Here is a 71,602-nt window from a genome sequence, read left to right on the forward strand (position 1 = left end):
AAATCTTCTGATTTCAGTTGGTGTGATCAATTTATCATTCATTCAGTCAGACAACAAATACTCATTGAATACGTACCATGTGCCAGGCACTGTTCCAGGTACGGGGGATATAACAGTGAACAGACAGAGTCCTACTGTCATCAAAAGGTACATTCTAGAGGCGGACAGGGGGAGGCAGTAAACTAGTAAATATGTAATATGTCAGAGAGTGTGTCAGTCAGGATAGGCTAGTTATCTTGTGGCAATAAACAATCCATCGCAGTGGCTTAAAAGGACAAAGTTTATTTCTCACTTACACTGCATGTTCATTGCATGTCAGCTGGGGCCTCTGTGCACCTTTACTCCGGAACCCAGGCTGCCTGGAGAACCATCACCTGGAGTATGGCTAGTCTGCATGGGAGAGGGAGTAGATACAGTGGTGAATTGCACACACGTGGCACTTCTACTCACATGTCACTGGACAAAGCAAGTCACGTGGCTGCATCCACCTTCAAAAGGTAGGAAGTGCAACCATACCATGTGTTTGGGAAAATCAGACACGCTTTGTGGGCAGAACTGTCCCAGATGATAACAAGTGCTATGAAGAAAAAATGCAAGGTAGAGGAGATGGTGTACGGGTAGGTGGTTTCTGCTTGATGTGGAGGGTCAGGAAAGGTCTGTTTGATAAGGTGACGTTTGAGGAGAGATCCTAAGAGAGAGAGAGCCATTTGGATGGGGGTAGAGACTACTTTCTATGGAGGATACAGCAAGGGCAAAGTGTGCCTGGCATGTGTGAGGAATTGCAATTTGAGGTGGCCAGTGTGCAGTGAGCAAGGGAAGAGCTGTAGGAAGTTAGGTCAGAGAGGTCATAGAATCGTAGGACACTAGGTAGCACCTATGACATGGGCAATGGACATTGCAATTTTTTGTGTAAAGACATGGTCTGAGCTAGGTTTTAAAAGGGTCCTTGTGGCTGCTGTGTGGGCCCAGCAGGGAGCAGTTAAGAGGCTTTTTAAATAATCCAAGTGAGGTAAGGGGTGGATGGGTCATGGTCAGATTCTGGGTATAGTTTGAAGGTAGAGCCAACAGAATTGGGCAGTGTATTGCTTAAAAGAGAAAGAGAAGATTTCAGGATGACTTCAAGGGTTTGTTTCTTCTAGTAATCCTTGGATATACACGAGGATTACCTTGTATGGTTTTTTAGAATCTTCACATTTGGCAATATCACTATAGTGTATAACCTCCTCCATAAATGCGTTGAGAGTTGGACAGCCAAGTGGAGATATGGATGCTGGGCAGTCAGCTTGAGTTATGCACCAGCTAAGGGACTTATCTCCCCACATTGGCCTGATATGTGCTGTTCCTTAAGGTTTATGATCCAAGTTCATTTGTAAAACCAGAGAAATGAACTTCATAATTACAAGCAAAAAAGCTTATGACCTCCTCATCCCCACCTTATCCCACCCCTCCATTCCTCCGTGAACCTTAGATAGCACTACCAAGAAACCCACCTATTACAACACGAGGTCTATCCTCAGTGGACGCTAGTATAGTGATATGTCACCTCCATTCCTCCGAGAAATTGTTTGAATAGAAATCTTAATAAAACAACATTATGATGTTCTTCTGAATAGTGTGTCCCCTCTTTCTGCTCACCCTGTCTTCTTGTAACATGGCTCTCCACAACACTACCACACAGTAAATGGCATGAGAACTCCCTACCACACCTGGGCGTTCTCATAGATCTTCTCCAGAGGAAGAGAGCATAGGTTGAATGCAAAGTTTGCAAACTACCATAAGGGAACGAATAAGTAAAGGTCAATGCTGTTTGTGAAAACTATATTTTTGCAGTATTGGTACTCCAAAGCATTTATGCATTCAACCAATCTTCTTGAACTCCTATATGTGCCACCACTTCTAAGGTTCTAGGCACCGAAGACATAGCCATGAATAGAATATATAAGGAATTCTTATTGTTGGAAACTTGGAAAGTGTAGAAAAGTATTTTTTAAAAGATAGAATTTCCACTAAAACAATGCTATTCCACTAAAACATGCTATTAATATTCTGGTGCCCGGTCTTTTTCTAAGCATACATACCCTTCCTTTCTGCTTTTCTGAATAAAATTTACAACTTTAGACTTATATAATACATTAAAACATTTTTCCTTATAAAAACAAATCATAGCAGATGTACAGTATTTGTTGAATGAATTAATTGTTTATGGAAACAATAAGTTATACAGAAGCAAAAACTCAAAAATGAAAGTCAGCGATAATACCACTACTAAAAGATAATATCACCATTAATAGTTTGGGTTATTCAATATGGTTTTGAATAATCAGCACATTTTTACAATATTGCTCCACGACAAATGATTTTCTTTTTAAATGAAAACTTTCTCTTTTTTTTTTCTAATTACAAAAGTAACATGCCGTTGTAGCTATTTTGGAAAATACTGAAAATGAGAAAAAGAAAAACTAAGTCATTCAGAGTCCCACTGCCCAGTGGCAGTTCTGTTTTGAACATTTTCCAATTGTCAGGAGGCAAGAATTCCTGTCGCCTTCCATGGTCCTTATAGCTGGACTAAGAATCAAATTGACATAAGGCAGATTAACAGGAGAAAATCAAATTTAATAGCATACACACAGGGAATCCACACAGACATGGAAATTCCAAAGACAGACAAAATGAGGTCTGTATGTCATTCTGAACTAAGAAGGGGGTAGGGCCTAGGACTTCAGAGGAAAGGAATGTACTTCACAGGGTGATAAGAAGAGCAGATGATTGGTAATTAGATATTTGCCCTGCCATACAGATGGGTCACCCGGATAAAATTTATCTCTGCTAATAACCCTTACTCTGGGAAGAACCCCCAGTTTAGATTCTTCTATGTAGTTAAGGAAGGGACAAAGATTTCTCTTGAGCCTGTAGGGTCTTGATTGCCTTCGGCTCAGAATAATCTTCATGCCAAAGTGGCCCATCTTGGGGTGGCATGCCCTTAGTCTCTACACAATCTTTTCAGAAATTTTTTACCATCTTTTCTCTGAGCAGTACAGTAGGTTAGTTAAGAACCTGGGCAAGTTACGTAACCTCTCCGAGCCTCAGATTCTTCATCTATAAAACAAAACTAGTAACACCCAGTTTGTAAGATTGGTATGAAATATAAATGAGAGAAAACATACAAACTACTTCGCCCAGTATCTGACACATGATAAATGCTCAATATGAGAACTCTTACTATTTTGCAAGATATTCTACATAGCTGGTCATACTTCATATATACATTTTTACTCTTTTTTTTTTAACTTAACATCGTGTCATTAAATTTTAAATTTTGAGACAATTTCAAATTTTCAGAAAAGTTGTGACTAAGGTACAAAGACCCTTTCTTCCCCCAACTGTTCGAAAGGATGTTGCCAATCTGATTCCCCCATCATGCCTGAATATCATAGTGCACATTTCCTCAAACAGAAACATTCCCTTCTAGAACTCCAGTCCAAACAGCAAAATTGGGAAATTAACATTGACACATTGAGGTCTAATGTTCAGATGCCAATCAAATTTCTCCATGGCTCGATAATGTACTTTATAGCAAATGGATTGTAGCTCAGAACCACATGATGCAATTATTTCTCATATCTCCTTAGTCTCCTTCAGTCTAGAATATAGCCTCCTTTCCTTCACTTCTATATCCTTGACACTTTTAAAGAATACAGACCAGTTATTTTGTAGAATGTCCCTCCATTTGTGTTTGATGTTTTTTCATGATTAAGTTCTATGTCTTTAAAAAAAAAAAAGTTCTATGTCTTTGTCAAACACCACAGATGTGATGCTATGTTCTTGTTGTTGTATATTATGAGCTAGCATAGCCTCTTTGGCTGTAAGAACCCGTGCTGGACCACCTTCCTACACAGATACCCCTCTCATCCCTCCTGGGCTCTGAAATCCTATACTGAGTTACCTCTCTGCAGGGATGCCCTCTTCACACTGCCTGGACTCAAACACCCCACATACGAGGTTAACCCTTTGTAAGAATAATCCCCTTGCCCCACGTGGGCTCTGAAGCCCCATGCTGGGCTGCCCCCCAATTCCCAATCCTCAACCCACCCAGGATCCAGCAACCTGCACTGAGCCATCCACTCAGCCAGCTTTGGTTCTGACACTGAGCCAAGCCAGCCCTCTGCAGGAATGCCCCTCTTGTCTTACTTGGGCCCAACACCCTCCACCAGACCTCCCTCTCATCCAGATGCCCTCCTCACCCCAATTTTCTGGGGTTCTAATTCTTTAAAGATTTGTATTCTCTCTGTATCGGTTTTTCCTCAAACTATAGATATCTCTGTATATATTATTGACGGTCCATCAAATACTGTTTTCAACAACAATCTAAAAATACTTATACAATAAAATATAAGCTTATTTGGTTCAACCAGGATGTTTATTTTATAGCCACATACTCTTTAGTGTCGGTGCTTTGTGTTTAAAATTGGGTTGGCAACACAATGATCATTAATGTGGCAATATTCAACTTTTAATGTTTTGGTAATCTTTAGATTGGCATTCCTGGCGTCAAAGTAACAAAAACCATCTTGCTTTCTGTTTGATGAAAATCATAGTGAATTCTCTTACCAATCAGAAAGGTAAAGTTGCTCTTTTTCAGTGATCAGATGCAATTTAGTCTCTTAATGTATTTAATAAATTAATTTTGATTTTCCATCCTAAAAATAGCCATGCTACTTTAATTGTCACAGGCTAATGAGAAAAGAGCTGGGCCGACTTAACACATAGATGATGCGTTCATGCAAAGTGAAGTCCAAAGGAATTGTGGCACCAGCATAAATGAAGTTTTACAGTAGTTCAAAGAGAAAAATGGAGAGAAAATTGAGTCATTACAGGTCTCATGGTTGCATAGGCTGAACTCAAAAGAAGCTAGGCAAAGCAGTCACTTAATTCAGATTATAAGCAGATGTGTTGGTTTGATTCTGTGTTTGACATCCCAGCTTGCAAATATTCTCCATGAAGAACTTTTCTAAAGAATTGATTTATCAATATAATAAATATTATATTTTGGAGTGAGCCATTTTTAAATCATTGGACCAATTAAAATAATCAACTGATTCAAATGAGTAACCTGATGGGAGGAAAAATTATAATAATGATAATGATTCAGAATCAAAGACTGTCCGTCACTTTCAACATCAAATATTTAGGTCAACAGTTGAAAGATAAAATGCAAAAAAGCATCTTCATTTGCTTTTATACTGACAGGTATAAATTAAACCCAACATTGGCTATTTCATCTCAGCAATATATTACCCCTTTTACACTAAATTATTGTTTTTTATTTGAATTTATCTGGTGATGTCATTTTTATTTAATTTGTAAATTTGATTTGTTCTACTAGTTTATTTTTTAAAGATTTTATTTGACAGAGTGCGTGCATGAGAGAAAGAGAGCGAAAGAGAGAGAGCACGAGCGCACAAGCAGGGGGAGCAGCAGAGAGAGAGGGAGGCAGACTCCTAGCTGAGCAGGGAGCCCGATGCAGGGCTGGTTCGCAGGACCCCGGGACCATGACCTGAGCTTAAGGCAGATGCTTAGTTGACTGAGCCACCCAGGCACCCCCTTATAGTTTTTTTAAATTGCAAAAACCACATACCATAAAATTCACCATCTTAACCAATTTTAATTGTACAGTTTGGTAGTGTTAAGTATACTCACATTGTGCAGGAGATCTCTAGAACTTTTTCATTTTCTGTTCCTATAGCTTTTAGTGAGCTACGAGTATGAAGCATTTATACCTAATCATATATTGGTACATATTTAAGGAATGATATAATGAAAATTACTTAAGCCAACATGGGGGAAGTTTCAAGAGAACTTTTTCCTTTGGGGGGAAAAACAAGTTTGAGAAACACTAATCAAGATGACATCTATGTTTCAATTAAAATGTTTGCTTAACCACCCCCCCTTTTCCCTCGTGGCTAGATAGCTTGGAGTGAGCTGTTTTGGAGGTGGACAGTGATTCCTCATTTCTTGAAAAAGCAGAGCCAGAGGAGAGCATAGAGGTTTTCCCGACCTGTATTCAAAATTTCCTTTTTAATAATAGGTATAATATGAACACAATACTGCCTTTCAAATTACTTTTCAAAATAGTTTCAAATCCATTATCCTATTTTTGAGGCCCCATTGTGAATCTCTAAAGTTAGTTTCCTTTAAAGCCAAACATCATGGCTAAGTTTGAGATGTTATACCTTTAATCATCCTAGCCAGTGCTGCTGAGAGTCTTGCTCCTTAGTGACCTGACAGAGGGGAGGAAGAAGGCTGTGTCCAGGGGCTGTGATTGTTCTTTGAGTCTGCTGTGGTCCAGGCCTTGGTAAGAAAACAAACGAATGCTGACGATCTCCTCTGGAAAACTAGATGGAAGTGTTTTCAGCTTAAAAGCTCAGATGTTGACCCTCCTAAGGCTTCATTTTCTGTTGTTGTTAGGATTTGCTATTTTACTTTTCGGAAATAAGAAATTATTCAAAGTCCCCATAAATAATCATTGGTTATGAGGGAGAAAGCAAGAAGGAAAGGGCAAGAAGGGAACATTTACTGAGAACTTACTACCTGCCAGGCACTGTTCTAGAAGATTTATATCATCCATCTTACCTTATCCTGACAGTCTCTCCGGGAGTCGGTTCTGCCCTCTTTTTAGAGCTGAAACTCTGAGAGAAAGTAACTTGCCTAAGGGCACACAACTTGTAAGTGAGTGAACTGGGACCCACACTCAGGTTTGTTTGATTACAAAACTACTCCGCCTGTGCAAGCGAGAAACTTGTTAAGACACTTGTTAAACTTGTTAAGACAGACTCAGCGTGGTCAGTGCTCTCTGCCACACATCTTGCTTGGGGAAACTGGACAATGTCAATATTCATTCATGGAGAGAGTTTCCTTGCTCATTCCAGCAAATTATCATTTTCTGCTTTCCCACTTAGTTATTTGTAGATTTGGCTGACAGGCTCAACTTCCAACATTCCCCACTCCCTACTTAGCAGAGTCCAGAAACCCATTTGCTCTCTCCCAGCGGATCCCAGCACCGGCCAGGTCTCTGCCTTCCCAGATCATTGGAGGGTGCAGTGTGAAATGCACATCCTTACCTTCCCTCTCACTGCAATACTGTCTGGCCCTCTTGCCGGATGGATTAGGCAGTCTCTCTTTCTTTGACAGAGAGAGAGAGAATGAGAGCAGAAGCAAGGGGGGGGCGGCAGGCCGAGGGAGAGGGAGCTGAGCAGGGAGCCCAATGTGGGACTCAGGGTCCTGGGATCCAGCCCCGCGTCGGGCTCCCTGCTTAGTGAGCAGCCTGCTTCTCCCTCTACCGGCCCCCCATTCATGCTTTCTCTCGCTCTCTCAAATAAATAAAATTTTTAAAAATTAATAAATAAACCAATAAATGACAATGCAGTCTGCAGGGCATACATCAGCTGTCTCTAAAGAGAGCCTAGAGGGGTGCCTGGGGGGCTCAGTCGGTTAAGCGTCTGCCTTCTAACCCTAACCTGAGCAGAAGGCAGATGCTTAACCGACTGAGCCCCCCAGGTGCCCTCATTTATTAGTTTAATACGTACGCTCTGCAGTGCTTTTCCATACTTTTCTATTTCTTACATTCTGTCTCCTAATCTTGGATCTCACCCATGTGTTGGTTTATAGGGATGTTGAATATTATAATCTAAAACGTGTGTGTGGGGAGGAGGAATGAGCAAGTCTTCTGTTTGTTAGGAAAAATGTCCAGTCAACTGCTTGTTGGAGGGTCTGACCTTGAAACTGCATAAATGTGGGCTCAGGCCTGGGTCATCATGAGGGTCAGGGAAAAGGGAGCATCTGGCCCCCTGGCTTAGCATTTACGGGGTACTGCCTTGATTTGGTCTTGTCACGTGTCATGTCCTATCCTAGATTTTAAATAATTTTATCTATGTCCTAGATTTTATATTTATTTATTTTTAAAGATCTATTATTTTAGAGAGAGAGCGCCTGCATGTGCAAGCAGGGGGAGGCACTGAGCGTGGGGCCTAATGCAGGCCTCAATCCCACCACCCAAGAGTCGGATGCTCAACAGACTGAGCCACCCAGGCTCCTAGATTTTATTTTATTTATTTTTTAAAAGATTTTATTTATTTATTTGACAAAGAGAGACAGTGAGAGCAGGAACACAAGCAGGGGGAGTGGGAGAGGGAGAAGCAGGCTTCCCGCTGAGCAGGGAGCCCGATGTGGGACTCGATCCCAGGACCCTGGGATCATGACCTGAGCCGAAGGCAGATGCTTAACAACTGAGCCACCCAGGCGCCCGGGCCCCTAGATTTTAAATAATTTGAAGGCAAGAGTCATGTATCACTCACCTCTGTGCCAAACATAGGACCTTGCACACAGTAGGCATTTAATAACTAATTGTAGATGGGTTGCTGATCTCTAGCTGCTGCTTAGCTCCCACTGTGTGACCTTTCTGGGATTAGCTTTTGAATACCTGTCTCATTAGAAACAGTAGCATGATGGAACCAAAACCTTCGTGCTCGCGCTGGGACTTCTGCTTCCTGTGCCTTTTCAACGAAGAACTGTATGCTGGTATCCGAAGACCTTAGTTTAGAATCTTGAATTTTAAAAACCTGGGTGTGGAACGCCCCCCCTCAGTCACTGCCCAGCCTGGTTTAGCGCCTGAACTTGGGGATACTCTTTTGCCTCAGAGGGTTAGTACAAGAGACTTTTTCCACCGCTGACACCAGAGCTTATTTCTTCAGACATTCATTTTTTATTTATTAGTGTATATAAGGTAAGGGTATGTGGGAAGGGGCCACCAGGGCATCGTCTGGGGGGGGGGGCTGGGGCTTGACATGGAGCAGGGGCACTGGTGCTGGGCATCCTGGGGGAGGAAAGCAGGGGCGCGGGCCGGAGGGGGAGCGCGTTTGGTGCTACTGAATAGTAAGCGCTGCTGGACGGTTTTGCCCCCAGTTCAGCTGTTTTGTCCCAGCCTAGTTTAGAATTGTCTTGTGTTCTTGGAGTCTGTTGTGAATGAGCATCCTGTTTTGAAAATCTATGCGAAGCTAGAATGGGAGCCGTTTTCTTTTCTTTTTTTAAATTTAATTTTATTATATTAATCACCATACATTACATCATGAGTTTTTGATGTAGTGTTCCATGATTCATTGTTTGGGTATAACACCCAGTGCTCCATTCAGTACGTGCCCTCTCCAATACCCATCACCAGGCTAACCCGTCCCCCCACCCCCTCCCCTCTAGAACCCGTTTTCTTTTAGCCACAAAGTGAGAACAATGAAAATAAGACTCTCCTAGTTGATCATGATTTTTGGCGTTGTAACCACAAAAAAGGGAAACTTCTCTTTTTAACTTGGGAGGATTTTATAAAATCTCCATGGTTTGTGCACATTTCGAACATGAGACTCCACCATGGCAGAACCCATCTGAGAGGGATTTAAAGCTCAGGAAGCGCTTGGCCACTCTCTGCAAGCTTCTGAGTACCCGAACTTTGTAGATAACAGATTGGAAGATAGAATCAGTTAATCCCTGAACTCAAGGAACCCTTGGCCTGTATCCCAGATAACACAGGACGCTGGAAATCGGTCGGGTCCCAGCCTCGCCTAAACGCATTTCTCCTCTCCTCGGAAGAGTGCCGCTTTTGACCACCGCCAGCCTGAGAGCCTGGCCTCCCCATGCCACCTTGATGCTCTCAGGGACAAGTGGCCCTCCATGGAGGGCGTCGCCCGCAGGGGGCAAAGGACTTGCAAGTACCTGCGGCCCAGCTGCTGCTGAGCGTGCAGACTGGCAGCCAAGCCCTGCGCCAGCTTTTTCTAAAGCAGCCCTTTTGATAACACCAAAGCTGTTTCCCTCACTAGAGCCTTGGGCTGATTGAGCCCTGGCCAACTTCTCAGGGTAACAAAGAGGAGGCGAAAGTAATCCAAACACAGGTTTTATTATAAAAACCAGGGAGTGAGAGAAGTATGTTTATTCTGTAAGATAACACACCTGCTCGGTGCCCGGGAGGCTCATTTCCATCTGTTGCCATGGCAAACTCGTTATACTTCAAGGCCATGTGGCTTTGTTTCCTTTTGAGATCCGGTCCTTGTCCTACCTTTTCTAACAACTCCAACACAATGACATGGAAGCCTGCGACAGCATAATTGATTTCTCCTTCCCGCTATCCATGGTTTACATTTGTGCGGCGCGGGACTGAGGCTCCCTTCTCCTTTGAACTCCTAGCTAACCGTGAAGGCATGCTTCAGAGAGCCGTCCTCATTAACATTCCAGGTCCCCTTCCCCGTCAGTGATAAACAAGCCCTGCATCAGTGGCCTCCTTGCTTCCACTTTTACAAATGAGTGGCTTGGTTCCATGTTCTGCTGCCGATCCAGGTGCCCAGGCGCTCCGTGCGGGGCAAAGAAGCACGCGGGAGAGGCTAAAAATAGAACAGCAGTTTGGACGCATACCAGAGCAGCTACTTCATCTCAACTTGCTTTGCACACGAAGCCTAATGGGCTCCATCAGGCCTGAGTTCTCTCTCGCGCCTTCTCCCCCCCCCCCGCCCCCTTTCCCCAGCTGCCGCCTACCATCAGCGCCTTCCTGGTGAAGGGAGCAAAGGGAGGTCAGGCAAGGGACAAGACATGTGTGCCCTCGTGGTTTTAGTTACAAGTGCTGGGGGATCGGGGACTGCAATTATTCCTTCCATACAAGCGTTTCTAGAAAAGAGCAGGCAGCCCCGGCACATGGTCACCTTGGCCCAGGAACACTTTGGTCTAAGACTCTCTCCTTGTTTTAGCAGAGGCTCAAATATCACTTCCTAAAGACCTTGGTGAGGGTGACCTGGACCCACACTCATATGCTCCTTGAGAAGTGACACAGGGAACTCAACTACCCTGAGTGTCCCTCTCCCAGGTCCCACCTGTTTGGCTAGAGGTGAAGGACTTGGGAGCAAATGCACAGTCACAGATGGAGGGGCTGAAGTGCATGTGGGTGAGTTGGCAGCACATGAGTGCCCAGGGTCCATGAAAGCTTCCCAGCTCCCACCAAGTATCCTGGGATTCTATCTGAAAGCTTTTTCCAATAGAAAATGGAACAAAATCAGTATGGAGTTCAGAACATGCTATCCTGCTGGGCACAGGGCCTCCCCAGATGCCAGCTCTATTGATTGGGCTAGGCTCTTTGGTGTTGTCCATGTGCCTCCTGACAAAAGGGACTTTTTCTGCAGCCTCCCTCCACCCCACCCTGGCCCCAACTCAAAGGAGAATGATCAGGACCTATACCTTTCTCATTTCTTCATCTGAAAGGTAATGCAGATTTTCCAAACAGCTATGCATTATTCCAACAAGTGCTACTCTTATCAGATGAGAAGCACTGTGGAGGAAGATGACTATTACAGGATTTAAAAATAAAAGCATTTTTCATTGTTCTTGCTGTGGAGATTGGCCAGATAAAACTAAAACAAAATTGATCTAACAGCAGATTTTATCTGTAAGCTTCAGGAAGTTGCCAAGGTCTTTTAAATTGTGCTTTGGTTTTATATAATACTCGTATGAAATAAATAAATATGCCAAAACTACTTCAAGAGAAGTCACACTCCATCTAATCACAGCAATAATTAATTCCCCAAAGACTTTCCCCCAGAACAAGTTGCAACATGATCATTTAATCCTCCAGCCACCAGAGGACAGAGGTGCATCTTCCCTCAGGCCTCCTACGTTCATGAGGCTCAGTTTACCTCTGGGAGATACTGGGTCATTTGTTGAACAAATCTACCGTCGAGAGCCAGAAAGCTTTCTAGGTTTGCCAGATAAATGTCTGCGTACTAGACACCAGGATATCTGGGTTCTAGTCCTAGGGGGAACTTAAAGAAGCCATGGTTTTGGGGGGCCCCCTCTCTGCATGCATAAAAGTACACTGCCGAGGTGCGTGGTTTCTAGGGGCCTTTCAGATGGAAAATTCCAAATGTTTCCAGAAATAAGTGATGTAAGAATTAAATTTATTTTGGTGTCTCTTCCTTTCTGGTTTTTGTTTTTGTTTATTTGGTTGGTGGGCTCAGACAGAGCTATTCATTTTGAAAAGTAGCGCATAATTCTTCAGGATGAGAGGCAATTCTTCTTTGCGGTATTTCCCCACAGTCTAACCTTCCTTGTCTTTTCACTCGCCGTGAGGAGGTGGGGCTCACCGATTCTTCTTGGTTCATTAGGAAGAAACAGAAAGATCCTGTGTTTTGAGAAACTCTTTCTGGATCACTTCCCAGCGATCACAGGACTTTGCAATCCCTTTGGCAAAGGTGATGGTGACAATGGGGTGTTTGGCAAAGTGGTGGAGGAGGTGGTTAACGAAGTGGCTGAGGTTAAGAAAAATGCTCTTGGCAAAACATCACGAAGCAAGGTCTGGAATGCTCAAGGCGGAGGGCTTCCCTCCCTTGCTGAGACGACTGAGAAACACTCAGTCTTTAAATAGGTGATTTATTTAATAGGAAAAAAGAAAAGAGTATCGACAACAATCATTTTTCTGAGCACTGAAGTGAGAAATAGCTAGTCTAATACTTAGATTGTAGCCATGCACTGAGATGTCTCTGGATGATATAGAGGTTAAGTTAAACTAACTAGGCATATGTACACTCAGTCCCTGAAATTAAAAATTACATTTCAAATTTTAAGTTGGTTACTAAATATTAGACAAGCATCTAACCTTGCATTCTGTACACCTCACCCCTAAAATCAGTTTCGGTCTGAATAAAGCCTTGTGGCCAAGAGGTTATTTCTTACTGAGTCAGCCCTACCCCACATCCACCCCCGAAATATCTGCAGATGAATGCACGAGGACAGGGATGACATCTAAATAAACCAAGTGTTAATCTTGGTGTCAGCGCTCTCAAATAGTTGTTAAAATTCCTTTGATGTCAGTGGTCAGCAGATTTCATAGAAACTTCAGGGGTCAAACTTTCATCACCTGGTCAGGTGCTGTGTGTGTGTGTGTGTTTGTGTGTGTACTTTTTGTTTTGTTTGTCTTTTTGGCTACCAGTGCTACCAGCTCTAACAGTGTAATGACTATTTGTGGAACACCAGGGACCTTCCCTCATCACTCACCTGGGGTGGGAACAGTGGCTGAGAGCTCAGGCCAGGCCTCTGAAGGGAGGAGGGGTAACAGCACATTATTAAACCCTTGCAAACTAGAAACATTTCAGAGAAATGATTGCTGACGTCATTTTATTTACAATTGTGTGAATCCTTAATGATGGTGTCACCTCCGAAAAAGATAATAAAAAGAGGGGCACCTGGGTGGCTCAGACTGTTAAGAGTCTGCCTTTGGCTCAGGTCATGATCCCAGAGTCCTGGGATCGAGCCCCACGTCGTCCGGGCTCCCTGCTCAGCGGGAAGCCTGCTTCTCCCCTGCTTGTGTTCCCTCTCTCGCTGTGTCTCTCTCTGTCAAATAAATAAATAAAATCTTCAAAAAAAAAAAAGATAATAAAAAGAGAGAGAGAAGCCTTGAAGTTTGTGTTTGGGAGGTTTTTTAGGCATTTTAAATTAATCAAACAAGATAGTCCCACCAGGTCTCAGATGCTACAGCACCAAAGATGCTGGTGATAGTCTTACTTCAAGTAATGATTACTTCAGGTATACTAGCTTTTTTTCCCTTTTCCTGTTTTTTTGTTTTTTGTTTTCTGTTTTTAAACAAAGACATTCACCTTACCACCCAGTAGACATCGGTAACAAATAAATGAAATTGTGTCCCTTGCAATTCATTAGCAAACCTTCTTATTTATAGTTGGTATTTGTCTTTTCCCTACGGTGACATACAAGGGGTGAACTATCTCGTAGCACCATTGAGCCTTGTTTTGGAGATGAGGTACACAGGTAACAGGAAACAGTAGCTCTCTCCTCCCACCCCCCCACCTCAAAATCTTCATATTTCTTACTACTTAGCCCATAGCTAACGTCACCCCACCTTGCTTTAGAGCTTATGTAGATTATATATATATATCTCATATACGGATATGTTTGTGTTTTCTTGAGATCAGATGAGCAAGATATATATGTTTCTAAAATTACTAATGTGAGGGTATTGCTGATGAGATTTTAAAAAAGTGAAAAATGTCCCTGTTGGGAAAATGTAATTTTATCCTCCGGGCGATATAATTACAAAAACTCAGTCATTCTTCAAAAGAGTATTTAGAACTTAGGTCCCAGACCTTAAAACACTTAGGGCCCTCGAGATACCTCTGTCCACGTCATTTTAGAAGCGAGTCCTTGGGGTTTCAGGTGAGTGAAAGGACCTGCGTAAGGTCACACAGCTAGTTAGTGGTAGGAGCAAGACCAGAGCACAAACCACTGCTCCGGCCCGCCTTCTACCGCAGCTGTTGTGCTTCCCATCCACGGATATTCTTACGTGCACAGCCAGGCTTGATTTAGAGTCTACTTAGAATCATGGCTGTGTGGTGTACAGGAGTGGTTTTGTTAAAAAGTTCTACCGCAAGAATAAAGCTTTGAAGATTAGGTTAAAAGGGATTGTTTAACTATCTGGCTCTAATCCTCTCATACAGACCGGTCAGTTACATTCATCTAATATCGCATCTAAGCAGCTTTCCTGAAGCAACTGCCCATGTCACTAGGAATTAACACACATCTATCTCCTTTGAGATAAAGCAAAATACAATCTTACAAAAGAGTAAACATTTTATTATTTGTACACGAATCAGGTTGGTCCGAGGACACGCGAGCATCTGGCTAACTCATAAAAGTAGCTTTAAGCAACGGGAGGGGGTTTGTGGTCGTTCACTGTGACATCATTTCTCTATCTACTGGCTAAGCAGGGAGAGGCATCAGACTGTGAGGAGCAACGTGCTGGGGGCATCAGAAGGAGGGAATACAGAACAGCCACAGCCTCTTTTGGAAAGGCAGGGTCTGTGGAGGTCTCCGCAGAAGTCGTCTGCAGGACAGGCCTTCCGGGGTGGGGGGAACCCTCTGAGAGGGACTGCGAACAGATGGCCTCTGCTGGAAGAGTCTTGTGGGAACAGGATCCGCCCCCCAAACACACACACACACACACACACACACACACACACACACACACACGGCATGAGCCCAGGGCTCTGGGGACCGAGGGTGTCACAGGGGCACCACCTGAAGCGTGGGCAGGGGCCCCCGGGGAGGGGCTATGTACTCTTCTTCCCTGAGCAGCCGCAGCAGGATGTTTTTCTTATTCTTGGGCCAGCTGTAGACGTGAGTGTTCTGAAGCCAGGTGGGCACGTGCTCCTATGGGAGAGGGAAGGACAGGAGTGAAGGCCTTGAGAGAGAACCCTGGATTCCAGAGCCCAGGCTCAGTTCCCAGACATCTATGGCTTCCCTTCGTGGGCGTGCCCTACTGACGTCTCCTGGGAGTTGTGCTGTTTGGCTTTTGGAAGGGGTTAGCATGTGCAATGCTCCTGGCTTCGGGTGTAAGCTGTCGATCTCATTATGGAAACCACATGTGTGAGGCATTTTCCGTCAGCCTCCCAGGCTACCTGCCCTTTGCATTTCAACGTGCTTTTCACCACCTTCACATAAAAGGGGTAGGACAGAGGTCATGCAGAGTGATGGGAATTCCTTTGTGGCTTCAGAAGAAGTATGCCAAGGCTATGGGCTTAATCTAATTCATTATCCTTTCATTCTAGCCACACAGATCTGGCCTGCAGGAGAAGGAGCCCACCAGGTCTGTGATCAGGCGAAAAGCAGAAACTAAGCCAGGGATCGCGAGGGTGCCGCTTCAGACTGCCCTCACGGAGTGGACATTTGGTTGGGGAGACAGACACGAATAAGTAAAATACATAGTGTGTTTGATGGTCATACATACTGTGGAGAAAAATAAGACAGAGAAAGGGGAGAGGGAGCACTGGGCAGGGCTGAAAGGTTTGCAGCTTTAAGTGGAGTGTTTAGGAAAGGTCTCACTGAGAAAATAAGCAAAGACCTAAAAGAGCGGAGGGGACCCGGCTTTGTGGATGTCTGGGTCCAGCCAGTGCAAAGGCCCTGTGGTGGGGGCGTGCCTGGCCTGTTCAAGGAGCAACAGGCCAGTGTGGCCAGAGAAGAGTGAGCGAGTGAGAGTAGGAGAGGAGGTCTAGAAGTAGAGGGGCCTGAGTCAGCTAGGGCCTTGTAGGTCTTTCTCTGAGTGGATGGGATCCCTTTGGAGACTGCAGAATAAGCTTAGAAGCAGCACCTGCTACGTGTCAGGCATCATGCTGGGTGTGGATGACACCCAGATCCAACAGACACAGTTACTGCCTTGAGGAGTTCCCGGCGTAATGATGGAATGTAAATGAAACTGTAAAGAAACTATTTTCTAGGCAATGGTGTACCAAAGGGGCAGGAGGTGGGAGAAGTCTGCCCTGAGCACAGGCAGCGAGGGGGTTGTCTGAAGAAGTTTTAAAAAAACAATAAAACCAACTAAAAGTCAGTCTCCTTTTCCATCACTATGTTCCCCCAGCCCCTCCCCTCCCAACCACATCCCATTGACTCAAGGCACTAGAGCTAAGAGTGCTCAAAAGAGGAACAATTTAGTATATCGGCAAGGGAACGAGAGGGCAGCGGAATCTAGAGAGGTTGGGTGCTAGAAGGTAAGCAAGAGTTGACTACCAGACAAGTGAGGGAAGGGCACTGCAAGCGGGGGCAACGTGTGAGGCACAGAAACATGAAAGAACATGGCAGGTGTGGGGGTATGCTGAGATAGTCCGGCATGGCCAGAGCAGAGTCACTGTGCACACGGTGGGGAGAGAAGCCTGAGCACGTGGGCTCAGCCCTCTTCTACGGGGCCTCATCTGCCACGCGAAGAAAGGCGGATGCGATCCTGGAGTCAGCTGGAATCCACCACACAGTTTCCAAGCTGGAGAGAGGCAGATCAGATCTACATTTTGGATGTTCCTCTTTGATGGTAGAGTAGAGGGTGGTTAGTACAGGGTCAAAGTAGACGGGAAGGCCAGTAAGGAGATCCTGCAGTGGGAGCAATGAGAGCCTGGGGCAAGGGGCGGAAATGCGCTATCGCATGGGGGCTGAGCTTCTGAACCCTGGGTCCTCTCAGCTGGTCTCTGCCTCCTGCCCCATACAAGTCTCCACGCAGTCCTGACATTTAGGGCTCCTCCCGGGTGCAGCTGGGCCTGAGCCCAGGGTGCTGTGTTCTGAGTCTCGAGACATTCATTACACCTCTCCCTTCTCCTTGCCAAGCCTGGAACATGGCTTCAGATGGTTTTTGTCCCCACGGCCCAAACCTGCTGGCATGTTCTTTTGGTGTAAAAACCCTCCCATGAACCACAGCAAAGCTCACTTTGGTCACTGTGTAGATTTAATTCCTGTCATCTACAGATCTGAGAGCTGAACTCTGTGCACCAAAATACGTCTGTGGACAGTCAGCAAAAAAAATGTACATATCTTGACTTTTATGTATGAGAGATAAGAAGTATCAGATGAACAGTCTTTTTTTCTCTCATGAGTTAAAACGCAAACTACTTCTTTGTGTGTAATGGCTGTTTGAACAATTAGGACAGCGATGGTCCATCAGATAACACCTTAAAACCTTCCTGATTCCTGATTCATGCTGCTGAGCTGAGTGCTACAACCTGTGGATCTTTCTGGTAACACTGTTATCTCTAAGGACTGATAAAGAGTTCACAAGCTTTTCCACTTAAAATCCCAGATAGCAAGCACACCAAAGCTTGAATTGTAAGGTTTTTTGCTTGCTTATTTTTTTGTTTACCTTCTTAGCATTCGGGAAGAGCACAGGAATGAATCTGAAATTCATACTTCCTTGTTTTATGAACTCAATCTGCATCTGGAACAGAAAGAATTTGAAGGTTTGATTTCAGGAATGAGGAGGAGGAGTTAATGGCACCCAGAACCCGGCAAGTCCTGACAGCATTTTTATTCTGATTTCCTTGAGTGCCACACACCGAGACTTTCAAGGTCTCCCCATTACACATGCATGCCATTCACTCAATTAATCATTTATTGAAGGCCTATTAAAGGTCACACTCTGTGCTAGACTTCGGGTTTCAGGGGTTAGGATACCTTCCAGGGCGTGCTCAGCGGGCTTGCCTCGGCTCACGAAAGCCAGTTGTGTGCCTCCCTTCCTAATTCTGTGTTCAGTGATTTTACACTGGTAGCTTGAAATTGGCCATGATGAGAGTACTTATACCATGGAAATGGGGAAATGCTACAAATCAGGTTTTTTTTTTTTTTGAGAACCAGGTTACCAGAACACTGCTGACCCGATTCCTAACCTTCCAAAGCCAGCAGATTGGTGAGCAGGAAGAAGGGTAAACTGCCAACCACAGGGCACTGTGAAAAGTATATAATTGCTGTGGAAGCCCAAAATGGGGGCCATCCATTCTGCATCAGTGATTTGAAGGGCAGTTACAAGGGAGGTGTCACTTAGATACTGAAAGACAAGAAGTTGGTCAGGCAGAGGAAGTAGGGGATGAGAGGAAGGACATTCTCAGTAGAGGAAACAGCATGAGCAAATGTCTGGAGGTGTGAAAGAACGTTGGTGGGGTTGGGACCAGCGAGCAATGCTTTGTGGCTGGAGCACAGGATGGAGTGGGGAGGGAGTGGGAGATGAGACTGGGGGCCAACTGTGAGGAGCTCTGCCCGCCACACTGTAGGTTCCCCACACAGTTCCAGTTTGTTCTGACACCGCGGTGGCCCCCAAAGACTTAGCTGCCAAGAACTCTATCAAACCCAGAATTTTCAAGGTGAGGGGAGCTGGAGTCTTCCTAGTGCTGTGACCAGCACAAAGCTCTCAGTCATCTGATGACAAGGAGATGAGGAATTATGTGTTCCCAAGTATTTCATCTTCCGATTGATTTTTTATCACTGAGAAGTCTTCATTGTGCAGGGGAATAAAAACAGGACAGAGAAGAAAGTGACAGTGGTGACAGCTGGTTATTGAAGTCACCATAGAAACCCCCTCATAAACACACACACACACACACACACACACACACACACACACACACACTTGCACACACGAATGCTCCACAAGGTTTTTTGTTCTCAGAACCACTGTCTTAGTTTAAAGTGATCTGTGTACTGTGCAACATGTAAACACCAATCACCAGGACAAACACGTGAAAGGAAGGGCACAGGTTTATAAGTTACAAGGGAAGAACTGGATTTAGTCTCTGACTTCCATCCAGGACACTGAATCCGTAAAGTTTTGCTTGTCCACTAAGCCGCCCAGTCGGCTGGCGACCAAAGAGCCGCAGTGTATGCTTTCTCTCTTATTTCCAGATCTGGGCTTTTTGTGAGGTCACTGGCCGTATGATGCCGTTACTCATGGCTACCTCTTCATTCCCTCTGTCCTAAAGGCTTCTGCTGCCCGGAGAGGACCTGGAGGTCTTCTTATCTGGCCTCCTCAACCCCTCCAGTGATAAGGAAGGACCCAAGACATCGTTGTCCCCAGAAAACTGAGTTTGGAGGCAATCTGGCTCCTGGCGGGGCACCATCAGACAGGCTCTGGGGTTGGGCTGTGTTTTACTGCCTGGCATTGCCGCACACCAGCAGAGCTTGTCAGGTCCCCTCAGGAACTGGCAGGGACCGGAAGCCCATCCCACACACCAGCTGTCAGCTCCCAGGACCAGCAGGCTCCTAGAGATGCAGACAGGACATGGAGTGCTTTGGGGCCATGTAGACCTGCAGCAGCCAGCCGTGACCCTTTGCAGGGCCCTGCCCATGGGCTGTCAGACTGGGAGAGGATGGAATGGCGGACGCTTATCTCCTGATTCCTTGGCCTTACTCTCTGACCTGACCACCCTGCCTTGGCCTTTACTCTGGGTTGGTTCTAATCTCAAATAAGTGGTAGGCACTTGCTAGAAGAGGAGACAGATGGGGAAGCCTCACCCACCCACCCACCCACTCTGCCTTTTTCCTGTGCTCCTGATCCACAGGACAGACCCGGACTTCAGTCAGCTTCCCCTGAGGTAAAGCTGCCCGTCTCAGGCCTGCCTGGGTCCTGCCTTGTGCCGCTTACTTATTCCGTCTGGGCCACTTCAGCGTCCTGCCCCATACTCCCGTCTTAGTCTGTGGTCCTTTCTGCCCATTCCAGGTGCCTGTGGAATGTTCCAGTTGGAATGGAGCTTACAAGTTCTAGTCCAGTGGATGTCAAGCCTTTTTAAAATCTCAGAATCTTTGGTAAACAAATAAGCCTGAGAAAGGCAAACCGGCTCTGGCTGAGGTGGGGTGGGAGGCTCAGAGCCGCTCTGACCCCCAGCACCGATGGGCACCCAGTAGGGACTCCACAGAACATTTTGAAAGTCGCAAGTCTATTCCAGCGTCCTAGTGAAGCGGAACTGTCTCCACAGCATCTCTGTCATCCTGGAAAGCAGGGAGATCACTAGCTCACAAAACAGCCAATTCCAAAGCTGGGTGATATTTTTGGTCAGAACGTTCTATCAGATGCCAAGCAAGCCTATCTTCCTATAAATTTCTCCCACTGGCTTTAGTTTGGCCAGGCCCCATGGTTCAGGTGTGGCGGTGGACCGTTGCGCATCTACCATGAGCTCAGAACAATCCCTCCCCTTGATCTGAGCATCGAGATGTGCCATACACTTCACAGACATTATTTCACTGAATCTTCACAACACTGTAAGTGTCAGTGACCCATCGTATGATGAGGGACACGGAGGCACAGAGAGGTTTAGGCAGGTGGCCCACGGTCACCCAACTATACACGAGGAAGCAGAATTTGAACCAAGTCCATGTGACACAATAGCATGCGTCCTTTCCACTCCGATACTCTGCGTCTAAGTCAGGGGACAGAATAGGACACAGATGCAGGAGCCCGCTCTCCTCACAGCCCTGTCCCCGGCCCCTCATGGGACTGCCCATTTGTTGGTGAACAACCAAGCCAGCAGAGCACTGTTTTCCAGAGCCTTGGGAGTTAGAGTTCACAGATGAATCTCCCCTTGCTACTGACAGGAACTGAGTCCCAGAGATGGGGTCACTTGCCCACAGTCCCGAAGGTTGCCAGGGCCAGAACCAACATTGCCCACTCCTGCCTGGGGTTCTTTACCCCTCACGGTGCCACCTTCAATTGGTCTCTAGCGGAGGACAGGCCTTCACCGAAGAAAGCGCCCCTCTGTGAGGGGCGGCGAGGTGCTGCGCTCCCCTCACCACTCACCATTCGATGAATGTACTTAGTATGTAAGCCATGCTCATCCTCGTCCAGATGCGACTCAGCACCTTCCACGTCCTGTTTGTATTTGGGGCTGATTGCTACAATTATCATCACTGTCTTCTGTTAATGAGAGAGAAAGCATGTTTATGGAAGTGTAAAGTGCGGTCCATTTGGTGAAGGCAGGCTGGAAACCGGCCAGCAGGGCTGTAAGCGTTCTGCCAGACTCCCGACTGGAGGGCCCGGCTCCTTCTCCGTGGAGAGTGAAAGGCCCCGTCCCCCCTCTCGGGCAGACTCCTGCCTCCCCTTCTCCCCTCCGTCTCCCTCCCGGCTCCCTTCAAACGCAGCTCTGCGAGAAGCGCTCCTTAAGGGAGGCGGTGCTGCCCACCATTTTGCAGAGTCATCACTGACAAACGTCTGACGGAAGGCCGAATCACCAAGCAATTCCGCATGGTGGCAGAGAGGCTGTGCAAGGGCGCGGATGAAAAGCCCCCTCCCTCCGGCCGCTGGAGGGAAGCTGTCGTTCCTGCGCTCCTGACCGCCCTGCTTGCGCGCGTGCCCTTCGCACAGCCACGAGGAGCGGCCCCCTCCGCAGAGAGCGGACATCAGGCTGCAGACAAAAGAAACCACAAAGCCCCAGCCTGCTGAGACTCTGTCCCCCACCGCTCGCTCCAAAAGCAGCAGCTGAAGCAGCCGACACGGACACACTGGCAGCAATCAATTTCTATCTTGTTAAAGCACAGAGTGTCCCAGTGGTCAGTATAGATTCTGTCAGTGGAAAACAAATCACAGGGCTGCGAGTGGGCGCCTGGGTGGGGGGGCGGGGAGGTGCGCGGCACGGGCAGCCTCCCGGGAAAGCTCTGGAACCCGATCCTGCAAAACACTTGGGGTAGCTTCGGATTAAATTGAATTCTGTCGCTCCCACCCTACTCCCTGCCTTCATTTCCTCTTTTCCCATTCTGGTCAAAAAAATTGTTTGCTCTGATTGTTATCAACCACCTGTGTCTGGTTTGACCGTTATTTCCTGCCTGTGCATGTCCACGAGGGTGACCCCATCCTTCCTTTGCAGGTCTCTGCACGGCTGCCAACAAGGGAGGCTTTGTTGGGACTTTCTCAGCTTTGGACTTGGTGGGTTTGCCAGGGCTTCTTTCATAAAATAACTCTACAGGCGAATTGTCTTTTTCCACCAGAAAATGAGCTCAGAATTTGGGAATGTACTTACATCTCTAAGGTAGCGTTCCATCCACTTAATGATATCAATGCCTCGGATTCTATCCTCAAATATGTCAATCTACAAGAAAAAGATGTGGGAGGTGGCTCTTAATGAGGAGCTTTCTCTAGAGCAAGAGAAAATACAAGAGACTACATGCATTTAAGATTGGCAAAATTACGAATGATTTTGCAGGGAGGAACATGTAAGTCTAAAAAAGTCTAAAAAAACCAAAATACAGTTTTCTTAAAGTGTTCCCTATTTCAACATTAGTAGGCATTTAAGTATTTAATATCCATTATTAGGATATAGTGGTACACATCAAAATGTATCTTTGGCTACACAATAATTATGTTTTAAAAATCTCAGAGACATAGTAGACCAAGTTGGATATAAGCCAGCTATATATATATATGTGTGTGTGTGTGTAATTTGAAAGGCTAACATGATATCAGCCTGGAACATTTTAATGAATGTGTGGGGTGAGATACTGAGATACAATTCGGGCACTTTCCTTGCATTAGCCAGGTCGTTATTGTGGTATTATGTCCAGTTTCGATCTATCCGTTTAAAAAGGATTGTATGAAACTTGGAGCAAATCCAAGCAACAGTCGAAAAAACAATTACTGAGATGGTGGGAAAAGGTTTACGATGAAAGTCAAGAAGCAGAACTCTTGGGCCTTGAAAAGACTGATATTAAATATCAAGTCTTCAAAGGAATATTTGAAGGGGAGAAAAACTAGTTATTTTCTATTTTTCAGAAGACCAAATAAGGCAGCCTTTCTGGGGCTCCGGCTTGTTGGGCAGCCAGAGAGTAATGTGCATGTATATAAGGTGCTCTTGCTTAGAAGACGGATGCTATACTGGAATGGCTGACTCGGGAACAGTGTCCTCGAGGAGGGGTATATGATTCAGCCACACTGCTCTCAGATCAGTTGTCCTAAATGTCACTCCGCCATTTAAGACTGATCGAGTCCTAGCCATTCGGCAAGCTCTCCAGGCCATCTACCTCTTTTCTTCACGTGTCCTGTCTGCTTTACTCCCGGGCACCCTGAAAGCATAGCACAAGCCTCCCTGCTCTGTGAATCCTCCCTACACGCTGACTTCCTCGTGCTCACCTCACCCGCCTCTGCCCCATTGTGACCAGTGGCCCTGGACAGTTAACACATTATTATAACATCCTTTCATTTGCTAAATGTCTCGTGTATGTCTGCCTTACCTCTTCATCCTGACTCTACTCTTCCTGTGCAGCGAGAAAGTGCCTCGAGTACACCAAACTGTCAGACACATACAGTACGTCAGGCAAGTTCAGAATATGTTTCTTTACTGATGGAACATCAAAAATGGAATGGCTTTCCTTTTGGCTTGGATGATTCCTGTTTTAAAATGTCAGATGGCCGGGCGCCTGGGTGGCTCAGTTGGTTGGGTGACTGCCTTCGGCTCAGGTCATGATCCTGGAGTCCCGGGATCGAGTCCCATATCGGGCTCCCTGCTAAGCAGGGAGTCTGCTTCTCCCTCTGACCCTCCCCCCTCTCATGTGCTCTCTCTCTCTCTCTCTCATTCTCGCTCTCTCAAATAAATAAAATCTTAAAAAAAAAATAAAATAAAATGTCAGATGGCCAGTGACCACATGGTATGTACCACATACATGAGGTAATCTTGAGAAAGCTTGTGTGGCATTCTGTGAGTGGATTGGTAACCCCCTTCTATTATATGAGACAGAAGCAATATAACGTCGGGGTTGAGAAGAAACAGACAGCTGGACTCTCTTCTTGGTCTACTCTTGGCTTCTGCACTTCCCACTTGTATAACTTTTAAAACATCACTGAAACTCTCTAAGTCTTATTATCTTTATTTGTAATATGTGGTTAACAAACCTACTTCCCAGGATGGTTGTAAGGATTAAAACAATTGGACATGGCAATATCATAATGCCGGGCTTGAAGTTAATTACTCAATAAATGGTTATTTTAATTGTTAACCCAGCACCTAAATTATTTCTTGCTACTGAGGTGGGCTTTCTGGGAGGCAGAATATGCTGGATTGTCTTTCCAGATCTCCACCAAAGTCCATAGCTTCTGTACACAGCCACTGTTACAGGCCAAATTGTGTCCCCCTGCCCCATTCATTATTTGAAGTCTTAACCCCCCACTGTCTCAGTGTGACTGTATTTGGAGATAGAGCCTTTAAAGATTTAATTAACGTGAAATGGGGTCCTCTGGGTGGGCCCTGATCCAACATGGCTGGTGTCCTTAGAAAAGGAGATTAAGATGCACGAAGCAAAGACCCCGTGAAGACATAGGAAGAAGGTGGCCATCTACAAGCCGAGGAAGAGGCCCAGAATGAAACCAATCCTGACGACACCTTAATCTTGGACACGTCCAGCCTCCAGAACTATGTGGAAATACATATCTATTGTCTTTATAGCGGCCCTAGCAAACCAATACAGCCTCCTTCTTCAGGTTGTAACCACTGTTCCCTTGTCTCTTCAGACCTAGGGGTGGTAGCAACTCCCGCTTTTGCTAGTCCCAGGATAGTGCTCTGTTCCCTGTGGATTTCTTAAAATTTACCTAGAGCTTTGAAAATTGTCCTTTCATTAAACTTCCCTTAGATTACCCATTAAGTGTTTTATTTTTCCTACTAAGGGGCTCTTAATGTATCAATATAGTAACCTAGCTGTCCAGGGTGGGGCTCTGTGATTCTACTACAAGGCTTCATAGTGATCAGGATCAAGGACAGACTTAAATTATGTCTAAGTAGCCCCTGATTGGTAAGGTCATAAAAACCTATCCTCTTTTCCAGGGGCAATCTGTATGCTTATTTGGAAATGACCAAAAGTAGGATCTTTTCTGAAATGTTGGCCTTATGACCTGCAATTTGATTTTATGTCGTGGTTGCCACAGTGCTTTCTTATTTCAGAAATGAGAAACTGAAATGTTGGTTCCTATGCAGTCACTAAGTTGGAATGTATATATTGTATACATTTTAAACTTGTGGACACTCCCATTAGAAAAAGTATAGGATAAAGAAAAAATTCAATAAAAACTGTTAAATAATGCCAAGCAATCATTAAAATAGACATTTCATTATTATCTCTCTTTTTTTTTATCCTTCAACATTGCTATTCATGGTTGTTTTCCTTAATTTTTCACCACTCTCTAGAATTCACTGTCACTAAATGCCCCAAGGGGGCCTCTGGGAAGGAAAAGATGTGATCTCAGTGTTTTAGGAAAGCCAGCCCTTGGAGTGGCCTCTGGTGGTATTTTATTTATCCTACAGAAGAGCGTACATGACTAAGCTGTGCTGTTGGAAGGCACTGCAGGGAAACTTGGGGAGTGTGTGCTTCCTGAGATTCCTTGAGCCAAGATCACAGTGCGCCACAGGCCTGGGTTGTCTACCTCCCCTGGAACTAGACTAGACCAGCTGAGAACCTGGCCGTGGAGTCCTTCTCCGGAGAGCCGTGGCCCCATCAAGGTGTGGAAGGCAGCTGGGCACAGTGGGCCTTGTACTTCAGGCCTCACCGCCCAGGGCCCCACAGAAGGACCTGGTACAATAAGCAGGTGGCCTGGGGAAGCCTGCAGCCTCCTGCACCACAGGAATCGCAGCCAAAGCAGTCGTGCTTGGTGAAAAAGGGCAAAGGTCTGAAGTGCAGCAAGAGCCCAGGATTTGCTTCAGGCCAGGGGCCACGCTGCATTTGCAGTCTGGCTGTTTGGAGGTACTCAGAATCGCTCAAAAAACATGCAAGAAATAAGTGCTAGAGCCTCTGGATAGCTTAAAACCTGGAAAATAATTACCTCCATCCATGAGCATTTAGTTCATAATCCCGTAACTCAAATAAGATAGTTTGAAACCTCAACAGTTATTTATATTTTTTTCTCCCTTTGTTTTTCTTCTCATTGTACTCACTTTAATCGTTCAGCCTTCTCTCGAGATAAAATACTTACTGCAGTTTGGAAGCCATTTACCAACAAGAAGTTCACGAATTTCACCACCTCCATGGCTGTGTCCATAGAATAGGTGATAAAGACTTTCCCTAAGAGAGATTTTTTGCATTTATTAGAAACTAGTCAGATTATTCTATTCCGAACACTTGTAAATTGTATGTGATGTCTTTTGTCTTTCTAGTATAATAAAGTAAAACTTTGGGATGGGGGTGGTCTGAGGGCTTACGCCGGCAGCTGGGAGAATTGCTGTCCTCAGGACATAGACGCACAGGCCCCAAGAGGCCAAGAGGCAGGGGGTCTGTCTAAGGGGGGTGCAGACTGCCCAGTGTGCAGGAAAAGAAGAATTCTGGCAGCCTGAGACAAACCAAGGAGATCTGCTGAAAAACCACGTGAGGCATTAACAAAATCCATCACCCGGAACCCGCAGGTCCTTGAGATCAGGCCACCTCCTGGTTTCTTAGAGACACTTGGCACTGTGCCTAAGGAATACTCTCGCAGCAGGTCAAGAAGCTGAACCTTGCTAAGGGGCCACCCAGCAGTGTCCTCTTCTGATCTCATGATGCTCTCTGTTGCCCTGAACTCTTGCTTGACAAGAGCAATTAGGGGAGAGGGAGGAAGTGGTTCCTTACCCCCTCCTGCCCTTTCTCCACTCACTGGTGGGAGAAAGGTCAGGCGGTTGGGGTACATGAAAGCAGAAATGTTATAGGAACGCCAGCGGCTTGAAGGACAGATGCCACCTCTGGGCATCCAGCATCACTGACTCCCTGCCTCCTCCCTAGGTCAGCCTGGAGCCACCGATGGCATTGTGCCCATGAGCCTGACCCAGTCAGGACGCAAACCAATGTTTTCTCAGGCTAAACTCTTGTGGGAAATTATCTGGCTAGCATGTTAATGTGACAGATGAATAATCCCTGTGTGTTGGCTTTTAGTCTTGAATGGACAGGCTCAATCTCAGGAAGTCCCTGGGGCAGAGAGTGGAGAAGAAAGGAAGGCTAGAGAGAAAATATAAGTGTGTGTATATTCATCTATGCTTGGGCTCTGGTCTTTTTTTGAAATAGATATCTCAAATAGAAGTGTGTACAATGGTCATATTGACTCATTTCAAACAGCCAGGCATATTGAGAGCACTCAATGTATCCTTAACACCTACTATTCAACCAACTCCTGTGTAAGAATTTTAGGACTCCTTTATAGACTATAGTAAGATAAATATGATCTATAGACTGACATCAGGGTTCTATCCTATGCAAGGCAGCATCCATTCTCCAGAAATACTCAGGATTAAAATGTGTAAGATTTTGGGCGCCTGGGTGGCTCAGTCGTTAAGCGTCTGCCTTCGGCTCAGGTCATGATCCCAGGATCCTGGGATGGAGCCCCGCATCGGGCTCCCTGCTCTGCAGGAAGCCTGCTTCTCCCTCTCCCACTCCCCCTACTTGTGTTCCCTCTCTCGCTGTCTCTCTCTCTCTCTGTCAAATAAATAAATAAAATCTTTTAAAAAATAAATAAATAAAATGTGTAAGATTTTAAGAAGATTAAAAAATTTTTTTGAATGATAAACAACAGTGGATCTTTGCCATAGAAATCTTCCAGAGTCCTAAATGACTAGAGAGCACAGATTCCCTGGATGGGAGTTAGCAAATGCAAAAGGCTTAATTTTCATATTTGGTTCAAAGAGGCACCCAGATTTGTAAAGGGCTTCTTAGAATTACCTGAGCTTCTCTAGCAAGCACAACAGAATATAAGAATTTCACAAGTAGTGGCTGCTTTTGTAAGATTTCTGGAACTTACTGTCCTGACTGACCTTAACATGAGACCATTTTGGTGATATTTCAACATTTCGGGTTCTGGCTGCAAAATATGGAAAAAGAATCATCACCTGACACTTAGTCGAATGTTTCTTTAAATAAAAGGCTTAGTTTGCATTTGGTTGTAAATCAGTATGGAGAATGTGAGACCACTTTTTCCAAACAAGATTGCTCACTCCTACAGGAAATGACCTCGTTCTTGATGGCTGCGGCTAATTTATGGCGAAACGCTAGGTCCCTGGCCAATACCACACGGACATCCAGTCAATTTACCCAGGGACTAGTCCACTCACGACCATCATTTAGAAGAGAGAAGCATTGGGATTGTCATTGGAGTATATGCTGAAGAAAATCTTGTGGTAAGCATTTTGTGAGGATTGCTGGTAGTGTCAGAATCACTGAAAACATCCATACAAAATGCTGGTTACTTTTTTTGGTGAAGAGTAAAGAAGTAAAATTTATTTCCCAAGATTATGAGGGAATAATCATCAAGTACTCTGAAAGTATAAGACCTGACAAAAAGAAGGAAAAACAACATTGCAAACAACTTACGTAACTCTTCTGGCAAATTGCTTGTTTTCAGAGTCCCTCTGGCTGGAAGGTTACTAAGGGGTCTAGGGACAGCAGCTGGGGATGGAGCCTGGGGACCTAGGGCTCTCAACTCTGCAGGACACTCCAAGGACTCCTCAGGAACTCCAGCTCGATGAGGTGGCTGGTTATACTGTTGGTCCCTGGAAAAGAATACATTTATAGTCAAATTTTCATTTTGTACAAAGGCAAACCCGGAGGGACAGAAAGCCTTTGAGATAGCAGTGAGCTAGCTCTCTCCTCTGCCTCCGTTTCTTTTCTGGGCCAGAAGGACGAGGGTTGCTTCATTTAAGTCAAGTCAATAAGTAATTCGGCTGGCTGCCACATGTAAGGACCCATGTTAGGGGTCGAAAGAGGGAGCTTGATTCGATTTCTCCATTCAAGGACTGTCTAATTGGGAAGATAAGTGGTATGTACAAGGCAGACATGGTCACCAATAAAAGTAGTATGATGGGTGATATACAGGGTTGGTGTTATAGGCATTCAGATAAAAAGGCAGGACTTTTAACTCATGATAGATAACATTTAATTATGTATCAAAAGGTAGAAAAGGCCTTGCAGGTTTAAAGTATGTTGTTGCTAATATATGGATGAAAATCTGATTTTGAAGACCCTTCAGAGAAGTTTCTACTACATTGTTCTATGGCATCTTTCTTATTTTTTTGGTTGCCGGTATTCCCATGAACGTCGTGCTGAGAACTGCCAGATGCCCTTGTGGGAGATTTGGAAAGCCGAAAGAAGTGGAAACCATGCTTCGGCCACTTCTGCGGTTTCTGTCGAAAAGTGCTGCCGTGAGGTGCTGAGTTCCTCAGGAGGCATCCCAGTGTCCCTTTACCAGCCTCCCGTGTCAAGGTGAGGGCAGAGGCATCCATTTTGGGCCAGTACAGATCTAGCAGGTGCAGAATGGGTCCAATCGTTGCAGCGATGGTGGCTTCCTGATTCTGGATTGTACTATGGCAGCATGGCCTCGAACCGAGTGTTCTCTGGCGGCTTTCTGATCTTCTGCTTCTCTCCCTGTGATGGAGGAAGGAGCTTCTTCGGCGTCCCGTTCTGTGGTGCTGCTCTGGGCTCTTTCCTGGAAAGCTGGCCTAAAGCTTGCTCCTCCAGCCTCCAACAATTCTGTAAGTGCCCACTCCTCTATGTCAAATCCCTTCCGCTGAAAATAACTAGAGTTGTTTCTGGTTTCTGTCACTGAATCCTGACTGATAGGGGGGCTAACACTGCGTCTATAATGTTTTATTTCTTAAAAAAAACCTCTGAAGGACGTGTGGCAATATGTTAACATTTTAAAAATCTAGGGAGTGGAAACCTGGATATTTGTTATTTATTGTAGGTTTGAGATTGTTTTATATTCTAAATTTTAAAAACTGTTTTGATTTCCAAATTGATGTGTATCTGCCCAGTTTTTATAGATTATTGCATATGCTTATATTTTTACCCAAGAGTAAGAAAAATTTTGAAAGTCTCATGCAACGGGATTTAAAATAAAATTACACAGAATCTCAAGTGTACTATATTTCTGAAGTGTGAATGTTTGAGGAAATTATTTTTGTTTTACATTTTTACTAATATATAGAAAAACAATCCCTATAAAATATGCCCTCATCTAATGGGGACCCAGTTCCATATCCTTTTTGCATTAAATTCCTTTATACCGAAAGTTGCTTGGTTGTTATAGAAAACAATTGCTCATTTGATTAAAAAAAAATGTTAAAGCTTTGGTAATGTCAAAAAACTTCCATGTAAAAACAATATCATGGCTATTAATGACAGAGTAAAGTTTCTGTGTCAAGGTTTGCTTTCAAATTTATCACTAAGAGGAGGATTAGCTTCATTACCTGGACTTATTTTTCATTATCCTAAAATGATAAAATAAATCCAAGGAGACCATAGCAGGCTTAAATTGATGTTACCAAAGCAATTCTTCTGTACTAACTTCACAATTCTTCTGTAAATCTGCAAATATTTTGAAATAAATGTTTATTTAAAAAATTACCGTTGCCTCCCCTATCCAATGCCAGTGGACATGTTCCATAAAGATGCTTAAGTTTTGTTTTTTTTCTTGGACTTGTAGATATTTCTTATGCAAGAGTACTTATCTGGTTGTAAAATCACATTTTCCTGATTTCATTATTTAAACTCCATGACACTTTTTAAAGTTTATTTATTTAAGTAAACTCTTCACCCAACATGGGGCTTGAAGTCACAACCCTGAAATCAAGAGTCGCATGATTCTCCAACCGAGCCAGCCAGGTACCCCAAACTCTGTAATTTTGTTCTCAAAAAATAAGGGCTCTGTCAGAAAGGAAAATCTGAGAATGTATGGGCTTTTGAGGAAAGGGGGAAGCAGGCACGTGCCTTATCTGCCATCGTAAATAGAATGCGCTTTTCTTCTTTTAATGAACTTTCTGAGCTAATGACCAACTTCTGCATTTCTGAAAAATCTGCTTTAAAAGGACCTTTGTATCTCATTCTATTCTCAAAACAGAATGTAATTTTACTTTGAGTGATATATAAAAATTGTGCTTGAGCAAGAGCAAACATTTCATCTACTCTTCAATTTTGTCTTAAATTAAGGAGTTCCATTTCTAGGAGTTCTTCCTCTGTATTTTAGATCCATAAATTAAGAGAAGAGGAAAACGTGAAGAAGGGGCAAAGGAGAACAATGAGGGGAGACATGACTGAAGGTTAGACAACTGGTCTGGTCAAGCAAAGCCAGAAATGGTTTTCTGGAAGAAGTATCGGAAAGACCTAATAATGGCACTCCATATGTGTGGGTGCTTATATTACAAAAGAAAACAATGGGCTTTTTAAAGTTGCTACTGAGAGCTAATTGAATTTAAAATTTCAAAGTAAGACATGGGTTTAAACAGGTGTAGAAACTAGGGATATAAGCATGAATTTCCTAATGGTGGAAGTCAGTCACAGTAAAAACAAAAATCTATTTCTGGGCTAAAAGGCCAGGTGACTTGAGAGTAAAAGGAGTGCGTGTCCCTTGGCATCTTAAGAGCCTTTCCTTCAAGAGAATTTTGACGAGTCACCAGCGACTTTAATGTATCCGGTTAAGAGATTCTTGTCCACCAGCTGCCATTTCCTCCTGACTTGAAGAGTCTATTCCCCCACGGGGCTCGGTCACTAGCCTGGGTCGCACACCAACAGAGAGTTGTGTTACATCTCGATCCCATTGGCATCATTCTTTTCCCACTAAAAAATGTCTGAAAGTTGGCCCTGTCATAGTATACCTCTGGAGCCCTGGGGAGGAGTAGTCTCTTTGTGCGGGCCTCTGGTCTTGGTTCCAGGGGCTGGGGTAGTTCAGGACAACCTTTTGCACAGGGTGCGGGCCCCTCACGCTGGCTCCAGGGACGGGCTGCCCGCACACAGCTGGCTGGACCACTTGCTGGTAGGCTGCTCGAGGGTGGTCGTGGCCACCTGTAGGTGAAGACAGCAAAATGAACGGGGCAGAATGACTCTAGGGCCTTTGTGTGAAAGCAGAAGCACACTGCCAATTTTTGTCTCCATACTGTGGGTTTCAGATATCAGTTACCACCTCTGTAATGCTTGCCATATTTCTGTACTATTATTTACTTGATTGTTTTCATTAAATTGAGTCATTTTTCCCTAAATAAAAACATCTGTGAAATCACGAGTTTGGTGTTCTAATTGGAAAGCACAGAGCTCCACACAGGCCTCTGTTTTAATAAGATACTTAGGATAATCCAACCACGAAAAACTCTCACACCACCATTCTGACCATAATTTTCCAAGTTTCTAGAATCCAAGGCTAGGAGAAATTATCTCCATGATAGATACAGAATCGCTACTCTCTTCTTTCCTTCCCCCAAGGGGACACAACACACACATACACACACACACACAGACACACACACACACGCTCACACATGCTCACACACACATATACCATTCCCTTAGGAAGAAGTAAATGAATGATGAAACTTGGCTCATACCTCTGGGAAGTAGCTAACTGGCAACACCTCCCAACTTTCTTGGTCTTCTCTTGTTAAAGCCTACATGCACTTGGGGCCACGGCAGTTAGAAAAGGGCAGGCCCCGGGGCACAGACAGGGCTGGTGATGACTTATGTGCACATGTAACCTACAAGAAAGTGGGTCCCAGCCAGGCCCTGGAGCAGCAGGGTCCCCAGGGAAGAGGGGCAGCCTGCCTGACCAGGTGAAAGAAGAGAACTGAAGGCCAGAGGAGGGATGCAGAGAAACCAGGCAGGGGGAATGAGGAAGCCCCTCAGGGACCTTGCCCAGGCCCCAAGGGGCTCAAGTGGGAAATCTAAGCTGTAAGTGTGCAGATGCGCCTTAGGGATGGGTCTAGCCTACAGAGGGGTTGGAGAGAACTGAGTGGATAAACGGCAAAATAAACCATGAGTACCTCCTCGCGATCCACACTCCGCCACCTCTGCCCAAGAAGCCGGGTGATCAGGAAGCAGAGCTGGTTACAACAAGAAGGAACCTTGTTTTTCAAAACAACATGTATTGGTCTTTATTCTTTTTCTGATAATAATAATAATAAGAAGAAGAGAATGTTTGCTGGGGCACCTGGGTGGCTCAGTCGTAAAGCGTCTGCCTTCAGCTCAGGTCGTGATCCCAGGGTCCTGGGATCACGCCCCGCATCGGGCTCCCTACTCAGCGGAAAGTCTGCTTCTCCCTCTCCCACTCCCCCTGCTTGTGTTCCCTCTCTCGCTGTCAAATAAATAAAATCTTAAAAAAAAATAATAATAATGTTTGCTTGCTGTGAAGGTAGGATACATGCAGGAAGGTAGAGCAAAATAAAACTAGCAGGCAAGCAAGCAAGCCACAGACAAGGTAGGTTGGAACCAGAATGTGGGGGGGTGAGAACATGGCTGGGAATTTTATTCTTGGTTTGGCAGTCAGCAGCCCTGGACGTTTTCAGGGGGAACGATAGCCTCAAGTGTAGACAGAAAACAAATAATGTGCATCTTCACTGCCTCCAGGTCTCCACTGCCTGACTCAGGCAACTTGGCTGGGTGACCCTGGAAATGTGGCCAAGCCAGTCTCTCAAGCATGGTCAGGTTCACCGGGTTCAAGCTATTGTCTGCTTTGACACAGGACACCAGCCAGGTCCCTCCTATCACCTCTCTAATCCAGGCTGTCTCCTGGCCCTGCCCATTATGCCTCCCAGCAACTGCTTAGGGCTGGTCTTGATGTTGGGGGCTTAGGGAAGGGGAGGGGGGTGAAGGGATGTTCCTGGATCTATCTCAGCTCCCTGGCTGATAAAGGAGACCGGACTTGGAGAGCACCTCCACGAGTGGGGACCTAGGACTGCATGACAAGATATACCCCACAGATTTTGCTCTTACTGCCATTCCGGGGCAGGTCGCATATATGCCAAGGGGTCCAATGGCCAGGTAGAATTTCAGGACAGGGGCACCTGGGTGGCTCAGTCGGTTAAGTGGTTGCCTTTGGCTCAGGTCATGATCCCAGGGTCCTGGGATCGAGCCCTACATCGGGGTCCCTGCTCAGCGGGAAGCCTGCTTCTCCCTCTCCCTCTGTCTGCTTCTCTGCCTACTTATACTCTATTTCTCTGTTAAATAAATAAAAATCTTAAAAAAAAAAAAAGAATTTCAGGACAACAGGGCAGGTTGTTACTATTGCTCCTTTTCCCTAGAAAAGGGAAAAAGTACCACGACCATCAGGTCCCCAGGCGTGGGCCAGCCCTGCTTTTAGAGGAGGCTTGTATGAGTGGATCATTTACAAAACCAGCTGCAGCTACAACCCTCCGGAGATCTCCCCTTGCACTTAAAATCCTCCTTGCATGATTGGGTCCCTGCCCTTGACCTTAGCCCCTCGTATGCTCTCCCAAGCTCACCAAGCCCCAGCTACCCTGGTCATCTTTCTGCTTGAACACCCCAAGCTTGTCCCTCACTCTGGGACCGTGAGATGGCCATCCTCTCTGCCTAGCATGTTCTTGCACTCTATCTTTACAGAACAACTTCTTGTCGTTCCGGCCTCAGCTCCCACACTAGCCTGTTCAGAGGGGCCCACCCCCTCACCCAGTTGCCTTAATCTATCCCCCCGATTTTATTTTCTTCATAGTGCTTATCATGTATATGAGTAAGCATGACCCTTACTTGTCAACTTTTGGTCTGCCTTCCCTACTAGCATCGAAGGTCTGTGAACAGAGATTGCGTGCTCTCAAAGCCAACTTCCCACACCCAGAAAAAGAGAAGCCATGAGACCGGCCACTTATCTGCAGTCCACTTTGGTCTTTTTTCTCCAGTGTCTCCCTCCACAAGTAGAAAGGAGAAAGACAAGGTAAAAGAGGAGAAACTTTGCCAGTGGCCTTGAAAGTTTTTAATGTTTGCAACCATTTTTGCTTCCCATATCCATTAATAAGTGGCTAATAAAGGTTTTATTTGCTTTAAAAGGACCACCAGGCTCTAATCATAGGGTTTGTTTCTTTTCCAGAGAGCGGATGTTAGTGCTCTTAATCAAAAGCCTTTGAATCAAGGTCATGTGATTTCTAACAGATTATTTCCCGCACAACATGTTTTTGTCTCATAGCAACAAATCGTGTCATTAAAATCAGTAAGGCATGTGGGCTAAGGTTTGATTAGCTGTAACTTTCATTTCTGAAATGGCCACCTGCGGTAAAAACCTACACCGGTTTCCACAAGCAGATGAAAATGATCCACCTTACCAATTTTTAAGAATTGACAATAGAGTCCTCTATGCTGGGCTTTGATTGGTTAAAACAAAGAAACATTGAACACCAGAGGGTCAATCAAAAACAAGCTTTCCCTTTCTTGAGTGAAATTTTGTTGTGTGGAGAATTGGCTAAATGCAAACGTTTATCAGGTAAACGAGGATCTTTTCATTGCTCACGTTTTAATCATTCCGTTCCATGATTTTGACCAAACCTTGCTCGTCTAGTTGGGTACTCTCTGTAGAATCGTGGCTTTCATTTATTGAACACTCACGACGTGCCAGGTACTGTACTAAGTTTCTTATTTGGGATTATAGAGTTCAATTTTCTGTTTTCCCAAAGAAGTTTAACTTAGAATAAAATCCAATTCCCTACCCTGGTCCTTTCGGCCTTCACCTTCTGGCGTTGCTCACCTTGCTCCAGGCCCCCTGGCTTGCTTTTGGTGCCTTCACTACACCGAGCTCCTTGCTTCCTTCACTTTCTTATCCTTCAGATTTCAGCTCAGCTGTGTCCTTTTAAAGAGGTCTCCTCTTGCCATCCTACTAATGTCTAACACCCAGTTTCTTCCTGCATAGCACTTAAACCTTGTTGTTTTGTTTGCTGATTTCTGTCTGGCTCTCTAGGAGACTGAACTCCATGGAGACAGGACCACAAGTGTTTTATCACTGTACACCCAGTGCCTAGCATGGGACTTGGGGAAATACTTGTTGGATAAACTGATAAATGAATGGACAAGCTCTGCTGCCAAGTCCCACTGGCCTCCCTCCTTTTCTCCCCTCCCCACTTCCACAAGACCATTGAAGACGGCCTTTCCAAGGCTTGCTATCACAAAGGCTGTACTCAGGATGGGGGATTACTCCTTTCCCCAGGAGGCAGGGAACAGAACTTCTTCTTATTCATTCAACAAATATTTGTTGAACCTCTGTTGCTAGCCATGCAGTGAACATAGATAAATAGGATACAGTTTCTTTGAGTAGCTCAAAATAGATAAAGAGAAAATCTGTGTGTCTGTGGGTGTCTGTTTTGAAACACAAACCTGTTAGTATGTGAGAAGGGGAGGCGTGCAAGTCGGCAGTCACCTACTTGGTAGACTTAAGAATTTCTGCCCCCAAAATATCTCCCCCACTGACTTGTCCTCAGTGCCTAAAATTCCAGCAAGAGAATTTATTCTGCAGGAGCCTGGAGGATAGAAGGTGGTGGATGATGGAACAGACAAGTGATTTGTGAGCACGGTAACGCCGCAATTCTGAGGCAGGGTTAATCACAGAACAAAAATACAAATCTTGCACACTTGTAAATGGGTGCCCGGAACTGTATGTTATTTATCAATCTTATGATCCTCTTGGCCTGGGTACACACGGTCTTCATGTTACTAGCCTTTTACCACTTGGAATTTGTAAAACGAATCCTAAACAAAGTTTTCCACTTATCAGTCAAAACATTCAACGTTTTTCTTCCTTATTAAGCATGGTATTACAAAAGTATGAGAGAGAAAATAAAATCTGATTTTCAAGTTGTCAAAAAGCATGATGATATAATGCAATCAGTTTGGCCAGGAAACAAAATGGCCAACATAAACTGTTACCGGAACACCCACAGCTGTAAGCAGCTGTGGTTCCTGAAAAGGCAGCTCCTTTCTTTATCATTTCTTCCATCTGGGTTATTTTTTCCTTACTTTTAATTATACATGCACTCCAGCATACAAATAATGACTTTTTCGGGTTTCTATGAGTAATAGTAGGCATATGCCCACAGTTTTATTTTATTCAGTCTTCTTGGTAGAGAAAGCGAACATTTTAATAGTAAAATAAAGGCTGTTTGGATTTCATACATTCTTTTTTTTCCAAGTGATTTGCATCATGGGTTTTATTTGATTGCACAGCCATGATCTCCATTCTGGTGACCTTCAGTGGAAGGATTCTGAGATAGTAAGAGGCCAGCTTCGCTGAGGGACTGGTTGGGGGTAGGGGAGAAAACAGGAGCTTATTCGACTTCTACTTACTCTCTACTCATTTTCACCTGCTTTGAACTTTTTTTTTTTACATAAAAGCGGTGACAAGTAACTTATTCCTCCTTTAACTTGCAAAGACGAAGGTATGCCATTTGCATGGCGATCATTATTTATTTATATTTTCATTAACGGATGAGGAAGTAATGCTCTTGTAAAGCCACGTATAGAACCACGTAGCCATGGTTTCCAAGCACACGAGCATCCCTTAGGTGAACAGCTCTTTTGAAGTGGTTTTGCTGGCAATTAAGTGCAGTTATGGTCCTGACATGAAACTAAGCATTTGTATACCTGCTTTGAATGCTTAAAATCTGTGCCAGCCAGAGGGATCTGGAAGGGGAGGGGCGCTCTACAGGACCGGGCTGCAGGACCCTTGTAAGTAATAACAATAATAACTAAGAACTGCCATTTGGGGAGGGCTTCCATTCCCAGCACCTTCAGTATATTATCTCATTTAATCTTCAGAGTGACCTTCTCGGGAGCCCCTGGGGCCAGAGGCCTCATAAAGCTTCCCGGCTTGCAGTGCCCTGAGGAAAGACTTCAGCCCTGGGCTTCCCAGACAAAGCCAGCCCAACCCTGACCCTCCCCCCTCCCCGCAATTAGATGCTTTTGGGAGCCAGGGCCAGGGCAAAGAGAGGCACCGGGAATGAGGCTGCCCTACGCTCCCATTTCCCCGTATTCTTCTTTCTTCAGCGTTTACTTATTTTTAATTATAAAAATAATACCTGTTTGCTGTAACAAATTTAAGTATATAAAGCTAGAAGGAAAAGTCCCTCTGTCTCTTCTGAATTCCCTGCCCGCCCCCGCCACGCCGTGATCACTGGCAACAGTTAGGACAATCCTTCCAGACTTTGCAATGTCTGGGTTTTAAACACATACAGCTTTTAAAAATAACACATATGGAATCAGCACTGCATCTTGCTTATCCACCTAATCTTTTTTATGTCAAAATGTGTATTTTGTTCTATGTAACAGTGGCCCCATAGTCCACTGTATAAATAAACCACAACTTCCTTATCTGTCCCCTTACTGAGTGGCATCTGAATTGTTTTCCTTTTTACTCCACTACAACGATGCTTTCCTAAACATCCTTGTTCATGTGTTTTTATAGGCTTGTTTAGTGTTTCTATAGGATAGATCCTACAAGTGCGACTGCTGGGCCAAGGAAGCACATTTAAAATCTTGATAAATAGTGGGATTGCCTTCCAGAAGATTGTACAAATTGCCACTCCTGCCAAGAGCAGGCGGGAGTGTTCATTTCCCCATAACCCCATAACAATGGGTGTCAGCTGAGGATTTTTTCCTTTTTGCACACCTAATTAGGAAAAGGGTAGCTTAAAATTTTTTGCTATATATACACACACACACACATGTTTCTTAAATTTAGTAACGTTAAGCTTGGCTTCATATGCTTACTGTTTGTATGTCTTCTGTGAATTAGCCCCTTCTCCTGTCCAAATTCTCTCCTCTGCCTTTCATCACCTCTCCTCCCTCCCAGGACCCCCAGCGGCCTTCTCCTCCCCGCTTCAGTGGAGGGAAATAGTGTACTGAGGGAAGGCAGGACGGCTGAAGAGAGAAATCTCATCAGCTGGTATTAGAGACTAAAAGAGTCCCCAGTCAGGGGTGTTTGCATTTTAAAAGAGTCTGCCCAGAGGGGGGCAATGCGCACTCCCCTCCAAAGCCTGGACTGCTTGTGGTGTCATTTCAGGCTTCAACACAAAAAAATATTTGCAGGTGGGAAGATCTTTCTGGGATCCTCAAATCATATTGAGTTAATGCTTTCTTTGTCTATCACAATGAGGCTTTCTCCTGTTAGCAGATAAAGGCAACTGCCTGGGACTTAGGATCACAAAGCCCTTACTAAGTATTCACACTTGTACAGATTAATCTAAGGAATTCATCAGCAATGCAGATAGAAACTTACATACAGGATGCTTATCCTCGCATTGCTTACTGGATCAGAAACCGGAAACTCTTTCCATTGTCCAATAACAGAGAACAGCTTAAAAGCAATTTGGTAGATCCATCCGATTAAATACTATACAGCGTTTTTAAATGATGCCGGAAGAAGTGCACTGAATATCACTGGGAATTATTTTAACTTTACATAAATATATATATATATATATAAAAGTCAAAACCCCAATAAGGAATAATAGGAGATGGAAATATGAATGGGACTTTTAGGCATATTTCAATTTTGCAAGGAAACATACATTGCCATTATGATCAGAAAAATTATCTCTAAACGCAGATAGTAGAATGTTAAAAAAATAGTTGACGGTATTATCCTCACAGAATTATTCCCTTTTAACCTGGAAATCATTGAGAAATAAATGCAGCCCTGAGGCTGCCAAGGTTCACTCCTCAGTGATTCATACTTAAGGAACTCTGCCGCCACACCCATCCTATTACTGGGCACTTTGGGCAGGCAGCGGTGTCCACAACCCCAATCCGAGACTTCCCAACCTCCAAAACTCAAGGTCCCAGGTTTAGGCCTCCGAGGCTCTCTCTCCCCAAGCCCTGCTGCTTCCACCGCTCCTGGCCTCACTCTTAACCTCACAATCGTTCCTACATTTTTCTTCCAAACATCTTCTAAGTTCCTCCATGACTTAGCTCAAGTGTCCTTCTGGAAACCTGCCCAGATCCATGCCTCCTTCAGGCTCTGTTCCCTTGGGCTCTGCCTGTCAGAACACCTAATGTCAGTATGGCACCTACTCGTGGACTTGTCTACCTCTCCCCCCAGAACGTAAGCTTTGTATATGGGGACAAAAATTCCTCTCCCTCTTTTTTAAAAAATTAGGAATTAAACTGTTGCTCCATTCACTTTAGGAAGCTTTAAACGAGGTGTGCATGTACAAATACATAAATTATGATCGGTTACAACATTTTTGGTTATTTCTAGAATTTATTTTAAAGCTAGGCATCAGGCCTTTGGTCAGATGCTTTGGTCTGACCATTTGAACTGCTTTTTGTACAGCATTTATTTGCTAAGAAAAATATCATATCTCAAAGCCCTGTTATTTCCCAACAGCCTCAGCTGAGACTGAACATCAAGAATTGTAAAGGACCGGTGGCACCTGGGTGGCTCAGTTGTTAAGCGTCTGCCTTCGGCTCAGGTCATGACCCCAGGGTCCTGGGATTGGCCCGGCATCGGGCTCCCTGCTCTGCAGGAAGCCTGCTTCTTCCTCTCCCACTCCCCCTGTTCGTGTTCTCTCTCTCGCTGTGTCTCTCTCTCTGTCAAATAAATAAAAAAATCTTAAAAAAAAGAGAAGAATTGTAAAGGACTTTTATCTCAATCTAAGACTTTATCACTTTCAGAAATGCTTACTGCACTGATACACATTATTCACCTAGCCACTGATTCAGAAATAATTTATTGAGAGTCTAGTATATGCTGGTCACCGTGCTAAATGCTGGAGAGTTATGGATTAAAAATATACCTTTGCTGGGATACCTGGGTGGCTCAGTCAGTTAAGCACCTGACTCTTGAATTTGGCTTAGGTCATGATCTCATGAGTCATGAGATCGAGCCCCACCTCGGGCTCTGTACTGGGTGTGGATCCTGCTTAAGATTCTCTCTCTCCCTCTCCCTCCACCCCCCCCAACTTCATGCACACATGCTCTCTCAAATAAATAAATAAAATTAATTATTAAAAAAATGATATACCTTTGCTGATGTGGAGAGAGAGGTAGACAAATCCATGAGTAGATGCCGTACTGATACTAGGTGTTCTGACTGGCAGAGCACAAGGAAACTGAGAGCCTGAAGGAAGGATAGATCTGAGGAACTTTCCAGAGGGACCCTTGAGCTAAGTCTTACAAGGTGTATATGGTGATGGTTGTCTAAGTCTGCAAACACTACGATTCATTGACTTGTGCACCTAAATGGTAAAAGGCGAACCTTAACGTATGTAAATTAGATCGCAATAAAGCTGTTAACAAAAGAGGTACAGAGCTGGGTTAAAACGTTCAAGGAGGGGAACAACATCCCGGAGAGTGAAGAGCAAGGGCAAGCACTTGCAAGTGTGAAGCAGTTAGCCAGGTTCGGGGCACTGCAGTCCTCGAGGGTGGCCAGAGCGTACAGTAGAGGCGGCGGCTCAAGTCCCCAAAGGAGTTTAAGCAACAGCATCACAAGAGCAACTCAGTCTTCGGGGAATGGTCTGATTCCAGAGTTTTCAAGACCGTTCCGGGATTTTAGACTGAAGGCCCCCTTTCTTTGCCAAATCTACGATGGGCAAGAAGCATGCAGAGAAGGAAGAACCTAGATGCCCAAGAATTAAGTCAACAAAAGTATACTCTAGAAATCATTTGGGTCATATCCCTGTCTGTAGGCAGGTTTCAGTTAAACTAACTGAGACAGAGGAATCTGTTTTCTCCTTAAAGCTTTATAGAGAAGTAGGTTCCAAGTGGAACCGGCTTGGGCTAAGATGCAGCATTCTTCTAGAGCTCCTGGCAAATCCAACCACACACGGAGAGCCCCTATACTGGGAAGCAGAATGCCCTCCCTGCATTCTGACCAGTCTGTGCTGGTCTGGTGAAGCGAGGCACGGACGCGAGGCCCTTGTGTACTTAGTTACCCAGCCCAGAATGTCCAGAGGAGGTAAAGTTCACTTACATGGCACCTGGTGATAGGGGCCTCCAGCACAATGGTAATGACAGTTCCACTGAGCATGTGGGGGAGGGTTGGGAGGCAGCATCTGTGCACACGCTGGGTACCTCTGAGGTTCAAACTGAGGGAACTCCCTGGACCTGAGTGGTCTGGGGAGGTCCTGGGGGTAACACACAGAGGTGAGGGGCAGGGGCCTTTCCAGTTGCCTGATGCCCAGGACATCCTGGGGCTGGGAATCATACCCCGTGTCTACAGTAGGCAGATCTGGAGCTGCTCGGTTCCTGTGGGGCCGGGGCTGTTGCACCGTCTCTTGGCTACTGCCCGAGGAGTCTGCTGAGGCATTAGGTAAACTTTGGTCTGATTTGTTTGAGTCATGGCCAGTGTCAGGAGAAGCTGCTGAAAGCTGAGATCCTAGCCATTGATTCCGTTTTTCCATAAATGAAAACTGATGCTCGGGAGGGAGGCCTCCAACCACAGACTCAGGCTCATGCTTGCTGGCTGCGGAGGATCCCAAGGGAAAATCTTTGCCCGGGTCTGGGTGTCTCCTCCAGAAGCTGTCTTCGCTCTCCTCCAGGATTTTAGTGCGCAGGCAGGTGACCTGCTGGGACACAGGCCGTAGGTGATTTGAAAGTTTCAGGGGTGGCTGAGCCTGAGAAAATTCTCCTGAGGAACAGTGAGGGGTTCTGGGCACAGACAAGCTGTTGGGAGCCATGTTCCTTAGATTTGGAGCAGGTGGTTCTGATCCCTCTTCCAGGGAATAGTCTGGGCTTGGTTTCAGTAACTGACTTGGGTATGGTTCTGATTCATCAACCTCCACAGGAATGCTTCGGTTCATTCTAGTTTCTGGAACAAGAGAAAACATGCCACAGATCATTTTTTGGAGTCCCTGCTTTATGACCTTAAGGGACCTCATTCAAGATATGGATTCAATTAGCAGCAGTGTGACACCAACGTGCTTCAAAGCCCCAGTCGCATAAAGTGCTCACTTCTTCTCCAGCAAAAGCTCTAATGCTTATTAAGATATTTTTATATGGAAGGTGACTCAAAGGATGTGACTGGACAGTGATGTGATAGATGGCGCAACAGAAGGGCAGATAAAAATCAACAGCTAAGTATTGAGGAAAGAGAAATTATCGTGTGGGCTACTTTGTGTGTGCATGTAGACGTGTAAGACGTGTGTGCAGGATGCACCAGACTTCGGCATGTTGGTTGCCTTTGAGGATGGAGTTAATCAGGGAGAGTTTTCACCTTTTAAACTTTAAAAACTTTGCTGTGTGGCTATTGCCTAATCAAACACACACACACACACACACACACACGAAAGATTTTTAAAAAAACAAAAAGAAGAGTGAGTTTTTAAAAAGCACTGAAAAAAGGTCATAGTGACATTTTCCACTTAACAGCTATAGATTGTTTGCAGGACTTAATTCCCTTTGGTCCTATGCGCACAATTAAGGTAGCCCTGACCATCTGGTTTGTGATGAACTAGCAAGGCTGGCTAACTTCACCTTTAGCCCACAGTCCAGGTAATATTGGTTTTACCTATAAAAATAGAACTCTTGATCAACATGACAACAGAGAGAAAATTAGCCTCCCCTTATCATGAGTCTGGTTGAGATGATGCCCTAGGATACCCAAGCTCCAGGGGAAGGCAGGAGACAGGCAGGGAAAAAAGAGCAGAAGAGTGACTGAAGGCCTACAGAAGGCTCCAGAGCAGGTGGAGGGGGAGGGAGACAGCGAACAAAACATCCCAGAGGTTTGTTCTATGCAGGCCTTGGACATAATATCAGATAATACGGGTGGTGCTGCTGGTGGGGGATTTTTAAATGCGTATTCTGGGTCCATGTAGAATTTCAACCACAAACCTTTACTCAGGGCTTGCTGTGCCTAAAATCATGATGTACATCAATTATTGCTCTAAGACAAGTTTTGAAAAATATGAGCTCACCTTCTCTTGAGCCCTGGACCCAACCCAATGGCAACTGCACAGCATGCATTTTAAGATGCTCCCCTCTGAGCAGAGGTGGGACCAGCAACTTCCTACCAAATTTATCTTTTCAGCCTATAGACAGATAACCTCCGACTGCCCTTCCCCACTCTCTGTCAGGTGACAGAGTTAGCCACACTAACACTTCTCTTCCCCTCGCTTGGTGACAAACTTACCCATCTGCTGCAAACAACCTTTGTACTGTTTTCTGGCACAAAAGAAAACTCTTTCAGTTTCTAATTCCTGGTTGGCCCTCCCTCCCTGCCTCAGGCTCCCTCTTCTCCTGGCTGCCTCCCTTTTAAGCAGATGTCCAGGTGGTGGGTGCCCCTTGCCCCTGGACTCTGCAAAAAAGAGACCTCATCACCTACATTGATCAGACCTTGTAAAAATGAACAGGAACCTACCGCAAACACAAATATTTCAGCAAATAGCTGAAATAATAAATAATTATTTTTGAATGCTTACCATTGTTTTCCTCTCTTGCCTACAATTTGTCCATAGCTATGAAATTGGATATGCCAAACAATGTGCTCTTCAGCTGGTCAGGAAACAAAAGTATTTTCTGAAGGGCTGGCCAAGTGTTGTGGATTCTCCTGTGAGCATCTGCGGGCCCACAGCTGAATGGGAGGGCAAAGAGATGCCCCAAGGGAGTCAACTCACAAAAGGACTGCATTCTGTTGACCCTTTCTTGTTCCGTGATGCATGTTCGTTGCCCACACTTCAGGTGCCACTGTTGACATTTTCCCTGGGTTTTTTTTTTTTTTTAAGATTTTATTTATTTATTTGAGAGAGAGAGAGAATGAGAGAGAGAAAGCACGAGAGGGAAGAGGGTCGGAGGGAGAAGCAGACTCCCTGCCGAGCAGGAAGCCCAATGCGGGACTCGATCCCGGAACTCCAGGATCACGATCCGAGCCGAAGGCAGTCGCTTAACCAACTGAGCCACCCAGGCGCCCCTTCCCTGGGGTTTTTAAATACCTTACAAGTATTTCCCTAAAAAGGTGCAAATTCTCTTCTAGCCAAGGAGCCTCCAGGGGCTGGGTGGAAGCTAATGACAAAGCTGACTAGTGGGGTCATCTCACATAACTGAACACCCAAGGTCGATCTTGCGGCGGGAATTCTACAGTTACAACTGGACTAAAAAGGAACAAATGGCCCTGGATGGTCGTAAGGATGACGAGGTAAGGAACAGCCTCTACGGAAAGCTGTGGGATTGGTAATCAATCTGTAAAAGACAAAACAGACCCTGATGTTTTATACCTGTCACTATCAAGTAGTCAAACAGCAAATAACTACTGAACGCCACTATGTGTCCAACTCAGTGCTGTGTATCCTCCTTCTGAGGCATGAACTGAATTAAAACTTTTTTTTATAATAGGTAATACCTACAAGTGATGTAAAATTCAAGAGTACAAAAGGGTATACAGGGAATTGGTAAGCCAAACTATTCCTAAAGACTTAAAAAGCACCATTCCTACTTTCATGCTACTTGTGATCCAGATCAAGAGAGAAAACTAATGTAGGAAATCAAAGGCCCTACCTCGGGGCCTTTGCACTTGCCGTTCCTTCTTCTTTGAACACTCTTCCCCCACATATCTGCATGGCCTGCTTCCTTTCTCCTTCAGGTCTTTACTCAGCTGCCACTTTCTCAGTGAGGTCGCCCTGGTCGCCCTCTCTAAAATGGTTACATGCCCTTCTCACTCCCTGTCTCTCTTCCCTGCCTCACCACCCTCTCCAGCAATTATCACCATCTTACATACTACAAAATGTATACTATAAATACAAATATCTAATACATGCCTTATTTGTTTATTGTTTCTCCCCTCCCCTAAAATTTAAACTTCATGAGGGTATGATTTTTGACTGTTGGTCTCATGGCTATATTCTCACCACCTAGAGCTGGCACATAAATATTTGTTGAATGAATAAATGATTGATGCCTGTTTTGGACAGGGTACAGATCTGTGTAGCTGGAAGGATCACTGACAGTGAGAATGTCAGGCTCCGTGGTGGGTGACAAGGAGCATTTGTGGGCCAAGTACTCAGAGTTCTTAAGATTATATGGAGGGGCGCCTGGGTGGCTCAGCCAGTTAAACACCCGACTCTTGATTTCAGCTCAGGTCATGAGATCCAGCTCCATGTAGGCATGGAGCCTGCTTAGGATTCCCTCTTTCCCTTTCCCTCTATACATCGCTGAACCTCTCTCTTAACAAAAAATTAGGAGTGCCTGAGTGGCTCAGTCAGGTAAGCATCTGCCTTCAGCTCAGGTCATGATCCCAGGGTCCTGGGATGGAGCCTCATGTTGTTGGACTCCTTGCCCAGTGCGGAATCTGCTTCTCCCTCTGCCTCTGCCCCACCCCCTGCTGGTGCTCAAGCGCGCGCGCTCTCTCTCTCTCTCTCTCTCTCTCTCAGATAAATAAGTAAAATCTGGGGCGCCTGGGTGACTCAGTTGTTAAGCGTCTGCCTTTGGCTCAGGTCATGATCCCAGGGTCCTGGGATCGAGCCCCACATCGGGCTCCCTGCTCAGTGGGAAGCCTGCTTCTCCCTCTCCCGCTCCCCCTGCTTGTGTTCCCTCTCTTGCTGTGTGTCTCTCTGTCAAATAAATAAATAAAATCTTTAAAAAATTTTTAAAAAAGTAAAATCTTTAAAAAAAATTATACCACCTGGGGACCTTTCCCCCCTTCCTTCCTTGCTTCTTCTTCTTCTTTTTTTTAAAGATTTTATTTATTTGACACAGAGAGAGAGAGCACAAGTAGGCAGAGTGGCAGGCAGAGGGAGAGGGAATCATGACCGAGCCGAAGGCAGTCACTTAACCAACTGAGCCACCCAGGCGCCACGCTTCCTTGCTTCTTCTCAAATATTTATTAAATGCTCGCTGAGTGTCAGGCCCCAAGGTGAGTCTGGACTATGCCTCAGAGGTCCCACCCATCGGCAGAGTTGACCACCACCCTCACCTGCAGAATAAAGGTGATTCTACCAGCCACTGTGACAGGAACATCTGCTATTCTGTTCCAGACAGGGAGCTGGTGTGTTCATGCATCCTGAGGGCTTCGCCCAAAACAGCAGAGGGTAGGCATGTTTACAGCTACCGTGTGGGCCCCTCCCAGCTCTAGACCCCTACCAGAACTGGCAGAACAAATCCTGCCATCCCCCATGTGTCACAGTGAACAAGGACACACAAATGGTACATCAGAGGGCCATGGGTAGGTAAGTGGGTTATTGGAAATGGCACTTTTATTTTTGGTCTTTAATGCCAACATTGTAAAAATACTACACATTTTTTTAAAAAATCACTCAATATCTCACCACTCCTAATATTTCCATTTTTCCCTGTTTTATTGCAGGGCTTCTCCACACAATGCCCACATGGTTATAATGCTGGCATGGCCTGTACTCCAGTCCCTAACAGGGGGTGGCACCTGGATGGAAGCGGAAAAACCGTTTCCTACCATTGCCCTAGAGGAGAAGGCTTCAGGGGGCCAGAAGGGCTGTGAGCCCCAGGACCCTGTGACCCCAGGATCCTGAGCCCCTGGCAGCATCACGGACAGTCTGTGGCTCCCCAGCATCCTGCCCAGCTCAGGAAGCCTGGGGTCAGCTGGGGCCTGTCAGTCCTGGAGGGCAATGGTCCTGTCTACCTCACCTTGGGGCAAATTCCTGGAAGAAGGGAGAGGCTAGAGGCTGAGGGAACTCAATTCAAGGGAATCTCTGGCTGAGAATCTCTTTTTGGGGCTCACGATATAGGTGCTCAGGCCTCCCACCTGGAGATTCTGAGGTGAGGTCAGGGCTCCTGTGTATTCTTGTTTAAGTCCCACAGGTAAACAGCTTCTCTCGTTCTTTACCAAGCGTATGTAATCTGTGCAATTTGGCAGGAACTGTCAGAACTGTTAAAGCTCATGCCCTTTGACCTGTTCATTTCACTTCTAAGAATCTCCTCTGCAGGGATACGTGTGTACTGTGTGAAATGAAGAGGCTCTGAAGATGGCCAGTGCAGCCTTGTTTGTAATGGGAACGATAAGAAACAACCCACATGTCCAGAAAGGTTCTGATTTTTAAAACTGTAGTCCAGCCAAACGAGGACTTCTCTGTGTCTTTTTAAAAATGACTGAGGAAGTGCTTTGTGAACTGCGGAGGAACTATCTTCAAGATTTATCTGTGAAGTCAGAAAAAGTAAGGAGCAGACAGCATGCAGAGTATGCTACCCTTTGTACAGACTAAGATTGTGTATGTACATGCCGTCTCGTCAGAAATTTGCAACAGTGGTCGCCTCTGGAAAGGGAACCAGATGGCTGAGAGGCAGGAGGGCGACTTGCTTTTTGGAGCATTTTATACCTTCTATATCTACTTAAAAGCTAAAAAAAAGAAAAGAAAAGAAAAGGAAAGAAAAGGAAAGGAAAGAAAGGAAGGAAAGAAAGAAAGAAAGAGAAGGAAGGAAGGAAGGAAGGAAGGAAAGAAAGAAAGAAAGAAGAAAGAAAAGGAATACCTCCAAAGTACTTCTGATGTTCACGAAGATTAAGAACCAATGCAAAGGAAGGAGGCATTCCTGAAACCACTCCAGGGAAAGAACACGTCCCTTAAAATACAAAAGAGCATTCAGCAGAGGGTGAGAACATTTGCCTGGGGGTGGGAATGGGTTGGCACAAGCCGGGAACAGAGGGCTGGAACAGAGGGCTAGTGCAGAGCTCATACGACTAGGCTGAAGCAGTTGTGCGTGCTTGGGAGCCTGGCTCTTACTCACCCCGAGTTGACCCAAGAGACACTAACTTTCCTTCTCTTGAATCGCATTGCCCTTTGGACCGTGAGCTGTGGTTCTAGCTCTTGGATTCTGACCACACCTTGCTTCAAGTCTGTCAGTGTTTCTCTGTCCAAGTCTCTTGTTTTGGGCTGCCTTGCTGTCTCCTTCTAGCCTGAAACCTTTCTCTGAACATAGCCGCTCTACCTTGAGGAGCCCGATTGTGAAGCTCAGATCTCATCCAGATGGCAGCAGTTCTGACGTCCTATGTGACAATGCTCCCGGGGGCCATTCACAGAATTCCCCATCCCCTCTCCCCTCTTGCTGCACACAGCTCTCAGTCAATCCCCCTGAGCCGCCTCCAACTCTTTGCTCGTATCTGTTCCCAGCAACCTTTTTCTCCTCCAGCACATCCTGCCTTGAATTATTTCTAGAAACAGAGCCTATGAAGCCTTCATAACACTGTTTTTCTGATCTCATAGTTCCTCAGAAAGCTTCTTTTCCTTCCATCATTCCCACCTCCCTTTCTGCATGTCCATTACACCCCACCCTGTGTGGCAACAAGTCTCTGTCAGGGCATACATGAAGAGAGCTAATGTCCACATGCACAGTTAGCTGAGGCTCTGCTTTCCAGCTGGGCTTACCCAAATCAACACATAGTTTGAGGATGTCAGAAAATATGCAGAATTTAAATGCACAGGCTCTAGATTCAAAATCCCTACATTTTAATTTTTTCTCTGCCAGCTACATGATTCAATGTGTGACCTTGAGAAAATTACTTTACTTCTCTGGGCCTCATTTTTCTGATATGCAAAATGGGGGAAATAACGTTTGCTTTACAGGTATATTGTGGGGATAAAGGAAGATATAAATAAAATGCTGACTGTAGGGGCGCCTGGGTGGCTCAGTCAGTTGAGCGTCCTACTCTTGGTTTTGGCTCCAGTCATGATCGCAGAGTTGTGAGATCGAGCCCCGCAATGGGCTCTGCACTCCGAGGGGACTCTGCTTGAGAGTCTCTCCCTCTGCCCCTCCCCCCGCTCATGCTTGCTCTCTCTAATAAATAAATAAATCTTAAAAAAAAAAAAATGCTGACTCTAGGGCCTGGCCCATATCAAGCTCTCAAAACCCAAAACCCATCTTGTTATTATTTTTTTAAAAGATTTTATTTATTTATTTGAGAGAGAGAGAGCACGAGTGGAGGGGACGCACAGAGGAAGAGAGAGAAGCGGACTCAAAGCCGAGCTGGGAGCCCAACACGGGGCTCAATCCCAGGACTCTGAGATCATGATCTGAGCCAAAGGCAGACACTTAACTGACTGAGCCACCCAAGCGCCCCATCATCTTGTTATTATTTTTACAAGTGACTTGGCTTTAGAACTTTCTTCTATGCTACGTTCACTGGTTTTATACCTGAATGTTAATGCTATTATGTGAACCTAATGAATGGAGACTATATCTTTTTAATCAATGTGTGTAGTTTCTGGCACATTCAATACACATTGTCTCTTGTGTTAAAACAAGCTGGGCCACAGACTGGGTATGTGCTATCACTTTCCCATTCCTATTTCACAGAGGCTTAGATACATTAAGTAGCTTTTCCAAAGTCACAGCCGAATCTAGCCTATAGATCTAACTCTTTCCATTAAACCACACAGATCAGAGGCTTGGCAAACTTTTTCTGTAAAGGTCCAAATAGTGAATAGTTCATGCTTTATGGACCACATATGGTCTGTCTCATACTGTGCTTTTTAAGATGTTTTTAAACAACACTTTAAAAATACAAGAACCATTCTTAGCAATATGCTGTAGTAAAAACAGACCATGGGTCACATTTGGCCCAAGGGTCATAGTGTACCAACAGCTGATATAGACTACACTGACAAATCAAAATATAAAGAAACCTTCCCCTTAGGGCACCTGGGTGGCTCAGTCGGTTAAGCGTCCAACTCGTGGCTCAGGTCATGATCTCAGGGTCATGAGATTGAGCCCCCGCATCGGGCTCCGCACTAGGCGTGGAGCCTGCTTAAGATTCTCTTCCTCTGCTCCCCCACGCCCCACCTGCATGCTCTCTATCTCTTAAAAAAGAAAGAAAGAAATCTTCCCCTTTATTAGTAGTAATTGTTAATGTTTATTGAATGTTTCCTGTGTGTCAAATATTTCTCCAAGTGCTTTACATATATTAACTTATTTCATCCTCACAGCTACCCTATTTGGTTAAGTACTATTGTCAATCTCATCTTACAGATGGGGAAACTGAGACACAGGGAGGTTTAGTAACTTTCCCAAGATCACATGCTCAGTAAGCAGCATAGACAGGATTCAAATCCAAGCAGTTCAGCACCAGAACCTGCGCACTTAACAATTTGTTTGTTGGTCGGGAGCCCTGACTTGTACAGCTATTGGAAGGGAGGAGGGAGGAAGGGGCCTGGAGGAGCTGAGTAACCCCTGGAAGCTTCTGGAATGAATATGTTTCGGAACCATTCACCTTGCCGCTAAAGAGGCGTGGATACAGGCCACCTGTGTTTTATAAAGGATTACCAGGCGGGAGACCTGTGGTGGCTTTCCTTCATGCCATTACAATAAAGGACATGGATGAGACTGCAGAGGCATCTTGATTTGAGAAAAGCACTTGATTGGATCTCATTAAATTTTAATCATAAGCTGAATTCAAAATAAATTGAAAACTGGTTGACAGAGCACAAACAAAGGGTGATGATAAATGGTGATGCATCTAGAGAGGGGCTATCTTCCAGGGGACGCCTCTGAGGCAAGGACGGATGGGATTTAATGAAGGTGTTATGTCCCTGGAAGGAGACAAATAGCATAGCAAGAAACAGAGGAAGGGCAGAAGTGAGCAGCCTAAGTAATTAATAAACCACATTACCAGCTCTTGAATAATCAAGGCTTGCTGTTCACCAACTGCTTGGATTTTTTTAAAAAGAATTCTTTGGGTCAACAACAGGGTGGAAGAGTCCTAGAGACACACAACATGAATATTTCAGGTGGACATAATAAATACATATATAAACTTACAGTTAGAAAGATCCTGAGATCCAATTTGGATCAGATAGTTTCAATTACAGATTCTCAAGCTCTTAACTTCATTCCTCAGGGAGTAATTTAAAAAAAAATAAATTAAAAGTCTAAAAGTCACATATTAAAAAAATCTTTAGACTCATTAATGTTCTTTGTTTACTGCCCAAATGCATGCAAACTTTCACAATGTCAGTTTGCTCAGTGGAAGCTGGTTTTGAGTGTACTGTTTGGCTCCAGTTCAAATTCCAGTGAACAAATACTTCCAAGTTTACTTGCAGAATTTCCCAGACAGAGAAGTTCTTCCATTTGGTTTGCCAGAGGATTGGAAGTAGTGGTGAGCCCGGGAGACAAGGGAGCATTTACTGGCCCTTTTTCATCCCCTGCACAGTGCAACTCACATCAGGCTGAAGGCAGCACAGCATGACCTGACCTAATTTGAAGTTCGCTCTGGAACTCCTCCGGGCCGCCAAGCAAGGAGACCACGGACTAATGGGAACGGACTGATTCTGCTCTGGAGTGAGCTGGGAATAAATATTTGGAGAATAACCTCAAACCAGCCCAGGTTTTTGTTCGTTTTGTTTCAGATAAGATTTCTCTAAGCACGTATCTGTGATTCTTAATTTCAGTCCAAGCCCCGGAGTGAAGGAGAAGGGGCAGAAAGCAAAAATCAGGAGAGAAAGAAAAAGGGCTATTAAGTAAGAAAGGAGAATAGAAGAGGAGAGACAACAAGGAAAGTGGGGAAACCTTGAAGGACATCTTTAAAAATGTGCCCTTTATTGGTGTAGGACACAGATTTATTTAAATTGTGATTTTTATGTATTACTGGGTATGAGAAGGGGCAGCCGGAAGGGAAGGGAAACAATGAATACAGGTGAAAGGTAAGCGTGTTATAGGTCAGCTGCTAAGCCAGGAAGAGCCTAGGCAGCACAGAGGAGGAAGACATCAGAGACCGGAGGGAGGCCCAGTGACCCTGGGAGGGGAAGGAAAAACACTGGAACCCCCCAGAGCAGGAAAACAATGAGGCAGAGAAGGGCCAAGTTTCCCTCATCGCTGAGGGACCTGCCAAGACCCCAGTGGTCTTCAGGGTGGAAGGAAGGGGGACACACGGGCTGGGGGAGGCCCCGGCAGTTCCATCACCCCCAAATGGCTCCATTTTAGCTGACTCATCAGGGAACCAAGCCAAACGGGCACAGCTCTACGGTATCACCTGGTAGACGAAAAGACCCCCCCGCAACCTCAGCCACTTTACAACTCGCAGCCCCCCCATGGTGTCTATACACGCGCGTACGCACGCGCCCACACACGCACGCGCAGAGCGACGCTCGCTGCCAGGCCCTGAAGCGCACGTGGGCCAGTAGAGGCCTGCTGGTGAGGGGATGCAAAGAATGTCGGGGGGAGAAGGGACAGCTGGGGTTTCATGAACTAAAAATATCTTGGTGACAAGGCACTGAGAAGAAACCGGAGAGGCCCAGGGGGAGAGCTTCTTGATTCCAGTCCTCAAGATGCTTTCTCACGGAAGGACGGCAAGATTGTTTTGATAAGGAAATGTGATCAAACATTTGGGGTCATCTCATTGGATCTGAAAGGAATTTAAAGTTTAATGTGCTTCATCTGTGCCCCTTCCCCCCCCCCCCGCCCCCCAAACAGTTGCCCGCAATTCTTACATGTTTTTAACGGGCTAATCTAAAATTGCCTGCCGTAGAAAAATGGTTGAATTCGGGGTATTTGAGCTTTCGATTCTGTGCCATGTAAAACAGATTTCATTTAGACAAATTGCCCACATAATCTGTCTTTCTGAAAGCCTGTTAAAGAATGCCTGCAAAGATGACTGCCTTCTCCTCCTGTTTTCAGAGCCATTTGAAAGTCACTAACTCTTTAGTCCTGGGAGAAGCAGGCTTAAACGTTTTCTGTCTTTGCACCGTCCAAAAGTGAGTATCCCCGAGTTAGGAGTCTTATCCCCGACCTGCTGGTTCATTGCCCTGACTTCACTCCTAGTCAGCCCACCCCACAGAGCGAGCAGAGCAGTCACGGCTCCATTTCGTGACCTCCATCATGAAATGACCTGGAGCTGCAACACCAGATGAAGAATGACTGTGGGTGGTCTTTCTGGGTAAAAGCTAGGCTGGCAGCCCGGAGCCTTGTTTCAGATAATGGTGCTTCGTTATTTGAAAATAGAATGGGTAACTCATCACAGTTGAAACATCTTGAAATTTCTGTCCTCACATCCGGGGGTGGGGGCGGGGGGGGGGGGAAGGAGGGGAGAGAAAGCCATCTAAGAATGTGACAATGACTATACCAGGGCCTTTCCACAGAAACAGTTTAGCAATACTTAAAGCCCTGAGTCAGCCCATCCCAGTCAGCCAGGGCCTGTTGGAGCTGTACTGGCAAAAAATAATTGCCCCAAAGAAATAATAATAACAATAATAATAATAATAAAGTAGTGGTTTGGAAAAGGTTAAGGATTCTGTGTCTGCCATCTAAAGTGTCCAATCACAGCCATCACCCTTACATGGTATCAGGATGTGCTGCCCGGCTTCCTTTCACTTCCCATTGAAGCGCCCCCTCCTCCCCTCACACAGTGATTGGTCTAGCCCAGGAGTGGTTTTCAGCTCCAGCCAAGTCAGTAAGGCAACCTTCCAGAGCCAGGCTGGTCTGCCAGTTCTCTTGTCTGGCCTGCTTTGACTTTGTGGGCAAGTTCACAGGACAGTTCTTCCTGGGGAACCCAAATGGGACATGAACTAATTCAAGAAACCCCCTGTTTTATGTAGCAAGAGCCAATAAGAACGCCTAAATTCCGGGCAGCCCTCACACAGAGCCACGTGGCCTCCCAGCCACCCCCACTCTTTGGCCTTGAAAGCTGCTTTTTACCTTGTGCCTTGAGAGCAGATGAGTGAAACAGAAATCAAAGCAGCTTATATGTAAAGAGCTTGAGCACCTATGAAGCGTTTGATACTATACGGGGTGCTAGGGGGTAGAAAAGGATTAAGAAGCAAAATCTTTTTCCTCAAGGAACTGTCTAGTAGCAGGAGGTAAAATTAATATATTTGAAAAGGCAGTAAACAAAACAAATCTTCCAAGACCACCCAGTACGGCTTACCCTCTGGGACTCCCATTATTTTGTTAGAAGGGAATTTAGACAAAATCATGTTAGTTCATCTCCCACACACATTTTATTGATGAAGAAATCCAGGCCTAGGGAAACCAAAGTGAATTGCCTAAGTCACAGAGCCAGCAAGGAGTGGAGTGAGGACTTGAAACCAAGTTTCTTGTCCTCTTTTTTATTATTTATTTGGTCTTTTCCCCCCCCATCCATTAAAAAAAAAAAATTCCCCTATTCTAAGAGATCATCTTGAACTTAAAAGTCACATGCAGCTTGATTAGCTGCTGAGATCAAGTAATAGCGTTTCTCCCCCAGTTTTCATTGCCAGTAAATGTCCGGTCTGCTTGGGAGGGGCAGAGGGGTTGTAGGGGAGCCGCCAGGCACGGAGCGGAGCTGAACTTCCTGGCCCAAGAATGTGGGGTTGATCTTTTCCCTGCATGAGACAAGGATCAAGAAAACTGGGAGTTTTCCTTCCATCTTTGGGAAATTGACGTGTCCCGGGGCTGGAAGCCAATTACTTAATTTTTGCCATCCCGGGTTCCCTCCTTGGAGAAGTGGGGCTGGATTCTTCACCAAAACTTGTGGGGACACTATGTACTCAAACAAATGGTTCCCAGGCAGCTCCGAAAACAACACCCGTGTGCGCACTGTCCATTCCTCGAAGAGTTAATCTCACTCAGCTCGCCTGTCTGAAATGCTAAACCACCGGCACTTTCTGGCCGCCAGAAACTTTAAGTGTCATTTTCTCAGCCCAAGCGGGTGCACGCACAAATTAAAGGTGGGGGGTGGAAGGTGGGAGGAAAGGAAGGCAGAATGTTTCAGTAAAGGAGAAAACAGTGTTTGGGAAAACGGGTCAGCGGCTAAAAAGTAAGGCTAGGCAGGCGACAGCTCTGAACAACTTACCTTAGCACCACCAAGGACAGACAGACCGGCCGACAGGGTGGTCGTGCTCTCTCCTTCTCACACTGCACCTTGGGTGGCTCCCGCCTCCCTCCTCCCTCTCCAGGCCCAGGTAAGCCGTAGAACAGGCTCTGAAGCAGGAAGTGGAAGTTGTATGCAAATTTCTACGGAGGCTACGAAGCCTCCGCTGAAAAATCTCCCTGTGGGCAGTGAATCAACAGCCGAGAAGTCACTTTATTTCTTAAAACAGAAACCTCCTTCGTTCCGTAGAAAAGGCCACTGACTGGCCAATTAGGGTGCATTTTTTGTTTCCACCACCCAGCTAAGTAACTGTGGAGGAATGTCCACACTGCCCCAGATCTCGGGGCTACTGCAGTGCCCTAACCCTAGCTGGAGAAGGTGCCTGGGGAGGGGATTGAACTTGGGTGTTAAGATTGGTTATTCATTAGCAGCTCCAAAGGAGGAGATTGGGGGCAGATAGCGGGGTGGAATATGAGGCAAGAACTATATGTAGCTGCTTAAAACATCAGCATTTGTTGTCCTTCGCGGTGAGGGAGGACTCGCTGCCCATCCCATGTGAGCGTGCGCGCGCACACACACACACACACACACACACACACACACACACACACCCTGCCCATCAACAGGCATGAACAAAGTGACTCCTTTTAAGAAAACACACACACGCACACACGCACACTCCCATGCACATGCACATACGTACTGTTCTCCTCTGGCTGCATTTTTCATGACCTTAAGTTTATTTCTTCTCCTTCCTTCTGCTTGTTTAATCAGTAGCCTACAGAAGTTATGGTTGAAGGAGACACTGGCGACAGGATGACCAGGGCAGCAGAGTGGGATGGGAGCTGTGGCCGCCAGAGCTCTGGAGTCAGAGGGATGTGGGGGTGAACTCAGTGATGGCACTGGCCAGCTGGGCACCACAGCTAGATGCCTGGGCAGGCACATTGTGCTTCAGGGGCTGGCCTTGCCTACCCGTTGAGAGGCCCAAGGGTCAGTCCGTGCAGCTAGCCATCTCTCCACCTTTGTGCAGGGGACGGACCCTGGAGCATCCCCCTCCAGGCTGCCAGGTTCTGCTCAAGTAGTTCCCATGAAGTGGGTTGCTCTGCATTCTGCAAGCAGAGGAAACACGGATTGTTTTTAAAATAACATACACAGGTTGTATATGTTTTGGTATATCCTTACAATGGAATACTATGCAGCTGTGAAAACTCATAAATATGTGTGTATGTATTTCTACATTCTAACATGGAAAAGTAAGTGGCTGTGGGATATTATTAATTGAGATATATGATCTCATTTTTGTGAATATATATGCCAGATAAACACATATACATACACATATAGATTCATGTTTGTTCACTGCTGGTTGGCACCTGACACACTGCCCAGAACATAGTAGGCAATCATTCTCTATCTGTCAAATGAAGAAATCATAAACGTCTGGAAAAATGCATGCAAACTGTTAAGTGGTTGTCATCTCCAGGGGATGAGATTGAGGGGAACAAGCGAGAATGGAGGACTTTTACACTATTTACACATGTGGGCTGTTTGAGTCTTTTCTCCACAAGCATATTTTTTAAAAAAATAGTATTTAGTACCTTGGCCTTGAACTTTCTGCCTCAAAATTATTATTATAATAATAATCTTTTTTAGTTTAGGGGAAAATAGTATTCTCTGTACAGCAGCTAGTCCCAGGATACTTGGAGAACAGAGAAGAAAAGAATGTCAAGGGGAGAAACAAGAAGGAGAGCCAAGAAAAGGGGCGGGGTGAAAATCGCTTTCATTTCTCTTCGATCCCTTATATGGCTTGGGAAAAGCCTGGAAGATGCTTCTGTCAAGTACTACCTTTGGAATACAACCCATCAGGAAGAACTGGGAGAATCTTCTTTTCCATTTCTCCTCCCAACTGTTTCCCCGGATGGGAGGCCTGAGGGCCCTGTAGGAAGATAACCAGGTGCTAAAGTGCTGCTTTTAATAGCTGTTAGCTGGGCCTTCCTCCTGTCTCCCTTTAATCTGAACAGAAGGGCAGGCACCTGGAGGAACAGGTTAATGGTTCCTACCTAGGGCCTTTGCTGGGGCCCTTATTGAAAGCAGCCTGAGGACATAAACTGTTTAGAGAGGGTATTCTGAACAGGAGAGAGTCTTGTCTGAATGTGCCACAGGCAGCTACAGGGAAATGTGGACGCAGGGGAAATGTCAGGGAGTCTGGGAAATGAGCACCTCTGTTCCCCAGGAGTCCCCACTGGTGTTTTCAGACTAACGCGTACACCCTTTTAGCTGCCATCATGGAGTACCTACCATACGCTACCTGTCAGCTCATTTAACCCTCCAGCAGTCCCGAGAAAGCCATTTACTGTCATTCCCACTTGGCTTTTGGGAATCCAAGGCTCAGAGACATTGAGTAACGTCTCCATGTTTACACAGCTAGTCTATGGAAAAGGATTCCAGAACTGTCTCACCTCCGGGGGGATGTTACTTCTTGTCCTTTCTTGTCATGTTGTGCTCTGTCCTTCCTACACGCTCGGGTGCACACAGATAACTTGCTTCCTTTGCATAACTCTTGACAGCACTCAAGAAGGAAAAAAGCTGTAGACAATAAAAGGGTGGCACTGAGACTGCCAGTCATAGGGTGCCGTGGGTGTGTACATGGTGCTGGCTGCTGTAGACATAATAGGTAGAGTAGCCAAGATGGGGGTCAGCTCTGTTCCCCGCCCCCAGTTGGAAGTCTAGGAGGGGAGGATTTGTGTTTGCCCGCTTCTAGAGCTGCTCAGTCTTCTTGCAAAAGACATCATTAGATTAAAGTCAGCTCTTCCCTCCTCTGTAAACCAAACCAAACAAAGCCATTTGGACCTGATGTTCAGAAATTCTCCCTTCTGCAGTATTAATCCATGAAAAGAAAGGAAAAAGGGAAAGACTCATTCCTTGGACGAGCCTTGATTTTCCATTTTTAAATGGTATTATTTCAAATGCTGAAAGGGCAGAGTGAAACTATGGCACTCCAGAAGGAATTTCCCTGAGAATGGCCCTGGTTCAGAGGGTCCCCCGGCTCACACACTGCTGTCCGACAACTCCGTGGCATGGCTGTTGAGGCAATGGCAGGATGAGAAGAAACACCCAGGCTCTCAGGGTCTAGTCCAGCTCTTCTGGGTACTCCAGTCCCCAAACCTTTAGTGAGTGCTTGCCCTACTCCAGACACACATTAGGGGCTAAGCGTGCACACTGAAAGATCCTCAACGTGTTGTTGTGTGTCTTTCAGAAGCAAAAACTATGTAAGTTACATATCGTAATTAGGATGGTTATAAGTAAGAGAAGGATAAGGAGGAGAGAAGTGAAGGTCGCTGAGGATGTGGAGCAAAGGGAACCCTTGTGCACCGTTGGTGCGAATGTTAAGTGGTGCAGCCGGTGTGGAAAGCAATATGGCGGTTCCTCAAACAAAAGAAAAATACAATTGCCGTATGATCTAGCAATTCCATTTCTGAGTATATTCTCAAAAGAATTTTTTTTAATACCCCAAAGAATTAAAAACAGGGTCTCAAAGAGGTATTTGTACATCTATATTCATAACAGCATTATCCACAATAGCCAAAAGGTGGAAACAACACAATGGTCCATCAGTGGCTGAGTGGACAAGCAAAGTGTGATCTATCCACACAGTGGAATACTATTCAGCCTTAAAAGGGAAGGAAATTCTGACGTGTGCTACAAACATGGCTGTACCTGGAAGACATTATGGTAAGTGACATAAGCCAGTCAGAAAAGGACAAATACTATGCAATCCCACTTACATAAGCTACCTGGAATAGTCAGATCCATACGGACAGAAATTAGAATGGTGGCTGCTAGGGGCAGATCAGAGGGAGGAATGCGGAGTCATTGTTTCAGGCATACAGACTTTCAGTTTTGCAAGATGAAAAGAGTTCTAGAGATGGATGGCGGGAATGGCTGCACCAAATGTGAACGTACCAAATGCCACTGAACCGTACGTTTAAAAATGGCTAAGATTGGGGCGCCTGGGTGGCTCAGTTGGTTGGGCGACTGCCTTCGGCTCAGGTCATGATCCTGGAGTCCCTGGATCGAGTCCCGCATCGGGCTCCCTGCTCGGCAGGGAGTCTGCTTCTCCCTCTGACCCTCCCCCCTCTCATGTGCTCGCTGTCTCTCTCTCATTCTCTCTGTCTCAAATAAATAAATAAAATCTTTAAAAAAAAATAAAAATAAATAAAAATGGCTAAGATTGATAAATGTTATCTTATATGCATTTCACGACAATAAAATATAAAATAAAATAAATAAAATAAAAATCCCCAAAGCAGTCGTGCACAATGGGTTTTTTTTTTTTTTCACCTCATTCTCCAGGTGAGGAAAGGAAGAGAAGTTAAGTAGGTTCCGAGGGCTACACAGCTGGGTTTGAAAGCAGAACGGACTCTCAAAGAAGGCCATGCTGCCCCCCTCCACCGAGCTGTCTGGTACCTGCCGGGGGGCCAAGGATGCCCCACGTATGCAGAAGCCACACGGATTCATCTCCTCTCTGTGCCCTTTTCTTTCTCTAGGCGACCCTTCCTCTAACATTGCCTTTCGTAGTGTTCTTTTCCTCTCCTCTGCCTTCCCCTCATCAAAAGGTGCTCTCGGGAAGAAAAAACCTGAGCACTCGTTTATACCTAAGGTACGTGGTGTGAATTTAAATCAGTATGCCACCTCTCTGAGGGGTGCTTGCATTTTAAGCCTCATCACCCTCTATGAAATGAAAACCTTTGTTCCATATTAAAGGAATTTCAGGCATCAGGGAGCAGGCGGGGAGAATCTGGAGGGTGGTGTTGGCAGGCAGCGCAACCCGAACCCAAAGAAGGGCATTCAACGGTGGAAACTTTAGGCACACAGTTAGAAGGGAGATCTACTCTGTGGGCAGACTGATCTTTCAGGGCTCCACCAAGATGTGAGGTGTGGATGCGAGGGAGTTAGGTGGACACTTCATGTTAAACCCTCCCCTTCGAGCAGACTTGGTTGCCTGACTGCCAGACCCTAGTCTTGCTTGGCCTCAGAACTGTGCACATCCTCAAGAGAATCTAGAGGGTTGATTTCCTCAGGGCATCATTGGCCTGACAGTTCTCAGTGCCTCTTGTTATAGCATGAAATTCTCGTCTCAAGCTGCTAGGTGCAGTAGTTGGAGATCTCTGGCCCAAGAATCTGAGCATTCACTCCTTTAGTGTCGAGAACGCACTTGATGCACACATTAACATAGTATGTTGTATAGAATCGAAGACAAATCATGTGGATGCAAAAAGCCTGTCTTCTGGGCGCTTACAACCTAAGACTGGGAATTTCCCAGGCAGTGGAACAGACATTATACCAATAGCGTCCAGGTTAAGAGCCTGGGCTCTGAGTCAGGCATCTGGTTTGGGTCCCTACTCCTCCGCCTGCCAGTTGTGTGACCTTAGGGAACTTTCGTAACTTCTTTGTACCTTAGTTTCTTAATCTCTGGAATGGGAATAGTAAGGCATCTCACTCACAGGTGAGTAAGGCTCCAAATGTAGCAGTTCTCCCGGCTGCCTTTGTGTGAAGAAAGGGGAATGAAGCCTCTCCCTGAGCACAGCCCTTGGTGAGTGAGGACCAGAGTAGACTTTAGCCCCATTTGCCTCCTCAGCCAGACAAATGACACAACTGTATTCTGCAGCTCTGTGGGATGAGTATGAAGAGCAGATTAAATGATCTGTGTGCAGTGTCTGGCATTGTGCTCAATACACACTAGCTGCTATTATAATAATAAATATTAACTATCAAACAAATGCATAACTCAATTAGAATCAGTTATCAGTCAATACTGTAAGGGGGAAAAACAACAAAATAGTAGGTAATACAAATATTCATATGTAGCAGGAAGATGTACTTTTATGCTACCAACTGACTAAAGGAGTATTACACGTCAGAGAATTTACTACAGATCAGAGCATCCAACCACATGTGAGGACCCAGTTGAGGAAAACCAAAGGTCGAACCACATACCTGGTGAGGGCTTTTGCCCGCCCTGTTCTGCACTCTGGTCTGGGGACAGACGAACTACTTCACCTCTAGGCCACCTGAAAGCATAGTTGTCTTCTCTCTCTAAGCTTGCTGCCTTGGTGATGACACCTTCCTGGGCAGAGAAAAAAATGTGGATTCTTTTCATGTCAGCTTTGCCTACTTGGCAGAACGCATATAGAAGTAAGAGAAACAGAGGTGGTGATGCTATCTATAAGAAAGATGTTCTTAGAATTGTATCTTAAAAACAATAAGGTCAGGAAATTTTACTCGTGTGTGTGTGTGACAGAGAGAGAGAGAGAGAGAGAGAGAGAGAGAGAGAGATTTCATTAGTAGATTAAGCCAAAACACAAAACCAAAACCCTGTAACACTTTTTTCCTAGGATTTAGTCTGTCCTCATGAGCTCCCATCCCACTAAAGAGTCAGGGAAACACCTTATGCTTCCAGTCAGAGCAATTCAGTCTCAATTCACTCTCTCCTTGACAATTATTCAATCTTTTGGTATTTCTCCCTCTTTCTCTTCAAGATAGGGTCTAGTGGTAGAGGAAGGCCTGTGTGTCTTCATGGTAGTGGCACAAGGCCTCAGGCCCATGTTGGGCTTTCCTGTTCTCTGTGGAAATAGTCTTTGTCTCACTGAGCACCTTGCTTTTATCCGAAGATGATGACAATGCATGACAAGCAGGTCCCCTTTTAATGCTCACCTTGGCTTTCCTAGAGGGGTAGGCCGACTTGTTCTTCCCCCTCTAGGAGACTCTCTTAAGGAAATGGACCCAACTTCAGCTCAACCTAATTTGGGTTGTTGATGTTTGCAGCAGTGGCTGAAAGTGAACCCTAAAAGCCAGTCTCTTCTTCTGCCACAGTAATAGAATCTTTAGTTGGGCAAATGGCTGCCCAGAACAAAGACTATACTACTCAGCCTTCCCTGTGGATAATATGGCCATGTGGACTAAGTTCTGGTTAAGAAGATAGGAAAGTGGGCACTTGGGTGGCTCAGTCGTTAAGCATCTGCCTTCGGCTCAGGTCATGATCCCAGGGTCCTAGGATCGAGCTCCACATTGGGCTCCTTGCTTGGCGGGAAGCCTGCTTCTCCCTCTCCCACTCCCCCTGCTTGTGTTCCCTCTCTCACTGTGTCTCTCTCTGTCAAATAAATAAATAAATAAATAAAATCTTAAAAAAAAAAAAGAAGAAGATAGGAAAGTGTCATGCCCTTCAAGGGAAGAGGCATGATTTCCTCTTTTTTCCCCTTATCATTGGCTAGACTGTGGATTTAGTTGTGGATGTAAGCTTTTGGGGACCATGTGGTTGACAGTAATGCCCCAAGAATGGTAGAGCAGCAAGATGGAAGTAGTCTGGGTCCTTGATGACACCAGAACTTATATTGTAGGTATGAAATAATATATGACTCATATTTGACTTTGATTTACCTTATTGGAATTTTCCCAATTTTCTCAACCCTCATCCCCTCCGACAGTCTCAGGTAGGAGAAAGATTTTCCTTGAGAATTGTGGGCATTTCCGTTATTAATAATCTCAAGAAGGGTTCAATCATGAAAAGGATTTGAGGACTAAGATTGGCCTTGGACCAGAATGGGAGAATCAGCTCTTCCTCTCTTGGGGCCCCTTGAATAGGGCCAGGACCCTGAATAGAGGGCATGTCTCTGTGGGGAGGTACGCTAGTCTATGGGAGGAAGTCAGACTGGGGCTCTCTGAATAGGAGTAGTTCTAAGTTGGAAACAGACAAGCAAAGGGGATCGTGCTGCTGACTGGCACCTGAAGCTGACAAGGTAGCTGGAGCCATAACACCCTGACAACCCATGAGACAACATCTTTCTCTCTCTCTGTGTCACATACACACACACATACACACACACACATGCACACGCACATGTGTACACACACATGGTAGAAATGTCAGAATTCTGGGGAGCTCATAGGCCCTTTGAAGAAGCTTAATTTCTAGCAATTGATGTAGCTCAAGCCCTCATACTTTGAATCTTTTAAAAGAAGTCTTACCGGGGCACTTGGCTGGCTCAGTCAGTAGGGCACGCAACTCTTGATCTCAGGGTTGTAAGTTCCAGCCCCACATTGGGTATAGAAATTACTTAAAAATAAAATCTTTTAAAAAAATAAATAAAAAAGTATTGCCTGACGTTTGGGTGAGAGGCAGAAGGCTGGTGCTAATAACAGCTGGGAAGGAGGTGATGTTTGCCCTCAACCTCTTTTCATTGATCAGTTTCCTTCATTGGTTCCACGTCCTTTCAGAGTGCCATCTTCCCAAGAAACTCCTTTCACAGAGAGGGTTGCTGCCTGTTCTGTCCCACCTCCTCCAGCCTCCCAGTGTTATTGCCACCAGGCCCTTTGCTCTCCTTAACCCTTTCCTGCCCCAAATCTGGTCAACCCCCTGCCTTCCAGTGCACCCCAGGTTCATAAGGCAGATGTGGAGTAGGGAATGGAAGGACGCTTAGGCCACAAGGCTAGTGAGGGGTGGGGCTGGGACTTGAATTCATGCAGTCTAACTCCAGGCTTTGAGCTCTCTGCCGTAAGTCCTCCAGACTTCCGCGATCATCTTTCCTTTAACAAACAAATACGGTGACGTTAATCTATCTCCCACATCCTGTGGGAAGTCCAGCAAGTCCCCACCATTTCCAAGGCTTCCTGGGCAGTTGGGGTTGAGTTATATTCGCCTGCTTATTCCCACTTAAATTCCCGGTCCCTTCAAGTCCTTCCAGCATCTGCTGGCCTCTCTTCCTGTCCCTTGCCCAGCACAAGAGTGCTGTCTGTCTCCCTTCTTCCCTGAAACACACCTAAGCCCCAAACTGGCAAGTTAAACCCGTTCCTAAGGACTGGGGAATGTCTGGTCATAACAGAGGGTTGCCATACCATAGCAGAGCTCTGCAAAGAGCTGCAAATTCAAAATGGGGCATGGCTGTCTGCAGGCTCCTTCCTGCACTTACAGGGATGGGGCAGAGCCCGGCTCTCACCCCCCTCCCATGCTCTTCCTAATGCCAGCACCTCTGAGGGGCCTCATGCATGGACACCCTGGCCCATGTTTAAATTCTGTACTACCCCCTTGGAGAAGAGGCCTGCACGGAATCAGGGAATTCTATGGTCTCAGAGGAGGGCAGAGGCTCGGTGTGGACACACCCCATTGGCCCCAAGCCCGGGTGCTGGCTGGTACAGGTGCCTGAGAGCTGAGTCATCTCTCCCTACCTCTGCCCTCCTGCTACCACACTGGTAGCCCGAAATCAATTGCGGTGGGGTAGGAATATATACACAAGGAGAACTGGCAAACTTCCAACTTTCAAACTTTACAAGTCAGTTTTTTGGTGTTTTTTTCTTTCCCCTGGAAAGCCTGTTCATCAGTACACCACTGGCCTTTGGACACCTCACCCAAGCACAGGGGCGCAGCCAGGAAAAGGCCAGAGCAGAACCCTCTAAAGCAGTGGTTCACAGATTTTGCTGCGTATTAGAATCACCAGAGAGCTCTGATAGTGGGCTGGCAAAACTTTAATAAAGTTTCCCAGGTAGTTCCAACGTACAGCCAAGGTTGCAGAGCAATACGCTGAAACGTGTCTTATCAGAATGCAGTGCATGTAAATTGCCCGGGCGTGTTTTAAGTGACAGATTCTGGTTCAGTAGGTCTGTGGTGAGGCCTGGGATTTGGATTTCTAACGAGCTATTCTGCTATTCTGTGGACCACAGTCTGAGCAAGCACAGGGCCCAGGGACTGCTAGTCTGAGGACCCTTCGCTTTGCCTGCCATGGAGAATTTCTCCCCGGAGTTACCTTTCTCCGTAAGCCTTGACCGTAGCCATTTTGGGGAACCTATTCTGACCCCTTTCAACATATTCTGGGTAATAATGGGGCCACGGTCTCCCTTCGCGCCTGGGAAAGAACCCCAAATTCCTGCCATTTCATTACATGGGTCAAGGTTCTGATACCCATGGTGGCCTTATGGAGGCTGATGGTAGTTTACAAGGTCCTGTCTCAGGGCGGGCTGGGTTCTGTCTCAGCAAGTTCATATTTATTTCAAGGCCGGGCCCTAGAATGACTTGTTTGGGGATGTTCCTCATAGAGATGGGAAGTGAGATCTCATCTGAGCTGCTCCCGTGTCTCCACGGAGTTCTGTTTAACAGGCTGTGCATTTTGACAAAACTCGCCACAGAGAGGGTGAGTCTCGGTTTCCGGCAGGGATGGAACATTCACTAAGCAGGACTTGCTTGCCCGCATCTGACACTGGGGCTTTACCTAGGGTGGCTCTGGTTTTCCTGCTCAGAGGCACAGTATTCTCAGGATAACCTGGAAAGTCCCAAGTCTTCCCTCGTCTGCAACTGCCTTTTCCTTCAATATCTACTCCAAGTGATAGTGAATCCCTACCTCATCTCCTCTTGGGCTTCGGACATGCCTCACAGCCAACTCTGATTTCCTGTTGGCACCAAATAGGGGTACAGTTCAACCTCCCCCACAGTGAGAGCCCCTCGCCCCCTTCCCTGTCCCTCCCATGCTCCTGATCAGCTCACGGGGCCACGATCACCACTTTGTGACACCGAACAGATTTTAGCTGACGGTTTAGGGACAACGGAGGGGAATGACAGCCCAGGGCAGACCAAGTCAGCAATCTTAAAATGAACTCTGAGGCCTTCCAGCATCATTGGCCATCTTTCACCTTAGGATCCCTGACCTTGGTGTGGCTCCCTCTCTCCAGAGACCTCTTCCTCTCCCTCCTTCCAGGGCCCTTGTCTCGGCACCACCCAGGGAAGACAATAGTTTTGCATCGTTATCAAGGCTGTACCACCTACTTCTTTTTCTTGGGGGCGACTTTCTCCTTCCGGACCACTGTAAAGGATCTCACTTTTTACGGCCAAACATGTCCCATCGGGGTCATTCCATAAACAGCCATCTCCCACTGAGATCAATACTAAGTGCCAAAAGCAACCATTATTTTATCTTTTTGCAACGATTTTTTTCTTTGTTATATCAGAAATTCTAGAAAGATTACAAACAAATTAGGAAACGGTTTGGTGATTCCTCAGAAAGAAACATACCCAAAAGAATCGAAAGCAGGAACTTGAACAGATATCTGTGCACACGTGTTCATAGCAGCGCTATTCATAGAAGTCAAAGAGTGGAAACAACTGAAATGTCCATCAACAGATGAATGGAAAGAGGCGTGTGGGTGGTGTTTGTTTAAGGGGTGCAGAATTTCTGTTTGGGATGATGAAAAAATTCTGCAAGTTGGGAGTGGTGATGGTTGCACAACATAGTGAATGCACTCAATGCTGCTGAATTGCACGTTTGGAAATGGTTAAAATGGTAAATTTTGTTATGTATATTTTACCACAATAAAAAAAAAAAAAGCCAAATTAGGAGTCTTGGCTCCTTCATCTTCCACACCCTCAGGCAAGACTCTTCTCCGTACACATCCCTGGAGAGCCCCAGAGGGGACAGGTGAGGGCTGAGGGCAGGGCAAGCTGACTCCCACAGCACAGCTGTGCCCATAGAGCAGGAGGGTCTGTTTGTCAGATTCTGCTTCTCATTGGGACTCAGCATCAACGCTTGGCTCGCAGATAAGCCTTCCCTCTAAAGATCCCAAATGTTTTGCTGTTTTCAGTTTTCACCTGTCTTTTGATTGGGTTGAAGCCAGCTCCCTCCCTGGGATTAATATTCACAACAAGCAGCGAACGATTAATTTAACCAGTTGAAATTTATTGTGCACTCGCCTTAACTCAAAGCCAGCTTCTGCTGGGTGTTTATTTTTCACCGTTGATGCATGGCACATGACAGCCCCTAAGCATCTAAATTTAAAGCACACCATTGTACAGAATTCCTGCTGCCCCCTTCTTCTTGCCCGACCCCCTGAAATCTACAGAGCGCTGATTTCCACACGGTGTCTCAGAGAAGGTAATTCTCATCACTGGCCTTGGGGAACAGTTGGGAGCCTTGAAGCAGTTTAAGATTCGGATTTCATGCCTGGTGCATTGAGCTGGTGACTCGTTTCATTTCAGGGGACTTCAATAAATTCTGACTTGAACTTATAAGCACATTCCCACCCCACCCCCCGGCCATCACAGAAACAACTAGAGTCTGAGCTTGTCTCTCAGAGCATGAAACCCTCTCCGCTGGGTCCATCCTCACTCAGGGCTGCATCACGCAGCTCATCCAGCCCCAAACCCCTCCCCTCCTGCCTCCCTTGCTTCTCCTCAGCCCATGGGCCCTCCCTGCAAAGTGACTGTCTGGAGAGGACTCTAACTGCTGGTGCCTAACAAGGCAGAACAAAGGCCCGCGTGCTCGCAGAGTTCCATTTGGAGTGCACGACAATTTCAAAGCACAAATGGAAAAAGAAAAAAAGAAGGTTTGAAATCTATAGCTGGCTTTTATCAAACCAGAACTTGTAGCTCTCGACTGACAATCAGCCAGCAGCTAAAACCCACGAGGCATGGTTCTTCCTCGCGGCGTCTGGCTGGCTATTAGCTACCAGCAGCCTTCTGACCCTTTTTCCAGAAGGAAAGTAACATCTGGCAGCTGACAAAGGCGCTGGCAGAGCGGGCAACTTTTGCTTCTCTGGAAGCGAATATAAGATTGGCAGGAAATAAGGCATTTAAAAAATGACGATTATAGACATTTTCACTTGCTTTTCTTTATTATGCTTTTGGGTTCTGGCTCTGATTGCTAAGATGTATTATGTGCTAAGGAGCTTTGATGGCATTTTCTTCTTTTTTTTGCAAAGTAGATGTCTTCTCTTTTTTTCCCTGTTCACAAACACTAACCTAGATAAAGGTGCATTCTGTGAGTGTTGTCTACTTAGCCCTCTGCAAAGCAGTTGTTAATAAACAAAGATGATAGACCAATGGCCATGCGATAGTAGGAGCTTAGTGTGGTTCTGCTGCCTCATTAAAACGTGGCTTTGGTTTAGCTGGTGCTTTCGGTCAGGGCCCTCTGCAGCATGTAGCAGCTGGGGAGAAGTGAAATTGGGATGAAGTAAAGTATAGGTGGATTAACTGGCAGTGGCGTAGGAGAGAGATGAATTTAGTCTAATTTTTCTCTTCTACGTTCTGCCCGGCTCTCCATTTTACTGCCAGGAAGGGCAGAAATGGTAAGGATAGTGGGAGAAGCCAGCTGAGGAGCGAGCCATGGGATGGATAACCATCCCTGGGAGAGTGGAAGGCCATGGTGTGAGGCTCCCACACTTCAGCCACTTGGGTTCTAGCTGCTTTGCCACTCACCATGTCTCTTGTCCTAGGGCACAGCACTTTGGGACCGAAGCTAATACATTATTTGCGACATTCCTGTTTTTATTCTAATAATCATATTACAATCTGCTATTGTAACGGTTGACCTATATCAAAAGTTTTAATTAAAATGTATATGTTCAAGGTAATGTTTGTCAAAGAGCACCAAGTGGATGAGGGCAAAAAGCCTGGATCCTGAACCCATGTGGGCGACAGGATAGAGAAATATCTAGAAGGTCAAAAGGACTAGACTAGATGGAAGAAGTATGTTTCCATCACAGGCTTAAGTGACACACATGTGTATGCATTTTGACTCAGTAAGCAGAGAATTTTCAAGACAATGGATTCTGCTTTTTATATTCTTGCCTAAGGAAAAAAATTAGTCGATGTTGAGAGGAAGGCTTATTTTTCAAGATGGGCACATGGGTTTCTATATGCTCCCTTCCAAGGACCCATTAAAATGATAATGAAGGAATATGAAAAAGGTATAACCCCACAACATGAAGAAAATAGAGAAGCAGGAATCTGTGGACAGTGGGAGAAGGTAGGTAAGAGAGAGGACAGTTGGTTTGCTAAAGAAGTCCTCTCTACCATTTGTTTTTTAAATTGTGTAGATATATTACTCTGGTAAAAATACATATTTTTTTAAGTTGGAAGGGATCTTTGTTGTCTGTTCCTATTCCGTTTATTTTTTATTTTTTTAAAAAAGATTTTATTTATTTATTCGACAGAGAGAGAGATAGTGGGAGCAGGAACACAAGCAGGGGGAGTGGGAGAGGGAGAAGCAGGCTTCTCGCCGAGCAGGGAGCCCGATGCGGGGCTCGATCCCAGGACACTGGGATCATGACCTGAGCCGAAGGCAGACGCTTAACGACTGAGCCACCCAGGCGCCCCTCCAGTTTTTTTTTTAAATGAAGTATAATTGATATACAATATCTTGTTAGTTTCAGGTGTAGATCTTAGTGATTTGATATTTTATACATCATGAAATGATGCCCATGCTAAGTCTCGTTACCATCTGTCACCATAGAAAGTTATTACAATATTATTGACTAGATTCCCCATGCTGTATATTACATCCCCATGACTTATTTATTTTATAACTGGAAGTTTGTACCTCTTAATCCTCTTCAACTATTTTGCCCGCCCCAACCCCTCCCCCTCTGGTAACCAATAGTTCTTACATCTATGAGTCTGTTTCTATTTTGTTTGTTTGTTTTTTTAGATTTTACATATAAGTGAAATCATATGGTATTTGTCTTTCTCTTTCTGACTTATTTCACTGACCATAATACCTTTTAGCTCCATTTATGTTGTTGCAAATGGCAAAATTTCATTCTTTTTTGTGTCTGAGTAATATTCCATTTTGTGTGTGTGTGTGTGTGTGTGTGTGTACACACATGTATACATACATATGTACCACATCTTCTTTATCCATTCGTCTATCAGTGGACACTTACGTTGCTTTCATATCTTGACTACTGTAAATAATGCTGCAATGAACATGGGGGTGCATGTATCTTTTCAAGTTGTGTTTTCATCTTCTTCAGGTAAATATCCAGAAGTGCAATTGCTGGATCGCATGGTAGTTGTATTCTTAATTTTTTGAGAAAACTCCACACTGTTTTTCATAGTGTCTGCACCAATTTGTGTTCCCACAACAGTGTGCAGAGTTTCCAATTTCTCCACATCCTCATCAACACTTGTTACTTTTTGTCTTTTTGATAATAGCCAATCTGACAGCTATGAGGTGATACCTTATTGTGGTTTTGATTTGCATTTCCCTGATGATTAGTGGTGCTGAGCACCTTTTCATGTTCCTCTTGGCCACCTGTATGTCTTTTTTGGAAAAATGTCTGTTTAAATCCTCTATTTTTATTTTTTTAAGATTTTTTTATTAATTTATTTGACAGAGAGAGACAGCGAGAGAGGGAACACAAGCAGGGGGAGTGGGAGAGGGAGAAGCAGGCTTCCCGCTGAGCAGGATCGAGTGGGGCTCGATCCCAGGACCCTGAAATTATGACCTGAGCTGAAGGCAGACACTTAACGACTGAGCCACCCAGGCGCCCCCAAATCCTCTGTTTTTAAATTGGCTTGCTTGTTGTATTGATATTAAATTGTGTAAGATCTTTACATATTTTGGTTAGTAACCCCTTATTGTATGTATGGTTTGCAAATATCTTCTCCCATTTAGTAGGTTGCCTTTTCATTTTGTTGATGGTTTCTTTTGCGGTGCAGATGATTTTCAGTTTGATGTAATCCCATTTGTTTATTTTAGCTTTTGTTGCGCTTGCCTGAGGAGATCGGTCCAAAAAAATATTGCTAAAAATGGTGTTAGAGTTTACTGCCTGGGTTTCTTCTAGGAGTTTTATGGTTTCAGGTCTTACATTCAAGTCTTTAATCCATTTTGAATTTATTTTTGTGTGTGGTACAAGATGGTGGTCCAGTTTTATTCTATTGCATGTACTTGTCTAGCTTTCCCAATGCTAGTTATTGAAGAGACTGTCTTAACATTGTATATTCTTGCCTCCTCTGTCATAGATTAATTGATGGTATATGGATGGATTTATGTCGACTTTCTTTTTTTTTTTTTAAAGATTTATTTATTTATT

At 45.4% G+C, this 71,602-nt stretch overlaps 1 protein-coding gene across 6 annotated transcripts; it reads right to left on the reverse strand.

Annotated features, from left to right (window-relative positions):
- Positions 1–14,643: 14,643 nt before the first annotated feature.
- TRAF3IP2 (TRAF3 interacting protein 2) lies at positions 14,644–55,934 on the reverse strand. 6 transcript variants are annotated; one of them, XM_073893786.1, is made up of 10 exons: positions 55,726–55,933; positions 51,727–51,792; positions 41,987–42,823; positions 31,911–32,097; positions 28,633–28,811; positions 26,276–26,364; positions 22,344–22,412; positions 21,128–21,244; positions 17,708–17,782; positions 14,644–15,240 (listed from the first exon to the last, which is right to left on the reverse strand). In XM_073893786.1, the coding sequence occupies exons 3-10, from the start codon at positions 42,813–42,815 to the stop codon at positions 15,094–15,096; spliced, it is 1,692 nt and encodes a 563-aa protein (XP_073749887.1). In that variant the 5' UTR covers positions 42,816–42,823; positions 51,727–51,792; positions 55,726–55,933; the 3' UTR covers positions 14,644–15,093. The 6 variants fall into 6 exon arrangements, with proteins under 6 accessions (XP_073749887.1, XP_025720051.1, XP_073749888.1 ...); XM_025864266.2 differs by lacking the exon at positions 51,727–51,792 and having other exon boundaries at positions 55,733–55,932; XM_073893787.1 differs by lacking the exons at positions 17,708–17,782; positions 51,727–51,792 and having other exon boundaries at positions 55,733–55,934.
- Between the last annotated feature and the right edge of the window lie 15,668 nt (positions 55,935–71,602).

Source organism: Callorhinus ursinus, unplaced genomic scaffold (assembly GCF_003265705.2).
Source record: "Callorhinus ursinus isolate GAN/ISIS: 27379988/994484 unplaced genomic scaffold, GSC_fseal_2.0 scaffold6, whole genome shotgun sequence".
NCBI lineage: Eukaryota > Metazoa > Chordata > Mammalia > Carnivora > Otariidae > Callorhinus > Callorhinus ursinus.

Bases quoted from the DNA above. Each gene is read 5' to 3' on its own strand.
- TRAF3IP2 (XM_073893786.1), bottom strand. From the start codon at position 42,815: ATGAACCGAAGCATTCCTGTGGAGGTTGATGAATCAGAACCATACCCA. The intron at 22,413-26,275 runs GTAAGTATTTTA...TTTTTCTTGTAG, and splicing joins TAAATGGCTTCCAAACTGCA to ATTGACATATTTGAGGATAG. The intron at 17,783-21,127 runs GTGAGTGGTGAG...TTTCTGTTCCAG, and splicing joins CTAAGTACATTCATCGAATG to ATGCAGATTGAGTTCATAAA.